The following is a 71,556-nucleotide window of genomic DNA, read 5'->3' as shown; positions in this document are numbered from 1 at the left end:
GGACTCTGCCCCACTGATCGCAACTCTCTGGCTTCTTTTCTTCAGCCAGTTCCCAGTCCACCTCTCTAGTACAGGTTTAGCATCAGGTAATCTCTGTATTTTCTTAGGTGTTGACTACTCAGCCTCCTAGCAACAATATTTATTTTAAAATATTTTAATGTTTCCAAGCTTAATAATGCAAGTTTTCTCAGTTGACAACTATTTACGTGCCATTTTTTCCTATCATTTACCAAATTTGAGAAGGAAGGTAAAAAATTACTTTGTATAATTGTCATCATGCTAATGAGTAGTTGCTAAAAACTTATTTGTGAAAGTCAATTTTGTAACAATTCTTGCCAAACTATGATAGGATTTTCACTTGCAGTGAATTATTCCATGTCATAGCACATAAACATTCATCATGCAATTTTTACAATCAATATAAGAAATAGCTGTATTTATTCCACCATCTAAGGTACTTACTGAAGTTGTCTTCTGTAATTTCCTTCCTGTTTGTTGTGGTGATAACAAAGTTTTCATCAGTTTTTATGCCAAATGCCTACAAAAATTGGAGGTTATTCAGTTATGATAATGAAGTACTCCACAAAGTATTCAGATAAATGAAAAAACAACAGTGGTCTTCCCATTCACTTTGCCACAAGCTACTGAGAAGTGACCAAATATTTTTCCCATATGAACTCAGAAGTAGAACACAGATTAATTCCAGAACTTAACTTCATTTGCTTCCTCAACTTAGCCAAACTGTCCATATGAGAGTAGTTTGGGTTTTTTTTTACCTGCTTAAAATATGTTTCAGGGAGCAACAGAAATTTTAGGGAGGAGGAACTGTCTTATATATAATCACCTTGAGGGCTGAAGAACGAGACTGAACAGCACTACTTCAGACTGCACAACTACAACAGCAATAGCCATGATCTAGAGTGTGTCATATATTTAACTGCACCATTTTGAGAGTTCTTAAAGTTGGATACACATTAAAGTCTTTGTTCTTCAATTATATCATACATTAAAAAAAAAAAAAAAAGGTTTTCTTAAAGAAAATTCTTTGCCGTTAAAACACTGAAGTATATTCTTCTGAACCTAAACAATTTTCACTGCTTTGCTGCCTCCAACTTGAATATGTTTCTGTAGCTTTGGACTTTTTATCCTGCTTTCTACATACATTTAAATGCCTCTATATATGTCCTGATTTACAACACTAATCTCTCTCTCAAAATATTAAACTAAATATTTCTATTTTCTCCTGCCATTCCAGGTCTTTGAAATTCAAGAAGTCAGCTCTGGTTTTGTTTAACTCCATCAACCCCTTCAGTCCTGTGGTCACGACAGGTGCTTTCTGTGGTTTTAGTCAGATTCTTCCTTGAAGCTCTTGCACTCCCTGTAGTAGCTTGCCCTCATCATTTCCCATACCTTTATTTCCATCCCTAGTACTCAGACTCACAGAAATATTTTTAAAATACTGCTTAAGATTTCATTAGAAGTCTGCTTTACATGTCTCAGTTTCCATCTCCCTGGTTGCAGCTATGTTAAAGATACAATTAGTGTCCACCAGTAAAATCAGCAAAACTGTCAAATTTCTCATAGCACTTAGTGCAAGTGAAACAAACAGAGATCACATGAAAAGCCTGATGTTCAGACTTAGGAGTCTGGAGTAATTATTACTTTTTAACTCTTATATGTTCATATCACTTCAACTTAACCTCTCACATTACACAAGTTTCCACATGGCAAACCTGTGCAGGAAAAAGAAAAAAAATTGCTCAGAGCAAGTAAAATAAGCAATAAAAATATGGCTACTATAAAACTAACATCCTACTGTACCATTTGAGGTTAACTGTTAATATAGAATAACTGAACTGGAGAGTTTTACATTTGAAAGCACAGATAAGCATCTTTTCCCTCCAGGTATAATTACAGCTTCACTGTTTTCTCTACCTCCCAAAAGCTCTTCTATTTCCAAAATCTTATGATGAGTGCAGTATTTACTTCAAGGCAGCAAGAAGTTAGGAGGAAGTAGTGCATGCACAAGACAGTAGCCTGCTAACCAAGGAGGGGGAGCCTCCTACTTCTGGTTCTCTCTCTTGTACTACGGGTGAGCCTCAACTAAGCCACGGGTGAGCCTCAACTAAGCTGACTGCAACAGCCTCGCAGGCAGAGCTAGACCTGTATTTCCTGGGTGAGTCCAGTGTTTCTGTATCTACTGGCAGCAGGTCCTTTCTGTTTCATTCCAAATAACTGTCATTTCAAGATAAGCTACTAGGCAGGTTCATGGACCAAACTTGGCAGTCCTCACTGCAGATAACCTGCTTTTCTTGTCTATGCAGGAATTTAAGAGGCTGCATCCTTTGTAAACTTTGGCCACCTTAGAAAATATCTCAGTTTGAAAGCTTCAATTGTATATAAGAGCTATTTGTTTTACTTCCTCCTTCCCTCTGTTCTATACTCCAAGTTATCTCAGCCCCTGTCTCTTCCTGCTATGCCAGGTAGTGGTGGTGAGGTGGCTGCACAGTTGTCCCATTATGTGGATGTGGTCTCCAGGAAGATGAGTTTGTCAATCCCTGAATAAAAGTGAACCTACTGGGCAATTTACTTGAACAGCTGATGATAGTTTATCAGAATCTAATGAAACATGTTTGGGCAAATGTTTCATTTCTCACTAAGATCCTCGCGTGTAAGAGACATCATTTGTTGACTCGATATACAAGTTCAGGTTTTACTGCTGAGGCCCATTCAGCCTAGCATCGTGCCCTCTTTCAAATAAGCACCCAATTCTTGACTTCAGAAGATTCACATGACAACGCAGCAGTACATTCAGATTACATATTTGTTCGTTATTTTCATGATGTGATTTTTATTTCATCAAAGTCTTGAAGAGTACAGTAGAATCACTATACTCAGCAATACCTCTGCATATTCACAGTGAAAGTATATTTAGAAGTTATTGTGTAAAAACAGCTAGGTAGAAAGCTTTTTTTTTTTTTTTTGATACAAAAGAAAAGACTTTTGGGAAAAGACAAAGACAAGCTCCAAATTAATCCACAATGTAGGAGGAAAAAAAATAATAATTGTATGTTCTCTAAAAAGCGAGGTAGATATGTGAAAAGACAAGGAATTCTAAACTATTGGTAACATACAATCACTGCATGCAAAAGTCAAAATGTTACGAACAGTCATATGCACATGAAGGAGAAAAATGTCACCTAAGAAGTACAGAAAATTATATCAATGAACTAAATTTTGAATAGTCTGAGAAAACAACCACAGCTGTTCACAAAGAGCCATTTAAATTGTTTGCTAAGGCACACTTGGGGGTGTACTGAGTGTACACTGCAGGGTTTTGATGCCAGAGGGCTCTAGGTGTGACCAGTGCAAGAGGAGGCCATGAATTGCCCTGAGCAAGTCACAGCCAGTCCCAGATGGCTCTCAAACTGAGGGAAACCACCCACTGCAAGCCAGAATTTCAACAAGGATACATGGCGCTGCTTCTCAAACATACTGAGGAAGAAATATAGGAGACAAACAAGAAGCAACAAAGGGGATGGATCAGATGAGACATTGCTGGGGACAGCACAAGAAACACATTAGAAGTGTGGTGCTTCATGCCAGAGCAGGGATGGCCCCAAAGGCGCTGAGGTCCATGGTGGACCCACGTCAGGGCAGGGAACTTCCTCTCTCTGTCCTCATACTCCTATGGGGCTGCGGCCTGTGGACAACCCATCAGAGCAGAAGAAAATCAGTAAAGAGCATGGACGAGGAACAGCAGCAGAGGGAAACCCTGCACAGGACCCTGACCTCTTGCACCACGTGTTGCCTTACCAAAGAAATTGAGACTAACCAAGTGTTGCACATGGGGAAAAGGGAAGCTCACACTAGGAATGGAGGAAGAGAAGTGTATGACAGGAGATGAGCTTGGGTGGAAAGGTATTTCCATAAGTCTTTGTTTAATTGCTACCCCAATCAATAATCAAAAGTTTTAGCTAACTGAAAGTAAGTTAAAATAAGGAAAATTCCCCAAGTCTGTTTTGCCCACAGCAGGACATTAGTCATGATTGCTATGAAATGATACATAAGCCAAAAGCTCTCTTTGTTCAAACAAAAGAAATGGATTCTTTATAAACTAGAGGCTCAGTCTGGAGCACTGCCTATGTTTCATGATGAATAAATAAAGCTAATAGCTCTCAATTTATTGGTGGAGGTTTATGACATGAGATTAAAATAATGCTAAGAGCCTAAAACAGCCAAATGAATGCCAGATGCCCAAGACGCTTTCAGTAGGGCAGCCTGCAGGGGCAATATATGAAAGCGTGAAGGAATGGTGATTTCTCTAACCCTTAAATCTGCATGAAGAAGCAAGGTTCAATTTATATACTTGCTTCAGTCATGCTTTTTCTTTGTAAACTAAAAAATAAAAAGTCAAAACAAAAAACACAAACCCACAAATCACAGACAACTGCTCAGCAGATGAGAATCCTTCAAATAGGCCTCAGTTTCTTTCCTCTGTTACATACTCACACACAAGCACCAAAGCAAATTTTGCCACTATTTGATCTGAACATGCACTAGGAGGTTTACCTGGCTACTAAGCCAACTGGAACACTTAAAAGTCAACATATATTTCACCTCTAGATTTACTATCTGCCTTGGAAAAGGTGTTCAACAATGAAATGTTCAGTTTTGTGTGTATACCACAGCTTGCAATAACCTGGACAGGCCTGAAGTGGTGAAGGAGAAATAACACACTGCTTCCAGTGGTCCTCCAGGCTATTACCATGAAATAGTAATTGCTGGTGGTGATTTTTCAAACTACAGAAATGGAACAGTCTCACACATGACAGACATAAAACAGTGAAATCAAAACAACAATATTTTTAGAGAAGATGTTCAATCCCTTGCAACCCACACTATTCCAACATAAACAATTGTTTCTTACAGTCAGTAACTTCCATACCTTTAAAGTGTTCTGCCTCCTACTACAGTAACTATTCCCAGCAGGCAGACATATAAGAATGATGTGAAGAACTGGCCACAGAGCTTGGCAATGTAGCCAAGGGCTAACAGAGACACACAGCCACCTTCCACAGAGTGGCACCTAGCTCAGAAATTATTTTGTTGGTAAAACAACTGTACTACCAATGTGAAACTCTTAAAGGGAACCTGAAATGTATCAGCTAATTGTAAAAGAAATCTGGAAATGGCATTTTCAGTGCCCTCCTATAGAGCTACTAATTTTCACAAAATGTATTTACACATCTCAGCTACCTAACATGGTAAAAGAAATACACATTTACTTTGAATATTTTACACTGATCCAGCAGCTTCATCATGGGGACTTGTTTAGGAACCTAAAAAATGATCCTAAATGCCACATCCAGACTTTGAGAGCCCTGTAGCCTTCTGTAACTTTGCATGTGATTAACTGAATATTTCATGCTATTTGCCAATTTATCACCTGAAAGATACACATTTACCTTTTAGCTATCCTGCTTTATTTTACACAGTAAAATTAATTATCAGTCCAAACTGAGAAAAATCTATTAAATCAAAAAATGGATGAAACTACAAAACACATTTAAGGAAACACATTTTTTTTCTCAAATCACAGATTTTCAAATCAATAACTGTCTTTCAGTAGTGCTTACAGATATTGAGATATTCGTGTCATCTTTCAGTTATACATACAACAACATATTAAGGTCATTAATACAAATTAAAAATGCAGAAAGTAAGATATAAACAGATTAAGTGGAGAAAAAAGCCTTGATGAAAATAATTGAGAATAACTGTATGTAACTCATAAGAGTGCTAATCAGATAAACTAAGTCCATTGTTGGGTCAGCTGGTCACAACATGATAACTTACTGATGATCTGGGAGCAATGATCTGGTACTGAGTGCTCATGGTAGCAGAGCAAGTGTTGTAACAACTATCTTTAATCATAATCTGAATGAGTTTGCCTAATGTCAGAACATAAACATACATAATCTTTGGACACCAACAGAAAGGAGATCCAAAAGTTTCTAGAAAAGCAGTTGCATTGAAAAAAATAAGTCAGCTATTATTTCTAAGCATTTCTCAGAGCTCAAAGCAAAGAGTTGTATATTACAGAAATACAGGAACACCAAGTAGTCCATATCTTCTGGGCAGATTGTCACTAGACACAACATACAGACAAAAAACAGCAGTGAACACCAGTGTTCTGAAACATTTTCCAGCCATTCTTTATTGACACGGTCACCTCCATCAAAGAACAAATTACAGAAGACAACATTTGCAGAATTTCAAGTGCATTGTCCTCTGTCCTACTTAAAAGTTTCACTACTTTCAGAAGTTCAATTGTTACATTCTAAATATTTACAAAAATATATAAATCTATCAATGAAAGGTGTTAAGAAGTGAACAGATGGTTCAACAGAAACTCTAAGAACATCACTACCTATCACAATTGCAGTAACAGAAGAAGTTTCTATGCAGTATCTTAATATTATATTTTTTTTAAAAAAGAGAGAAAAAGAAGAGAGAAACTGCATTACAGAAGCTCTCTACTGAAGCCACATACATAAATCTATGAAATCTTGTCCAGAACACTGAGTTAAGCCAGATACCTTTTCAAGATTTGCAAGACTTAACAAGTGGAAAGAAGCTGGGGACCCTAGAATTTATGCAAAGAGTATGCTGTCATTACTAGAACTTTTTTCAGAGTCTGGACAAATACAGGAACTTTCACCAGACCATCACAAGCCATTGTGCCTAAAAGCTACAATCACAAATATTAATGAGTGAAGGTATCAGCCAAAATTTTGACATCAACTCCACACAGCTTCTACTATCAAAATAGTTTGTATGGCGACATAACGGCATGACTTATTTAAGTAACAAGAATTTGGATACCACTTGTCGAAAGTAAAAAAAAGAACACTTAGTCACATCTAAGACGTTGCGCCTGGAAAACGAATGCTAAAGGAACACAGTTACTTTGAATCTGACCATATTACCAGCACTGAAATTTGAGCATGAACTTAAAAACCACACGGCCTTCCAAATCACTCAACACTTAGTAAAGTAGTACCTAAGTGCACAAAGGTACACAAACTGCATCCTTCTTCCCACTAAAATGTCAGTAACAAAGATGCAAACACAAGCATTTCAGTGAAGCCTGAAATACAATATGACAGTTTTGGAAAAAGGCTTACAATATTGTTGCCTCTTATACACACCTCACAGTATCTCAATCTTACAATATCTCCTTACAGTATCTCCAACAGTTAATTTTCAAAATTAAGGAAAAACTTGTTTTGTGTATGTATGGCATGTTCAAAATATATGTATTTTTAGCTTCTGATTATACAAAATCTTGAAAAGTAAATGAACATAGGTTTTATAATACAAAAATATAACTATTACAAGATGACAAGACAGAGAGAACATGAATCAGCTCCTAAATCAACATCTCGGTGGCTGATTCTCCTGTCTAAAATCAGTTATTTTGCTACACAAAGAGGAAAATACCTTCTCCCTGCATTATGAAAAAGACACAAGTCTCAGAAGTAGCAGCCTAAGACCATGCCTCCAGGCATTTAAGTATTTTCAACTCAGAATCTTTGCATACTGCAATAAGGTTTAATTTCATTTTTACAAGACTTACATTCTCCTTTGACTCCTACATATCCAGTTTTATCCAAAGGAATTCTCTTATACCACAAGATAATGTTCACAGCAGAAGTAGTTCCAACAGCTTAATATTTCTGGTGCCCTTGTCAGATATTACCGCCCCCTTAGCCCAGCTGGCAGACTGGAAAATGTATGTGTATGTGCACCTTCACTGCTATAGTAGAATCATTCAGTCACATGACAAACCACTCATGAAAGTCAACTTAAAGGTGAGACTGTACTGAAGTTGAGCTACCAGACAGGATACCCATGGAAACAACATTACTAGATATGCAGCATTTGCCTGATCATGGACTCAGATGGTCTCTAATAGCTTTAATTGGAGGAAAGCAAATACAACACTCTACCTTAGTCTGAACAATTCAAAACTTGCTTATCAAAAGAACCTTTCTTCCAGAACTTCCATCACTTCCCTGACATGTTTTCAGCACCATGAAGTGGACAAAGTCTGTCCCATCAGGTGAGCCCATTCATCACCTTTTTCCTGAAAGTAGTTAGTTGCAACTTTCAAGATGCCAGCAATTCAGCACTTAGGAGTACAACACCCAGAGAAACACAATGCTTAAAACTTCCAGAGGTGTTGAGATGTCAGAACACTCTTCCAGAAGCCTAAGAAGAACCCATACGCTCTTGGTGTGGGAGACATCAAACTTCCTGGACCTCAGCCTGTCCAGTTCCCACTGCACCAACATCTACTGGTCATGTCAAACCAAGTGTCTCAGCATGCTTTCAGAGTAAGATGTCCCATGTGTAAGATAATGAAATCTCCAACATGCAAAGAGTCACCATACTGAAATCAGCTGTGACAGAGGTACCTCTGACTGAACTTGCATTCAACACAGTATTGGAGAAGACCTTTCTCTAAAGGAATGATCATTTGAGGTTCTTGTTGCACAAGTTTATAAGAGTATTTACTCTCATCCTTAAGACCCCAAAACAGCCACCAGGACTGGTGATAAGGATTATGGTGTTGACATTGTAAGAAACTACACCTCAAAATTCTATTTTGACAGCCACCAAATGCAAATACACCAAATGCTATGTTGCACACCTGAGCAGCCTGCCTAATGGCAATACTGACCCTACAATGTCAATATGTTTCTGATAAGAAAATTATGAAGCTCTTTGTAGCCAAGACCAGTCACATTTGTGATGATTGTTTCTTTCTGTATAAGACTGCAAACACACCAAAAGCTCTGTGAATTACTGAACACTATAAGGATGCACAGACAGAACTCAGTGAAGCAGCACATATGAAAAAAGACTTGAAAAGACTCCCTTGCCTGTAACAAGTTGCAAACTAGTGTGAACCTCAGCCCATCAATTAATTCCAAAAGCCAGGAAAAAAGATGGTTTAATCATTAACACGCCTGCCCTGAATACTGAAAATATGAAGTGTCTTTGCAACTCATCAGCTAGGTATAGTTGAAATGGGATCCATTAAAACAACTCTTGGAAGACATAATGTAATACTTACTTCAAGATACTCACAGAAGATACAAACCCTACTAATGACACTCCATTAAGGATGATGTTGATTGTTAGAATGCCATGAACCCAATCCACTGTCTGACTTCTCAGAATGTTACCCTTTATAAAGTGTACTGATTTCTGCATTCCATTCAGTTACTTGTTTCTTCCAGTCTCTGGAACTTGAAGGGGCTCTGACCAGGTCAAAGGATGTGCTAACACTCCATAGCCAAGTCACTGCTGAGTAGTAGCACCTCAAGTAGCAGTACAGACTCAGACCTCTAACAGAATATGTCATTTTGAACACTGAAGTAGAACCGTGTGAGGAGGAGGCAGTCGTGTGTGACAGCTACTCCTGCTGACACTCATAACTCAAAGCTCACAACACACTAGGAAAGCAGGAAACCACTGTCCAGACATTGGACAAACCAAGCAATTTCCTTCAAGAGTTTAATATCCTAGAGAACAGAGTGCAAATTACACTAAAAAACCTAAAATATAATGTTTTATCAGACTAAAGTAGTGCACAATTTACAACTGATTTTCCTGTGCATCTCACAACACAAAACATACTTGGGAAGCTAATAGGTTTATGGCATTTATTACTCCCTCAGAAAACGAAACCATGACAGAAAATGGGTGTTGCCTGCTGCTATCTCTGGTAAATGAAAGTGAACAGTCTGTACGTAGAAACAAACCTCCACCCCCGAGAGAGCTGAAGACAGCATAAGTTCTCATTTTGCTTAAAGAAGGGAAAGAGAACTAAAAGTGTGAACGGGACAGGAAAGAACGAACTAGGTTAAGTATTTAAAAGGCAGCCACCACTGTGGGGTCCAGAGACAGTTCACGACAGAAAACGACTGGCACTTCTGGCCGACACGTCGGACAGCACAAATAGCACCTCTCCAACCCTCGGCTTCCCCGCACCGCCCCAGGGACACCGCCCCATGCGGCCGCCTCCGTCAGTTCCCCGCGCGGGGGAGCTCCTGTGCCGCCCGCTCCGCTCCCGCCCGCCGCCAGGGGCAGCTGCTCCCGCCACAGCGCCCCACACCGCCGGCCGCCCCGCGCGGGTGTTTTCAGCGCGGCGGGCCCAGTGCCCGGTGGAAGGGGATGCCAAGGCAGCGGGCGCGGTGTCTCCTCTACCCCCGCCCAGCCGTCCCGGCAGGAAAGTTCGGGAGTAGGGTGAGGAGGCAGCCGCGGCGGTCCGCTCCCCCCGGGGCAGACGGAGGCGGCCTCCCCGCCCCGGCTGCTCAGCGGACCCCCTCGCGCCTCCCCTCACACATGGGGCTGCGGCCGCGAGGCGGAACGTTGGCGGCGGTTGAGGCGCCCCCCGGCCGCGCCTGCCCCGCCGCCGCGCCCGCTCCCCTGCCTTCCCTCCCCCACCGCCCCCGGTACCTGGCAGACGGCGCTACGGAAACCGCGGTAGTTGGCGTTGCCGTAGCTGAGCACTTTCTCGTCCGGATCCGCCTGCTCCCGCCGCCGGTCGAAGAGAAACACGGTGCGGTCCCCGCTGCCGCGAGGCGTCGCCAGCGCCGGCCTGCGAGCTGCGCGGCTTCCCGCTGCTGCCATGTTGGGGAGCCGAAGAGACGGAAACCGTCCCGCAGCGATGGCGGCGGCGAGAGCGGTATCTGCTGCTCGGCCCGCGAGCTCCCCCGCCTGGCGCTGCCCCGCCTCGCGCACGGAAGCCCCGGCCGGGGAAGGAGGAGGAGCCCGGCGGGAGGTCCGGAAGCGGGGGGCGGTGGTGGCGTTGCGACGGCTGTGCGGGGAGCGGTTTGGAAGCGAAAGCGCGCCTCACCGCCGCGACCTCGGAACGAGTTCACTCCTTCCCGCCGCCCGTCACTTCCACCGCCGCCCCTCCTGCTGCAGCCCCGCCCCGCCGGGCGGCGGTTGTGCTGTTGGTGCTGGTACCGCCGCTGCCGCAGGAGGCGCTCGGGCGGCCCCGGCGGTGGAGCCGCGTGCTGTGCGCGGCCGCCTCGCCCGCTCCGGCGGTTGAAGCGCCCCGAGGCTGGCGACACGTCCCCGGCCCGACCCGGGCAGCGGCGCTCAGCAGCGCCTCGGCTGAGCCCGGGCGGTGGCGTGTGCGACACTGCTGTGCCCATCGGTTGTAGCGGCGGCGGAGCGGAGGGGCTTGTCGTTGGGGGTTGGTCGGTCTGGAGGCGTGAAGTCGTAGTTCATTTGCCTTAAAATACACTGGACGATCGGAATCCATAAATTCTTGCTTATTCTTTTTAATGTTTAGTGTTTGAAGCGCTTTCCTCCTTTGAAGGAAAGAGTTGATGTATTGTGTTCGGTCTTAAAAAACAAATTTCAATTACAACTTTAATAAAGTTCTTGAGGTTTTGTATGTGCAAAATCCTGATAACTTCTTCGTTGTGGTATTATAGAAGAATGGTAGGAGTAGAGTAACTGCAAAAATGCAGTTGAAGTAATTCAAGAAATAAATAAAGTCTTCATGGTGTTTAAGGAACCAGTGAAACAGTCAGGAAGCCATCAAGATTTTTTGATTTGCCATTCATTGTAGGGTAGACTAATAGCTTTTCCTCCTGTCATAAACAACAAGGGACACAGTTGGGATACACTTATGTGAGCTTAGAAAAAGAAATTCAGCAGTTACAGTGTATGTGTTCAGGTTTCCAGAAAGTGCCACTCATGTTTCTTGTGGGTTTAACTTGGAGAAACTGAATGTGTTCTGAGTTCTGTGTGGTGGTGTTGTACTTGCAGTTGTTCTTTCATGCTGCATGTTGTTCATATGTTCTGAGGTTATGCCTAGCCTTTCATTAGTCAGTTGAGCATAGCACTTGAGAGAATTTCCTCATTATTTGCTGTCATTTCTGAGAGAAGTCTCTGATCTAAGAGTACATAAATGTTGTAAGTGGAAACGTTTTTATCTGTAGTCACTATTTAATTTGAGGATGACATTTTCATTGTCTTGACACAACTGCTTGTACAGATTAGGATCTAGAAGATGTACATGGCTGGACACTTTGATCTTGCACCTTAAGGCACTCTATAACGATGATCCCCCCCACTGTAAATTAATTACTTTCAAGCTTTCTTGGTACAAAATTGCAACTGGTCTCTCATTTAGCAGTGCTCAAAGGGTACATAGGGTGTGTAGTGTTCTTAGGATGGGAATATGAAATTAAAGAGAAAACTGTCTGAAGGAACAGTTCTTATGTGTGCTCTGTCCTGCTTGTCTAGAAAAAGCACACACAGGAATGCTCAAAAAAGCGCAGCTGCTTCTGTTTTAAGGACTCCTAGCTTTGAAATAGAGGATTTTAATGGCATATAAGGGATGTTTGTGAAACAGTGAAAGTGACAAATGCATAACAGGAAAAACCTCTGTCATGCGAGAACTGAGATTCGTGCAGCTGCACTAGAAGAAAGCATATTGCATAGTGGAACTGAGCACTGCAGAGTTTTGTGAGAACAAAGAGCATGTGTGCTACCCAGCTAAGAGAGGAAGGGTCTCTTGAGAGTTTTTATATAGGCTGCGACTCAGAGCCCGTCTAAATTATGACTTGGTGAAATTTGGAAGGGCATATCAAACCTTCTTACTTTATGAGTTCCTTAAACGGAAATTTATTTTTCAGCATACTTGTGAAGTATTTCTAGACTTGAGACAGCACTTCCATTTTGGAATGCTAACTACTTCAGGGGGGAAAAAATGGTGAATTATTTCATCTTGTTTCAAAAAGAATATACCAACAAGGGGAGGATGGTTCTACCTGAAATGCAGGCACTTCACTTGCATGAAAATAAGCTCTTCATTATTCAGCCTATCTGCAAGCTTGTTTAAAGAGTGCCTGCAGTTGTAAAGTTTTAATTCTGCAGTGTGAAGTATTTTGTTCTATTAACAACTGAGTAATAATTTTCAGTCCCCATGGACAAGAATTAACTTTGCTGGAAAAAAGGAATATTGGTTATATTGACCTAATGGGTTTTAAAGTCAAATGTTGTGTTATTTTTTTCAAAATTAATAGTAGAAGTAGAGTAACCAATAGTTTATCATCTTGCCGTTTGATATTTTAGATGATGCTCAGGAATGTGGTTTTTTATGCATGTATGAGAATGTATTTATCATTATGTCCTCCCTGTATCTACATTTTTCATTCACGGAGTAAATTAAGTATTTGATTTCTTTGTATTGAGGGAGAATATGAACCAAGTTCCAGCACTGGACATTTTTAGATAGTAAATATTTTGTATACATGTAATGAAAGCGGCTGTGGCTTCACAAGGATAAAGCGCCCTCTAGTGGGGCTTGTTGCAGTGGCACAGTCTATCGGGTGATACTCTATGCCTACTGCCTACATACGCTTTGTAGGTACAAAACTACAAATTCCAAATTACCTAACAACCTAACACTGCTCTTCCTTTAGGTAAAAAAGGTTTTATATCTAAGAAGAGGAGCCTGTGGCATCTTGCATTTAGATCTCCATAGATCTCTGAGATGGCCCATTGCAAAAAATACCAGCATGAGAACCCCTGAGGTGTGAAACAAAACAACGTCATTACTTGAACTGCTGAGGTGTGAAACGACAGTGTCATTTCTCAAAAACCCACTGAGAGACAGAAACAGACAGAGAGAGAGAATAGAAATAAACAGTGTATTGTCATAATAACATGCAAGCTAAGGTAGATGTGTTGAAGTGGGTTACTGAAATGCTATCTGGGTTTTTGTTTGTTTGTTTTGTGTTGGTTTTTTTGTTTGTTTGTTTGTTTTGTGTTTTTTTTAAACTTTCTTCATTTATGTCTCTATAACTTGAAAAAAAAGAGTGAGCAACTGAAGTTACAAAATTTGTGAAACACAATCCAGTTAGTCAAGTTGGGAGGACTGTAAACATAGTCCATGATTCTGAGATATCTGACCAATGTGATAACAGATTAAATTATATTTTTAAAAATTGAAGGCAACAAAGGAAGAGATGATGGAGGGACAATGAACCATTTGTTCACCCTCCTGTGTTCCAAATTAACTCTGTCAGCTGGGCTTTGTGAGTAAAACTCATGTAAATTCTCACTGCTCATTGTATACTTCATTAACAAAAATACAATGATACAATGTGACATGTTCATTTAAAATCTGATGGAAATAATGGCTCTGATGACTACAGATGGGGTATAAGTAGTTGTGGAAAGTGTGCCCAAGACAACTGGGATTTCCAAACTAAGAAAATATTATCATTAAAAATAGAAAAATAAGATAATCAGGAACTTCCAGTCTATCTTATAAAGCAAGAAGGGATGTGGAATTACTTTTAAAAAACATGCAGAACTGATAGGAAGATATACTTTTCATAGAACATTTGACTGAACTGTGAAATATGTTTTCACGGAATGAGAATTAATGATTTAGTGAGATTTAAAACCTTTTTTTTTTTCTTTATATGAATAGAAAGGAGATAAAGAACTAGGAAAAAAATTATTACCAGGAGACATATGAATCATTTACTTTGGCCTTAGGATAAAATATTGAAATGTTACTGAGTAGGAATAGTTTGAGTTAAAAAACAAGTCATCTCAGATCTGATTGTTGAAGAGTTTTTTGCACCCTTTTCCAGATCGGTATTTGGAAGGAGAACACCAGACTAGATGGACAGTTGTAGAATTTAGCCTGGCAGCTCTCCTAGGATTAGAAGATTAGTAGCAACACCAGGGAACCTCTGTGAAAAGTGAACTAGCAAAAAGGTGTTGCCATTCACCTGCCAGGGACAAATGACTGCAGCCAAAAATGCAGTGGTCATGAAATAAATTTGATAGCAATCTACTGCAACTTGTGAGTACCAGAGTCACCTCTTTCATCAGAAATGAATAAGAATGGATCAAACCTTAAAAACTTTCTTCCTCTTTGAGACAAAGAAGCATGAATCATTCTTGAACAGCATGTGAAAAAGTGAAAACATGTCTGACAAATACACACTGGAAGAAAACAGAGTTTTTAATTTCTGGAAAGGCTGTTGGAGTGTAAGATTGATGTCTTAAGCATTAATATTGTAATAGAACACTGTTGCTGTTATGCTTGCTAAGATTTTTTTTTTTTTAAGACCATGTCTGAACAAGTTCCTCCAACCACACTCTTACAAGTCATGAAATATATCATTCTATCCTGTGTGTAAGAAACAGGAAAATTTCATAAATACATTGTCACATAAAAGGTTCTACTACATGTGTGGGACACCATGCTTTTCATTTCAAGTTGATACTGCTGCTACAGGGTCTTATTTGAGTATTTGTGTTGTGATTTGGCCCTAGTTGACAACTAAGTACCATGGGGCCACTCACTTCTCCCCTCTGCCTCAGCAGGATGGAAAGGAGAGTTGGGGAAAAAAAAAAGGTAAAACTCGTGAGTTGGAATAAAAACAGTTTAACAGAACAGCAAAGGAAGAGGTAACAACAATAACAATAAAAGCGGGGGATACACAATGCAATTGCTCACCACCCAGAAAACTGATGCCCAGCTCACTCCTGAGCAACAATAGCCTCCCCCAGTCAGCTTCCCCAATTTATATACTGACCATGATGTCACATGTTATTCAATGTCCCTTTGGCTGTTTTGGGTCAGCTGTCCTAGTATGTCCCCTCCAAGCTTCCTGTGAAAATTAACTCTACCCCACCTGTACCCAGAACATTATCCATCCCTTATTCTATACCATCTACATCATGCCCAGATCCTACCCTTTCCAACTGATCACCACTACTTTTCCCGTTTAATGCGTCCAAAGGCTTGTTGCTGCTCAGAGCCCCACTTAAAATAATTTTTCTTCTGGGTCACTTGTTAGAGAGAGCTTACATTCTTACTGTATTTTGCAGTATGCATACTCCAAAACCCACAATGCCTAAGAAAGCTTGTGTATCCTTTTTGCTAGTTGGTGGAGACATAGCTGCTATTTTGTTGACCGCATCCAGTGGGATATGACAACATCCATCTTGCCATTTTATTCCTGAAAACTGGATCTCCTGTGCAAGTCTCTTGACCTTACTTCATTTTATGGCAAAACCAGCTTTCAGCAGGATTTGAACTATTTTCTTCCCTTTCTCAAAAACTACTTCTGCTGTATTGCCCCACACAATGATGTCATCAATGTATTACAAGTGTTCTGGAGCTTCGCTGTGTTCCAGTGCAGTCTGGATCAGTTCATGGCAAATGGAAGGGCTTTGTTTCTGCCCCGGGGGCAGTTGATTCCAGGTGTACTGGGCACCCTTCCAAGTGAAAGCAAACTGTAGCCTGCACTTTGCTGCTAAAAGGATTGAGAAAACACATTGGAGATACCAGTTGTGGCATACCGTTGAGCTGCCTCTGACTCCAGTTCATTTGCAGCTCTGTCATGTCCAGTGCGGCAGCTAGTCATTCCCTGTTAGGCTCACTTCAGCCTGCGATACAGTTAGCTGTTGGGACCCCCCGGTCACTCCAGAAATACAGATGGGGTCTGCTCCATTACAGCTTGATGGCATTAGGGTACACTGTGCACTGGTGTTCACTAGGGCGTTATACTCCTGTGGGTCTGACATGCCAGGCCATTGAATCCACACAAGACAGTAAACCTGGCTGTCCCCTTCCTTCACCTGGCTGGAGGCAGGGGCCCTCTAGTCCTGGTCATAGTTTCTGTTACTTGCTTCTTGTAACAATGAATCAGAAGTCCCTTCAAGAGCACCAGAGGTAAGACCAGCCTTTCTACTCTGTCTGAGGAACTGCCCACTGGAATCTGGAGTGGCCTTTTTCCTGGAAGAATCCACTTTTGTGATTGTTTTTCCTTGCAGGTCATGTATCTGTGCCTCTAGGGTTGAGGTAGATTCTCCGTCCCACTTCCTCATGTCCTCTCCATGGTCACGCAGGTAAAACCACAGGGTGCCTCATGGTGTGTGCCCTCTGTATCCTGTCTCTTGAGCCAAGAAAGGCTTGCTTCTAATAGCTGAGATAGTGATCCATAGAGATGGGAAGCAGAACTTATCCTCAAATCACTGGAACTCTCAGGACAGTTTCTCAGCTAGCATGTCTGGCAGTTACTCTACAGCCAAGATGCAGGCCCATAGGGAGGAAGAGAAGCTTTCTTTGTATTGCTGGAGTTGGCCAGCCAATTCATCCATTTTTTGTCCCTTGCCTTCTTTCCAGGACATTACTGCCAATGAGCTGGCATACAATGATGGTACACACCATAGAAACTTCTGCCAGATGAGTTGTATGAGTTGGACTTCATCTGGATCTGTGGATAACTACTCGTTATTCGAATCACAAATCACCTCCAACACAGCTAATTCCATTAGGTACTGGATGCCTCTCTCCATAGTGGTCCACTTGCCTGGGTCAAATATCACATCTTCCTTGAAGGGATACCTTTCCTTCACAACTCACAGAAGTTGCCTCCAGAAGCTGAGGGCTTCTCTCTTCTTCCCACTTGCCTTGTCAATACCCCCTTCCCTAGACTGGAATCCCAACTGCTTGTATTCCCTACCCTCTAATTTCAAGCTACTGGCCCTGTTATTCCAGCGTCAGAACTGCCAGGTAACAACGTGCTTACCGGAATGGCAGCTGAAATATTTTCACAAATCTTGGAGCTCACTCAGGGATAGGGATTGATCGATTATCTCTGGTTCTACCTCTTCCTCCTGTTCTTGTGATGACCCCGGTTCATCTTCATCCCTCACTAAATGAACTGATTCTTTTGTTTAGCCTCAGCCAGCAACTAAGTACCACACAGCCACTTGCTCATTCATCCCCCTGCTGGTCGATGGGGAAGAGAATTGGGAAAAAAAAAGTAAAACTCATGGGCTGAGATAAAAACAGTTTAACAGGAAAACAAATGAAGAGATAACAACAATAATAATAACAAAAAAAGGATATACAAAACGAGGGATACACAATGCAATTGCTCACCACCTGGAAGGGCAATGCCTAGGCTGCTCCTGAGCAGTGGTACCCTCCCCCAGCAAACTTCCCCAGTTTATATACTGAGCATGATGTCATATGTTATCGAATATCCCTAGTTCGACTAGTTTGGGTCAGCTGTCCTGGCTGTGTCCCCTCCTGGCTTCCTGTGAAAATCAACTCTTTCCCAGCTGTACCCAGGACAATCTTCCAGCCATTTTTTTAACCGTGGATTGTTGCAACTTGCTTTTTCTCTGGAAGGCTGTTTCCTCCTTTTACACTTCCTGTCACCTTGGCTTTTGGCTCTGTTTTCACATTCTTCCCTTTTACCGTGGACTAGTAGCTGCTTTCTCTTGAACCATCAAGGAGTGTCTTCATCACTAGCTCCAGTAGCTGTGGCATCACAGAATCACAGAATCACAGAATGTTAGGGATTGGAAGGGACCTTGAAAGATCATCTAGACCAATCCCTCTGCCAGAGCAGGAACACCTAGATGTGGTTACACAGGAAGGTGTCCAGGCAGGTCTTGAATGCCTACAGAGTAGGAGACTCCACAACCTCCCTGGGCAGCCTGTTCCAGTGCTCTGTCACCCTCACTGAGAAGAAGTTTCTTCTCAAATTTAAGTGGAACCTTTTGTGTTCCAGTTTGTACCCATTACCCCTTGTCCTATCATTAGTTGTCACCGAGAAGAGCCTGGCTCCATCCTCGTGACACTCACCCTTCATATATCTGTAAACGTGAATGAGGTCACCCTTCAGTCTCCTCTTCTCCAAGCTAGAGAGACCCATGATGGACATGGCATGATGGACTCCAAGCCAAAAGTCCAGGCAAAACCAGTTGACTGCTTAGTCATTTTAATATCTCTGTGTGGGGTTGCCCCATGCTCCATATTTTGGGATGGTGACACATTAACCATTGCCCTGTATTTCTCACTGTGGGCATCTTTTGCCATGCGGAAATTCTGTAAGCATGTGTCACAGAGTTTTTCTGTAGTGCATGCAAAAGACAGCTAGGATTTAAGGATCTTCTAGGCTAAGCATTTGTGTGCCCAGCACCCACAATAAAACACCTGAGGAATATCTTATGAGTAATCAGTCAGGTGGGAAAGGTTGGTCTTTGCTGGTTGCTAGAAGAGATCCTCAGTGATGCTGAATTACCATTCTCTGATTTCTTGTTTATTCCTTTACAATTTTATGTCTTTCAAGTTCATGGTTTTCCTCTTAAAAAAACCTACACTTGTCCAAACAGTGCAACCCCTGGCTGTAGTTTTCTCTTTCTTGTGTGACTCTACTCTGCAGCTTTCCTTATAACTTTCTCACAGCTGATGGCCAAACCCTTGAGAGGGGAAGAGGACAATAAGTCACTATACAGTATTAGTCAAGCAGAGCCCATTACTTTGGTGTCTTTTGTGCACTTCTTATGTAATGTAATGACCCTTGCTAATTAAGACCTGCCAGATAATTAGAACTGGTGACTCCAGATGCTCTTTTCCAGGCAGAATAGTGAAGGACTTTCAGCTTGATGCACCAGTAGTCACTTATGACTCTGCTAGTGTTCAGTGTTCTCAGAAGGGCCATGTCATTTGTATTGATACAAAGCATTCAGTATTTGGAATCCTGACATGAAAAGTGAAACAAAATTCCATACATCTTGTTTCAAAATATTTATATACATTCCATCACCACCTGTCTTTCCTTCTGCTTTGTAGTCTTGCCAAGCTGGTACATATTTCAGTAGAGGTGAAACTGGAGTAACAGACAATGTTATGTGCCTTTTAAATCTTAGCTCTGTGCAAAGGGTTCTTAAGACTAAAATGCTGATCAGATAAGGCACTGCCAATTAAAATTTTGATCCCACACATAAGGTGCTATGGAAAACACCATGCAGACCACACATCACAAAGAATCCTTGTTACCACAAAACTGTTGATAAGGGACTTCTGGAATGGAGGGACAACACCGTCAGTCATCCTCTAGACAGACATGCAACCCCATCTACTTTGGGCAAATGCTGGGACTGTTAGGACCTTATGAACTGGGGTTCACAAAAGGTACACTCTCCAGCGGGGAGCAGAGCACAACAGACATGGTGTTTGTAATGGTTTACATTGAGGTGCAAGAGCAAGTTCAGAGAAGGGCAACAAAGCTGGTGAAGGGTCTGGAGCACAAGTCTGATGAGGAGTGGTTGAGGGAACCAGGGCTATTTAGCCTGGAGAAAAGGAGGCTGAATGGAGACCTTATTGCTATACAGCCACCTGAAAGGAGGTCGTAGCATGGAGGGTGTTGGTCTCTTCTCCCAAGTAACAAGCAATAGGATGAGGGGAAATGGCCTCAAGTTGCACCAGGAGAGGTTTAGATTGGATATTAGGAAAAGTACTTCACAGAAAGGGTTGTCAGGCATTGGAACAGGCTGCCCAGGGAAGTGGTTGAGTGACCATCCCTGGAGGTGTTTAAAAGATGCATAGATGAGGTTCTTAAGGACATGGTTTAGAGGTGGACTTGGCAGTGTTAGGTTCACAGTTGGACTCTGATCCTGAGGGTGTCTTTCAACTGATATGATTCTACGATTCTATGATTCCATGTAGTACCCCATGGTCAGACCAGTACCATGGACAGTCTCAAGCATGAGCAATCATCTGGAGCATCTTCTCCGCTCAGCAATCATTACTGTTGCCTGACCTGTGATAAATAACAATTGCCTTTTATTCCTCTAGTAAATTTTTAACCTGCAAATCTGAAAACCAGACAACAAAATGGCATGCAGATGGTCTTCTGCCATATCTTGCCATTGTACTGATGCAAACTGACATATCTAGAAGAACCTTGTAAACAAATAGAGTTCTACAGAAAAAGCCTGCAAAAACCTTTAAGAGTTTTCTCAGGCTGACTAAACATATGCTGCCAATCTCCTCATACAGGACTTAAGATGTCAGTGCACTTTGCTGAGATATGACATTGGCTAAGACACCTATAGTCCCTCATCCTATGAGGACATTGAGGGTTTGTATGAGTCTTCTGTGTTCCTTCTGTTCCATAAAAAGGAATGGATGCCATCAAAAACTTTCGGCAAGCACCTAAAATTTAAAACTCCAATGAAGATACAGTAGTTCTACATGGTGGAGATCTTTGCAAGGACAAGGATCTCCATACATTATCTCATCATGCCAGGGCCCTTTCACAGCCAGAAATCTGGAGATAGCAACTCTAGAAAAAACAGGTAATTTCCCTGTTCTATACAACGGTCAAAAGAGCAGGATTAACCAACTCAAAAAGAGATGTTAAGGTTTCTAGCATTAACACAAAACAGTGCTCCCCAGAGAAGAGTGGAAAGATGATGTATTTATTCTCTTCAGTTCCTTTGCAGTGCTCAAAATACTTCCATACCAAACAATTTATAGAGTAGACATAGGCAGGTAGGAGTCAGTACCCTTGTTCACAAAACCTCCATTGCATAGCATAGAGTCACTTGGCATGAAAGACCATAGACTTGCTTTTTACTGTAGAGCATTGCTGGAGGGAATTCCCTCACTTCTTATTGAAAATAGAATGTCTTCAGCTGTTGATCTTTTCTTCTTTTGTAGTCTTTCTAGAAATAAGATACAAATATTGCCCTGGTTTTGGCTAGGACAGAGTTAATTTTCTTCTTAGTAGCTAGTATACTGCTGTGTTTTAGATTTAGAATGATAAGAACATTGGTAATACACTCATGTTTTAGTTGTTGCTATGTTGTGGTCAAGGACTTTTCAGCTTCTCAAACCATGCCAGGTGTACAAGAAGCTGGGTAGGGGCACGGCTAGTACAGCTGACCTCAACTTGCCAAAGGGATATTCCTCACCATATGACATCATGCTCAATATATATTTTTTGGGGAAGAAAGGGGTGACATTCAGAGTGATGGCGTTTGTCTTCCTAAGTAACCATTGTGCATGATGGAGCCCAGCTTTCCTGCAGATTGCTGAATACCTGCCTGCTGATGGGAAGCAGTGAATTAATTCCTTGTTTTGCTTTGCTCACATGCGCAGCTTCTGCTTTACTTATTAAACTGTCTTATCTGAGCCCATGAGTTTTCTCACTTTTATTTTTCTGATTCTCTCCCTCATCCCACCGGGGGAGACTGAGTGTGCGCCTGCATGGTGCTTAGTTGCTAGCTGAGATTAAACCATGACAAATATATAAATGGTTTTTCAATTCTGCCACAAAAAGGGGAGCAAGGATGAGAACTCCAATTAAAAGCCAAAGTACACATAATATTAATTAGAAGTATTACAGAACCAACAGAGAACAACATACTGTTACCCATCTTGGAGCTAAATACTAGCACAGACACACAGTACTGTATCTTGGCAAAACCAATTAGAAGGGTCTGAGTAGCCTCACACACGTGAGCTGGATGGTCACTGCAAAATTAAAAAGACTTATCAGGCTCATATGATGCATTAAATAAGTACTCCAAAAAGAAGTACCTGTTACTTGACAGTGATGTGAGTTTTTGACAAAATTTGAAAAGTAACATACTCCATGGAATAGAACAAAGCTATACACAGTGTTCTACCATGCTTCTACATCAATGTGTTTTGGTTTTTGTTTTGTTTTAGTTTTTTTTTTTTTAATAACGAGGTAGAAAAAAGAAATCAGATGGAACAGTGGTAAAGGAAATAGTCCTTTAATGCTTAAAATAGCAAAAGTCTCATTGGGAAGGTTAACACCACAGGGATATGTACATGCATAAATAAGTTGTGACAGTAGCTTAGACCTCTGTTCTAATAAAGCCATCTATTTTTTAAAAGGTTAAGACAATTTTTATTCCTTTGCAATTTATAGAAAAGAGATGTTTCTATATTTATTTTTCCTCTACACAATGCATATTTAACAGCAAGGATAGTCAGGGAATTAAGTATCATTAATTACCTAGTTCTCCATAAAAATCAAGTTAATTGTGCTTTTTATGTCATGTTTCTATATTTGCAGTAAGAACCTGTTCTTCAGAGAAGAGGTTGAAGAAATTTTATTGAGTATAAAAATACATAAGACATATTAAGTAAACTGTACAAAAAATACACAAGCAATTAATGAGGGAACTGTATCCATATAAAAGCAAAAATTTACAAACGACTCATGCTACTGAAATGTACAGGTGCCAGTGGTACATTCTGAAAAAAAAGAAACAAAACCAAAATCAAGAGCGGTAATTATGTTCTAGTGTCTATTGTCTAAATTTAAAACCACATTCCAGAATACAAATAAAAAATAACTGACTACCTGACTTCATATATCACACATGAGCGATGTTCAAGGAGCATTGAAAAATTTCCTCCCTTTCAAAACACTGGCCAGTGTTATTCTATGTTATTTTATGACAAAAATCCCCACAATATTTTACAGAACCTAGGTCAAAACCTGAGCTGGTTCTACGGTCAATCCAGTTTAACTGATATACAGACCAATAGTTCAGCCCAATAACAAAAACATGTTGCCAACATTACAAATGTGGACTTTTTATTACTCAGACTACTTTAATTTCAGAATATTACGTTTGCCAGTACGTGAAAGAAGGTGGTTGTGACCTTGATTCTTTAACCTATTATCATTTGGTTAGTATTAGTCCTTGGAAATTACATTTATTTTGTTTTAATTTACTCAGCCAACTGACTACTGCACATGACAAAGAACCTGCAGATACTAATAAATACAGGAACAGTCAGCTATAGAAGCAAATAGGTATGAGGCAGCCAAGAGAGAGCATAGTCCCTAAGCAAGCACATATTTTAAAGGAACGTGATTATGCTGTATGTTTCACAGCTTTACTTAATTAGAAGGATGTTACTTTAGATAACAAAAATATTAGAAAAAAAAAAATCACAAAAGAAAAAAGCTCCTAAAGAAAAGGAACTGAGATTTGATAAGGATTAGACTATAACATGGAAAAAACCTTGTAAAGGTAAAATGAAAGAGGACAACAGAAGAAAGCAGAAATACTACCCACCTGTCCGAAAACTTTTATAGCTGACTGGACAAAACAACTGAAAGTGAGAAGCTTAAATAATGCCATCATTGTCATAATGTCTGAAACAAAATACACATATTGGAGCCAGAAGATTCACACACTATGTTAAGGACAACTGAGTTTTATATATGGTCTGCGTAAGTATTCTGAAATTAAAGACAATTCAGTTTTTATTTGCAGTCTGTTTTCAGCTGGTCTAACTTAAGTTTTCTTATAGATGCTAGGGATCTGTGTTTCATTCAAATATTGTGACTAATTATAGAATTAAGGAGCAACTTCATTTAGCTATCAGCAGCTAAAATCTTTTGAACAGACTGCAAAGTTGTTTTTATCATTGTGTAGATGAATCAGTGATATTTATTATCACTGAACTCTTTAATAAAAACACTCAAATACTTCTATACTTTTACTAGGAAATATCACCATAAACTATCCAAGATATAAATGCTGATTTTTGTTTTGTTTTGTTTAAAAACACCTCACAAAGGTATATACAGAGTAGATAAGACGACACTACTTCCACATAGCACCGGAGACAAGTACATGTTCAAGAGATGTGGTTACATTTTCTTCAATGTATTTGGACTGAAGGTCCCCATCCACTAATTTTACTGCTACTTTCCTAAGCAAGAGAAATCAGAGTCTGTGCTAGTGGTCTGTGCTAGTGGTCTAACAGGAAAACAGACTCATTTTGGGCCTTTTTGATGTATCCAACATCAGCCAAATCTACAACTGATCAGCTATATTGCCAGAATTCAGATGTTGTCCTACTTAGAACTATCTCTGATATACATATTGAACTAGTACAGTGAAGGTTCATCTGGGACTATGAGCAGATAGAGACGAAACTTCGTTTTCAAAATGACTTTCTTTCTCTAAACTATTTACAAGACTACTGTATAACTACTACTGATCTTTGCAAAGAGGTTTTTGTTAAAAAAACCCCAAGCAATCTTACTCATGGAAGCGGGGTCTCTGAGTAGTTTCATATATAACTGAAAAAGCAGGAGACTGAATGACATTTACATTTGGTCTTGCTACTAAAAGAAAGGCTTGGGGAAGGATGTCCACTGTCATGCATGTGCAACAAATACATATGTATACTAAGAAATACACAAACTATACTCCAGAAAGCATAACTCTTCTCACAGTTAGCAATTTTACAAGTTTACAAAAACCACAAGTTAAGTAGCAGTATTTCAAGTTGTCAGTCCCCTCTGTATTTGTGCTCTCACTTGTGGTTCCATCTTTAAGTCCACTTTGGCATGTTATTTTAACAGGCTAACTGTACTTTTGACTTACTAATGTTCCTAGAAGAGCACAAATGATTTAATTATAAAGGAAATATGAAACTAAGTTGTTCCACAGTTGTCCTGTCACAGATTTTTGTAATCATGCATGATATATTGCAAGGAGGAAGTGAAAGCAAAGCCTTTTTTAAGAAAATGCAAATATATTCTTTAATGTGTTTGTGTCAATGCAACAAAGGAAGTCCATAAATATTTCCTTATGCTTAAAACCAGTTTCACTGCTAAATGCAGGAAGTACCCATTCTTGTAGAAGGCATCACACCAGAGCTTCAGAAATGCAAAATTTTCATCTTCACTTTTTTTTTGTAATTATAGACTTTCAGCCTTCTTTTTATAACTGTCTAGAATTCTGGTCAAGGATGACAATAGATCTTCAGAAATGAATTCTTCATAGTCTCTGTCAATTTTTTCATTCTGTTCATCAAGATATTTCTAGAAAAGAGTTACAGAAAGTTTATTAGAACTATCATGGTCTCTATTGCACTGGTTCTGCTAAAGCATGTTAAGCAGGCATTGTACAGTTTAAGTTATTTCAGTTCAACACTTCTCTGAAAGACATTTACCAGAAGCAGATTAAACTTGACTGTTACTACTGAAATTTAATAATCAATACTGATTATTTATACCAAGGATTTTGTCAACAAATTTATTTAACTAGAATCCCCAGACTCAGGGCAGCAGCTCCAAGTAACTGATACATTATTGGAAAGAGTAAGTTCTAATTTCCATGTGCTTAACTGCAGTTGCGCATCTCTAGAAAGATTTAATTTTTAATATCAAACTTTAGCTTACCTCTATAGACACTACATGGGTCGCAATCACTTCTAAAAGTCGATTCAAGTTATCACCAGCTTTCCTGCTCTCTTCTGTTGTTGTTTGCATAACAACTTGATATCTAAAAAGTAAAGACACTCAGAAAGTCACATCCATAATTATAAAATTCCTGACATCTAAAACAAATCCTTCACCAAGTATACAATGTTTAGCTGTATTTTTTTCTATTAGCATTAACTTGAACCAACTTAGATTTGTATATCGATACTCAACTTCAAAGAAAAAGGACTTGCTAACCAATACGAAACAAAGTACATCAGAGTCAGAATACAGTCAGAATAGTCTTTCCAGACTTCAGGCTGTAAAATGTAGTTGTCATATAAGTTTGGAAACAAACTAATTTCTTTATTACAACAGTATATATGAAAAAAATTACATGGAAACCAGGAGTTATCATGTAGCAGACAAAATTCTAGCAAAATTTTAAGTGTTAATGATAAATTCCTTTTAATTGTGAGTTTTTGAAATTAATATGCTTGCCAAATAATTTTACCTTACAATTCAAGAAAGTGTCTTTATCCTTGAAAGACATGAAAACCAAAATAAACTACACAAATAACTTGAAGATATGGGCCTTACTGTCGTTGAAGATCATCCAATTCTTTTGTGGCTTCACCAAGACCTTCATTGACACCACTCTCAAGTAGCTGTTTATGCTTCTCTAACAATTCCAGTTCATTTGTCCATTTTTGCTCTTCCTCTCCTGCCTCCTGTAAACATAAGGAAAGAGGGGAAAAAAAAATAAAAAGCATAACTCAGAAATAATCAGGATTTTTTTTCTCCTTTATATTACCTGATTACATTCCAATAGTAAATTCAAATCTCCAAACTCAGAACTAAAAAAAACCCAAGGACATCCCCCCAAATCTGAAGTTTCAGGTATTTTTTTTGTATCACCTTCCACCCAAAACCAACCTAACCCTCCCTTTATTTCTCTAACCATATTTCAAGGTTTGTGTTACAGCTATTTTCCTTTCATAGGAACACTCAAAAAAGTGTTATTTACATACTCTGCATACTTTAAATAGCTTAAAATGGAACATCATGAAGAACTGTTTCTAGGTTAAAAAAATACAATACTCGAATAAGAAAATTGCTTTCCCTTTCATGTCTGAAAGATGAGTACAAAATGTAAGTAATCCTCTCTCCAAGGAGAATGACACTGTTGACACTATACTTAGCACAATTAAATGCACAAAACCAAACTAAATTCTGCCATCAACTAAATATGCAATTCTGGTAAATTACTGAAACATCATCCTTCAAAATAATTTTAATACTGTAGTTTTATCAATAGCATTTTTAAAATTACATGAGGAATTACATGACTATGTTTTATTATAACCATCCAGTTGCAGCGGAGTATTTTTATGAGCTTACCTTAAGAGAAAAGCATATGCAATGCTATAGATCAGAAGCCAAGTTTCAGGTGATTTTGAAAGCAATAAATGAAATGAATTGCCTTCAGCCACCTAAGCAGGTATTGGCGATGAAATAACCCTGTTTCGTGGCTATAGCACAGAAGTAGGGATTTGAAAGAGCAGGTATGTTAAACACTAGTTTAGTTCAAAAAGCATTTTTCTCCTGGGCACTACAGCCCCACCAAAGCCATGCTGTTAGAGAAGCTGGGAGGCACTGAGGCAGCCGCAGCTGTTAAGTGAGAGGACTATGTTTTGTTGCTAAACTAGATGTGAGGAAAAGGATAGGAACTGCTCCCCCACTGGGGAAGAAAAACAAAGCAACAATTTTAGATAATTAAAACATTTAATGTGCTTTTAGTAAAATAAGGTTTTCCTTATTTTTAATGCAATTAAACATATTTGCTAAATCTGTAAGTGCATTTATTTTATGTAAACTGAATAGACAAGTCAGATACTGTTAACTCTAAAATCTTCAAGAACATGCTTTGAGACATCTTGAGGTCAGGATATGATTGCCATCGCTTTTATTACTGGATGTAGTAGCTTATGATTTACAAGATCTGCCAAAACACGATGCCAGATTTTCTTATGAGAAAGTGAAAACTGAGTCACTTAAGGTAGCACTCAAATATTTCTGAAAATAAAGAATCCTGCAAGAGTCCAAACAAACAAAAATGCAACCAAAAACCTTATGTATAAATATAACCATTAAGGATAAGGATACCATTAAGGACAAATTGTCATCAACCTATAAGAAGTTCTACCTTATGCTTCTGATGGTAAAGATCATCTAGCTTTTCAGCTTCTTCTTCCAGCATTTTCACACTGCTTTTCTTGTCTGCTACCATTACTTTCACCTAGAACAAAAACATGACCAAGAAAATAGAATTCAAAAAGATTTCCAACATATAAATCCATGCCATCACAAACAATACGTGGTAGCCCAGGAATATTTAAACCAGTCCAGGCTGGGATTGCATTAACTTACTCTATAGCAGCCTGTGTGGTGCTTTGTTTTGGATAGGTGGCTAAAAGACTGTTGGTAACACAATGTTTTGCCTGTTGCTGGCATAGTGCTTGCACCACATCAAGGCAGCCCCTCAGTGAGTAGGGTAGGGGCAGGCAACAGGTTAGGAGGGTGCACAGCCAGGACAGTTCACCAAAATGGCCCAAAAGGATATTCCATACCCTATATTGTCATGCTGAGCAATAAAAACTGACGTAGGGGAAGAAGAATGGGGAAATAAAATTTTCTTTCTTCCAATCCATTCTGAACCCAATGTTACTAAAAATCTTCCTGGTGACAACTTGGTAGCAATGGTAAGCCACACAAAAGACTGGAATGGGCAACTTTTTTAAAAAAAAAACAAACTTTTAAATGTTTACGGTCAAATATATGTAAGCTGCGTAATCTTCAGTGCAGGGAATTCATAGTATTTCAACCATCAGGAGACCCCAATTCTCTCAAAAAATTTTAGGTTCCATTGTAATTAAAGCAATCTTCTCACAGCTCTCCTCTCCTAGCACCACCAACCAGTCACCCAATCAGAAAACAACCCATCACACCACACTTCATGCAGGCAAAAAGGTCAAATGAGGCCAGCAGATAACATTACAGTATTTTAGTCCTAATCTTCATTAACCAACACACCTGTTCCAAAGTATCTGCCAACGTCATGTGCCGTTGAGTAGCATTCCTAATTTCTTCCTCAGTCTGGTTTATGATCTCCATAAGGGGAGCCTGTAATACATATACAAGAAGATCTGGCTAATGCAATTTGTTCATTTGAACCAAGATGTACCCCCATACATCTTTTCCCTCTCCCGTTTTTGTTTAGGCTGCTGTACCCTCCAATATCAAACTTCCTTCCTATACTATGATGTAGTTATGACAATGCATCATACAAGCTTTTCAAGGAAGCTTCATGTAGAGGTTAAGAGACTTTTCCAACAAAACTTTTTTTTTTTTTTGGTGAGGAATAACAGAAATATTCAGTGTTGACTTGACTTACCTTGATCTGAGTTCTGTATTTGACTAGGCAATTTGGTCCTGCCTCAGGATTAAACTGAATCTCAAAATCGTGGCCTTTGGAATTCTCAGCACTTATTGGAATTAATTTCAGTTTTCGAGCCAGTTTATGATACTCTGCCAGTTGCATTTCAATCTGTTCAGAGGAGAAAAGGGCAAAAAACATAGAAGAAACAAAGTGAAAAGCTTTGCAAAAAGTATTCATATGGTCTTCTAAATACATTTCCAAGTTCTCTGTACAAACATGACCCCAAGTCATGCCACAGCATGCAAGAGCTGTATGTAATGACTGTCCAGTAGTTTGCATTGTTTGGATTAAGTGCTGGTTTATGATTCTCTCAGAGTTTACTCTGCAAGGTTTCTCAGTCTGTGTGGGAGAGACTGGTTTCACCTGTGTTTTTCCCTACTCTTTTGCCATATATTCTCCTGCCTCAACTTTTGAGGATTACTTGATAGAGAAGGAAGAACATGCTTGGAAATACAAATAACTAAAACAATGACCAGTCAGAAGGCTGTGCTGCCATCTAGCGAGACCTGGACAGGCTGGAGAGTTGAGTGGGGAAAAATTTAATGAAACGTAACAAGTGCAAGTATGGAGTCTTGCATCTGGGCAGGAACAATCCCAGGTTCCAGTATAAGTTGTGGAATGACCTGTTGGAGAGCAGTGTATGGGAAAGGAACCTGGGGGTCCTGGTGGACAGCAGGATGACCATGAGCCAGCACTGTGCCCTTGTGGCCAGGAAGGCCAATGGCATCCTGGGGTATATTAGAAGGGGGGTGGTTAGTAGGTCGAGAGAGGTTCTCCTTCCCCTCTACTCTGCCCTGGTGAGACCACATCTAGAATATTGTGTCCAGTTCTGGGCCCCTCAGTTCAAGAAGGACACGGAACTGCTGGAGAGGGTCCAGCACAGGGCAACAAAGATGATGAAGGGAGTGGAGCATCTCCCTTATGAGGAAAGGCTGAGGGAGCTGGGTCTCTTTAGTTTATAGGAGACTTGAGGGGTGACCTTATTAATGTTTATAAATATGTAAAGGGTGAGTGTCCTGAGGATGGAGCCAGGCTCTTCTTGGTGACAACCAATGATGAGACAAGGGGCAATGGGTGTAAAATGGAACACAGGAGGTTCCATTTAAATTTGAGAAGAAACTTCTTCACAGTGAGGGTGACAGACACTGGAACAGGCTGCCCAGAGAGGCTGTGTAGTTTCCTTCTCTGGAGACATTCAAACCCCGCCTGGACGCCTTCCTGTGCAACCTCATCTAGATGTTCTTGCTCCGGCAGGGGGATTGGACTAGATGATCTTTTGAGGTCCCTTCCAATCCCTAACGTTCTGTGATTCATCATGTTGATATTCCTTCTCCCATTGTTTTTGACAGGAAATGCCACATAGCCACACATCCTAATTAACAAACTTTAACTTGAGCATACCTCTAGACAAAGCTTATTAAATGCTCTATTTTCTGATTAATGAGTGCCATTGATGTGCAAACGCCAGATGACATAAGTATTTTTTCCAGTCTTACGTGCTTCATACTTGCACAGTATGAGGAATTTAAGTTAATACCAAGTGCTTGATAAGGCATAACCCTTTTCAAATGCAAAACATATTTGAAACTTTTTGTTTGTTTGTTTTTCATCTAGCAAAGCAGAAGCTTTTAAATCCCATCACTTACAGAACCACATCTTTTCACCTTGTTTGAGGGAATTGAATTTGGCCCTTAAATCTACTACAACTTCCAATTAAGGGATCAATCCAGCCCTAAATGCATGCAGAGATATTGATTCAAAGCACTAGTTTTGCATTACTTTCTTGCTATCAAGTCTTAGTATTAGTCTGAAATTGCTTGTGTTATCAAAGCAATTTCAAGTTAATGTTATCAAGGCTCTTGATGCTGTAACTGGAAGAGCTGACAGTGGTGCATATTCTGTTTATGTCCCTTATGATGCAGAAAAAAATGAAAATAATACATTTCCATTATGGTCAAAACAGAAAAGGGGCAAAGGAAAAAAAAAAAATTCAGAGAGATTGTAAACAGAAGCCATTCTTGTCACTTTAGCCTGTTAAGACATATCTATGCTGTTCTTAAATTATTTAGGACACAAGTCAGCAATAGTGCAAGTCCCAAGTTTAAGCTTGCATAATGAAAACTGATAGCCACCTCTCAGCATAGCTGGGTTTTCACATACCGCCTCTTTACTCCTAGCATATTTTAGCTCTTCATTCCACAGCTGATGTTCTTCTGCTTCCATTTCCTTAGTCAGCTTGTTAATGGTTTGCTGCAACTCATTTCTCTCATGATTTATTCTCTCAATGTCCGCAGCCGAGTACTTTTGGTTATCAAAGATGTGTTGGAGCCGGGCATTCTCCTGCTTCATTGCTTCTACTTCCATTTCTAAGTTCACAAAACATACGTGAAATGAATGTAAAATACCAGCCTATATAGTTAAACTTAATCTCTGTATTTTTATGAGTAAATAATATCTGCATTTCAATACTCTAATGTACAAATAGCTATCAGCCAAAATAATCTCTATATTAGCAATAAATTTCAGAAAGTTTATTTGTAGCATCTTCATACACCAAGTATCTCTCTCTGTCTTGAAGCTGAGAATTACAATTATTTTAAACCTATTTCTAGCTTCACTATCAGCAAAGCCCTCTTACCTCCTGTTTCAACTTCCTCATTAACACCTTCCGCTTTTCCTTCAAGGATGACTATATGAGATTCCAGATTAGCCAAATAAGTCTGGTATTTCTGGACGTCTGCTTGAAGAGACAATTTCAGGTTTCGTAGTGTTACTCTACGATCCTGGTGAATGGATGGAAAGAACAGCCACTATTATATTGATCTAAAATAATGATCTTACTTTCCAAACCAGACAGTAATTGGTCAACTTCAATAGTATAAATATAAAATTAAATACCTTTAATAAATTTTTTATCTCTGTGACAGCTGAATCAACTTAATCATAACAACAAAAGAATAAGTAATCATAAAAACAAAAAAAGTACCTTAATTCTTGCATTTCATCATTTAGTCTTGGATTTGCATTAGGCATTGCATTAAGAAAGTTATTTGCAACTTAAGTATAATAATAATACACAAAGGGCAGATAAAACAAAGGGCAAGGAAAGCTGGGAGTACGAGCAGCACATTTTGCACAGTAGGCAGGAGTCTCAATTTGCCAGCTTCACAGCCACTAAAGCATTTTTATATTCATGATATATTAAAAGCAGAATCCACCTTTTCAAACAAGATATTTTCCCTAAAATGTACTGTTATAACTGAATCTTATAATCTCAACCCCTAATAAGTTCTTATACCAACACTTTTGGAAAAGACAATGTTGAAATTCAGACAAAAAAAGGCGGTCCAAATATTTTATTAATATTTCAGCTAATGCAAGATCTCATTACCTGAAAATATCTGCATAATATTAAACAAATAGTAACTGAGGACTCCACAGCAAATGCCTTGTACTATAATGGTATAGAGTGTGTAATAACCTGGCCTAATTAAAATATTACAGAGCACTGAAAGTATTTTTTCATATCACCAGTATCTTCATTTAATAATAAAAACAATGATCAATAATAGAAAATTCAACTCCACCATATAAACTAGCATAGACACAATTTACTAACCGGCTCATTTTCCTTTTCTTTTTCTAGTCTTGCAATCTCTTCATTAAGTCTTCTGTTGTCAGATATTAAACCTTCTATCTGGAATTCATCTATATTAAATAAATCCTCTATAGAAATAAAAAAAAAATGGGTGCAGGTTACAAACAAATCTCACTGGATATCGTAACCTAATCTGAATATCTGTGCTTTAGCTTCAGCACAGTATATACCCATTATCTGGACAATTATTTTAAACTAAAATAAAAAAACCAAACACATCAAAAAACAACTAACAAACCTACCAAACTACTTTTATTAGAAAGCAAATAGACAAAGCTACAACACCACAAACAAACAACAACAATAAATGTGTTTTTCAGTCCTCATAAGACCTCAAAATCACTCCTGTGAAGTCAGTTTCCAAACTCTCATACAGCCCACACTGCAGGGTAGTGGTTATCTGTTCCAGCTTCACAAGGTAATGCAATTTGTATACTCCTTTCCTATCCACATACTTCCTTGCCTCTTGAGACATCTTTTCCCTTACTTCCCTCAGTGTTTGCCAAACAATGGCATGATTACTTTTTCCTACTAATATCTAGTAACAGTCTGGTAGCTTATGTTTCTTCTCTAACTGATGGCTCTGGCTTGCAATGGTAGTGTCCTTAGTCTGGCTTTTCATAGAAGGGCATAGAAAGCGAGAACTGCTTTTCCTCCTTGTTCTCATATTCTGTTGTTATTTCAGTAGGTGATGAAATGAATGAGTAAAAAAATTAATAACTTTCCACTTCCCTGAAGGCAAACACAGGTGCACGCTGAATTATATATGGGAACCTTCACAACAGAGTATGGAACTCTTGCAGACTGTTTTCAGACCTCTTTGAAGCTAAACTTTCTTACTCATCGTATGTGCATCCTCTGATAATATTTTTCTTTTTTTAATTGTTAACTTTGTCAGACAGAAACAAGAGTCATTTGCATAGATGGAGTTTGCATCTGAATAACTGTATAATGCTTTTCTGTCACAAAGCCATTGAAAACAGTAGGGTTACACAGGTACAGCTGACAGCAGAGCATGACTTGTTTGTCTGTACTATTAACAAAAAGAAAAATAAGTCAAAGTAACTGAGAAGTACTTGGGAATTTCAGGTTCTCTTACATCAGATCACTGTCACTTGTAAACTGCGCAACAGTGGTGCTAGGATAAAAGAAACCAGTTACACAATTAAATACTTCATTAAAACATGAAAACTTACTGAATTTTGATTGCACTTCTGCATCCAATTCCTCAAAAGTATCTCTCCCTTTCATGAATTGCTCATAGCACTTCACAGAGTAGTCCACGAAAAGCTGAAAACAATTAAAAAATTTTTCATTTCAGTGATTCAAAGGGCTGTAAAATATCTAGACAGTCTAAATTTACTTAACCAATTAAATTAAAGAGGCACTAAAAATATCTTTCACTGGTTTGCCTGCACTTCCGTAAAAATCAACTTTTTTCCCTTCCCTTTAAACACAGAATGTCAACAGATTATATCCAGGCAGTAGGAGGCATCTAGAATTCACATTTAGAAATATCTAGAAATACTTGGTACATTTTTCTGGGATACCTAATAAGGATAGTAGGTACAATATTTAAGAATGTGCTATCTTGAAGCATATGATCCTCCCAGGTTTGTTTATGGAAACTGTAGGTCTGTTCAACAGACCTTTTCAGTAAATATGAAATACTTCAGATCTGCAGATGTCGGAGAACTGATATAGAATTAAAGAAAGGTTACCCAAAAAGAATTTACTGGAGACTTTAAATTACAGATCTTTCAGAAACAATTACATCAGTATTGTAAATTTTGTTTCCACATATATGCCTATGTATCGATGTCTAAGAACACATTTAGCTTGAAAGCATTTTTACTTGTCAACTGTCAGGTTTGTAACCTTACTCCAAAATTCTGATTTCCTTTGATTTTTGCAATTTTCTAATTAAATGTTCTGGCACATCATACAGCCTCAAACATCTGCTGTGATGCAATTTAACACAGAGTTAGATCTGAATAGTGCTAATAATCTATGATAAATTAGAAAGAAAGCAAGCTGCTGGATTTTTAAATGTCTGAATTACATTGCCACCCTATTTTGTGGCAACTGAGTAGATATTGGCAGGAGCCACCACATTTGTATTTCAGTCACTGTCTTTACACTGTACTGCTGTTAACCTTAGGAGACTCAAGTGCCAAAGAGAAATACACCTGAGACCCTACTAAAACAATAAACAAACAGCATAATGACCCCCATTCTCCACAAAGGAGAACAGAAACAGTAGCAAATCAGAGAATATGGCATTTCAATTTAATACCCAGTCTTCACCAAAAGACTGGCCACGATGCCTGCTCAGGAAACCAGTTGATCAGGCTTTTTATATTAATATAATGCTACTATACTTCCAAGAGAACTCTGTGAATATAAAACTGAACAGGACATATAAGTACAATTAAAATTGTGGTGTCATATATTTAAATTGTGTTGTTACAGCACATGGCAAAATTAAGTTGAACAATACTGGTAATAATTTACTTCTATGCTACCTTATTATGTACAATTCCATCTTCTGTCTCTCCTCCCCAGCTCTGTCCATCATCAAACGATGGTGCATTTTCCCTCGTGGCAGCATACAACTGAAAGGCACAGGTGTACATACAAAAAGCAAGTGTGAAAATCCCCATTAATTTTCATATTAGTTTTGTGTTCATAAGAAGCAGAATAACATTGGATTAGGATTTCAGCAAGCAGGGTGCAATGGTTCTGCTTCAGAATGTGACCACTCACATCAGGGTAATGAGCCTGTGCTTAGTTGACTGAAACTATAGATGAAGACACATTAAATGGACATTCAACACTGCCAAATTGTCTTGCTAAGCTAAACATGTCTTTTCAGCATAAAGGATGGGATTTTATGTGTGCCCAGTTCAGCAGTGGAGAACTTCTCTCACAGATTCCAAATTTTGCTCAGACCTGAGCTGGCAGCAGAGTTATCACTGTTAAAAAAACAAACAAAAAACCCTACTCAAACACAAACCCCCCTACTCTATACAACAATCACAGGACACTTGAATAATTGCTATTGAAAATTCCATCCTTAGACTTCAAATTTAGGAGAGGATAAGAGAAGTCACAGGAAGATCTGCACTGAAAATGCATGATTAACTTTTCAAAAATTAATTATGTGGAAGGCATCATTGCCTACCAATTTATCCAGTGCACACAGTTAAATAAAATATTATAATATATCACTAAAACACAGTTTAAAGTTACTAAAAGTAAGGCTAAGAACTAGCTCCCAGACGGCAAGTAAGAACACCGGCCTTTTTCTTTACATAAGCGTCAAAGAGATTTTTAGAAAGCATTTAAGAGGTCTCTATTGAAACTAACATTCCAGCCTGAAAAATGAAACTATTTGACTTAAAGAAGACAAGTGATACCTTGACAGAATCAATTAACCAAACCAAAGCTATCACGATCTGAGGCCATGTGTGTGGTGCTCCCACTGTGTACATGGAGCTTTTTGACAAAGCAAAGGGGTACCTACAAGGCAAAAGAAAATATATCTTTAATAGCTGGGGCAAACAGTGATGAAAACAAAAGAGCAGTTTTTTACATGTAGATCAAGGCACAGTAGGAAGAACAAGAATTGTACTTTATGCCATACATCAAAGGGAGATAAGCTGAGTTCTTACAGCACTATTTTATTCGATTATCATGGGTTTCTCATTTTGTGATTCATAGAATCACAGAATATCTCAAGTTGTAAGGGACCCATAGGGATCATCAAGTCCAACTCCCTTGCTCCTCGCAGGACTACCTAAAACTAAACCATATGACTAAGAGTCTTGTCCAGACACTCCCTTGAACTCTGACTGGCTTGGTGCTGTGACAACATCCCTGGGAAGCCTGTACCAGTGACCGGCCACGCTCTCAGTGAAGAACATTTTCCTAGTGTCTGATTTGAACTTCCCCTGATGCAGTCTAATTTCCTCTCCTTGTGTCCCATCACTGGTCACTAGAGTGGAGATCAGCACCTCACCCTCTACTGGCCCCCTTGCAGAAGGTGTAGCCTGTGATGAGGTGCTTCCCCAGCCTTCTCTCCTCCAGTCTGAACAAATCAAGTGACCTTAGCCGCTCCTCGTAAGTCTTGTCCTTGAGACCTTTCACCATCTTGGTCACCCTTCTCTGGACATACACTAAGAGGCTTGATATCCTTCGTATACTGAGGCACCCAAAACTGCACACAGGGCAGCACTAGTGAGATATACAGTGGGACAATCACTTCCCTCAACTGGCTAGCTAGTGAACAAATGGCCTTTTCTTGCATATCCAAAGATTAGGAACAATTAAGGCCTCATACAAAGAAGCATAAACTATTCCTTCACACATTCCTTAGCCTCTTCATATTCAACTTAGTATGTTGGCTTGGTCTTGGTAGCAGCAGATTTGTCTTTCTCCTTCTGAAGCTACTGTGAGACGAGAGATGGGCACTGGAACACTAAGGACAAAGGAGTGTGTGTGCCCTGTGGGCATGAGGTGATTCACCATGAGACAAAGACCTCAAAGGAAAGACAACAAACACAAAGAAGGGATTAATAATCCAATGGATTATGTTTAGACTTCCAAACTGGGTGTGAAACCTGAAGGCTTTCCTAACAGATGAAAACTAACTGATACATCGGAGTCCTGTTCTTAGAGGGCAAGATGCTTGCTTCTTGGGTCAAATGCACTTTGTCAGCTGCTTTTCAGTTTTTCAATCAGCTTAGTGTCATGCAACTACATAAAAGAATTTCAGAACAGCTGCATATCAAAGTATAATATTAATATTACATATAAATACAGAACACACAAAGGCTATACTGCTAATTACAGACATCCTCTCAAAATCTTCTACAAATAAAGGAACACAGAAGTGCAGATTTTATTCCATCTTTAGACTGACAGCTGCCTGAAGTTATTTTAAGAATATAGGACAAGAAGCTACTGATAGACTGATAGTTTTAAATAAGCTCTCATGAGCCATTCAGCCTGAGAATTTTTAAAAATAAATTTAGATCCATTTTCTAACTCTCAAAGGACAACTTAAAGTGAGTCCTCAAAATAAGTATTTTTATACAGGATTACACTTTTGGTGCAGCAGAGTAAATCCTCTTGAGAGCAACTTCCTTTTCAATATTTCAGCTAGGTCAGCAGTTTAAAAGTTATAGGTTAAACCAAAATTCTATTAAAACATTGAGAAGTGAACAGAACAGACTTTTGCCTACGTCTAAGGAGCCCTGGTGCTTTGATGCCATCATAGGCTTGAATCTACAGGAGTAAAATACACTTCACTTGTTTTTTTAAGCAAGACTGAAAATTCACTGTTATCAACAGGGAGAACATTTTTTTTTTAAAGTGTTAGTACATTAATTATTTCAAACAGTTACTGAACAAGATTGGAAAATAACACCCAGCTACTTAGTTTGTTTTGTGGCTTTTTTGGTGTGTTTTATTTTGTTTTGGTTTGTTGTTGTTGTTTGTTTGTTTTTATTTTTTTTTTCCCCACCTTGGTGTAATTTTTATTTCCATTGCCTACTTTGAAAGCAGAATGACAGAAATTACAAGAAAAATGTTATTAACTAAATGAGCTGGATCCAACTTTCTGAAATTGTTTTTCAGTTCTTGGATTTTAACAGAATGAACCAGAAGAGTCTGTCAAAAAAAACTGTGTCTATCTTTCAAAGTTTAATACGAATAAAGGTAATGAAAAAAAAAAGCAAGCTTCCAAGTGCTTATAGTTCTGGAAGTTTAAATATAAAATGTACAGTAGAGTCTCAGAATCAGACAGTAAACTTAGAACTAAACAAAAGGGAAAAGCAATCACAACACTGTAGTTTCAGAGCCTCATCTGAATAAGGAAACCTATCTGTTCTCCGCAACTATCAAGCAGAATTCTTAGCTTTTAAATTTCTAGCTGTATCAAATCCATTTAGCACATTAATGATCTTACCCAAGCTCTTTAAAAACTCTGGGAATTTCCTCTTCAAATTTTGAGTTAGGTAGTTCGTAAGAAGGGCGGAGAAATCCACAGATAAAAGTGAAGATTTTTAAAAAGTCCTTAACTGATGGAGACTGCAGCGATTTCATGGAAACATTATGCGCGTAACCATTCTCAGAAAGAAACTGAGAAAAATAGACATGGCATATTAGTCACTAAATAAAATCTGAAGTTGAAACCATAAAAAATAATTTGAGTAGTATCTTTTACGCCTAACAACAAACATTTAGAGTAAGTGAATAAGTTACCTCACAAAGCTGCTTGATACATTGTTGGATGAATGTCTTGTCATGAAGTGGCCTGGGATCCTTGATTTTCTCTGTACCAAACATACCATACTGACTGTTGCGTGTACTTCCAGTCCCACTAGTTCTAAGAACAAAAAATAAATACAGTTCTTGTGACAACACAAAGAATTGACTTAACGTTTAAGTCACTACAATTGCTATTTTTATGTTTATTTTGCATTTGTTATACAAAGGGATGCCTGAATGTTTCTCTTTATCTAGGATGACTGGAAGAACATCAACCTGGAAGCCATAATGCACGCACAAAACAGAGGGGTTACTGCATCGTAGGTGAATATTTTCTTCAGTGTCCTGAAAGAAATAAAGTTCTGCAGAGCAGAAAAATACCCCCAAAATGAAGAAATAAAATGATGCAGGTCATTGAAAATAAAGTCTGAAATATTTAAGGAATACTTAAAAGGAATAGATCCCTGAAACAGTGGGGTCCTACAAAAGATGATACTTGCAAGAACACAGAAACCACAAACTAAGCTGAAAGGAAGGTTTTCATCTGAGAGAGAAGAAACTACGGCAGAGCATACTGGGGATATCACTCTTCCTTAAACAGGCAAATGTATTGAGGAGCTCTTAAGGTCTGCAGTGCATATCATTCCCAAGAGGAAGAACAGCTCTCAAAGCAATTCCTACTCCATGGCATTATTGTTTAGTGATGAAAGAGGGGAAGAAGACAGACCTGAAGGTCTGCTGGCCTCAGGTCCATTGTTCCCTATAAGGAAAATTTGTCAAGAGACAAAAATTACAAAATGATGTGGGACTGTTTTTGTTTCAATTTACAGTACAGAGATCTAAAGCTATTAATACCTTTTCCCAAAAAAGCTGACTTTTCTTTCCGACGTTGCAGATGTAGATTTGCCCATGCTCAGCTTCCCAAATGTACCTCTGTCCTTCCTGAGGGATAGGGAGAAGGATTCAAGTGACCATTTCAGCTTTTGTTTAGGTAAGAAAACTATAAACACATCCATATAAGACTAAGCATCTTCAGCCTATAAACATCTTAGAATAGTCAACTGATTTTAATGCATTATTTGTCCATTAACAAAAATACTTCTGCAAGGAGATTTCTAAGTATACATAATATACATACACACCCCCAGCCACCTCCTAAGAAATAGGTAAGAAAAAGTGTTACAATTTGAAATGTGTCATAAGTATACAAATAAATTTTAAAAAATTTTTTGCAGAACTGGAGCACTTATTGGTGCAATTATTGTCGGCTGCAGGGAATGTTCTTCTTGCTGCTCCCATTTTTTTTTCATTTGCTACTCACACACTCAAACACATTATAGTAAATCCCTTCATAGTTTGTTTTATATACCTGTTCTCAGCAAGACATTAAGCAAGACTTACATCTGAGGTGTCTGAAGACCCATCTTGTTGTTGTCCTGCACTCTCAGTGCCATCATAGATTGCCGACCACTGCTTCTGGTAATATTTGAGCTTCGTCTCATGGTGACGAAACTGTAAATCACAAGCTGTCAGTATTGGAAAATCCAGGATTTAAGAGTATTCGCCTTCTTAAACACCACAAGGCCTTTCCAAAGGGTCAGAATAAGCAAGTAAAACTGCACTTTGGGGCAGGCAGTGTGACAAACAGTTTCCAGAAATAATGGGTTCTCCTAAAAACAAAACAAATAAACAAACAAAAAAAAAGAAATGTATTTCAGGCTCCAGAACTACATAGCACCAGCCACAGCCTTTCAAATTATTTTATTGATGAAAGTACCAGTGCTTGTTCCAAACCTACTATTTTGCCTTTATTTATATGTCGGTCATTTCTAACCTACAGATTCCAAAAGCAAAATGGCTTAAGTAGTTTACGTCCAGTCAGCTGGGAGGAAGGCCACACTAACAAATCAGCCATCCATCTGTCCTTTATCCACTAATTCAGAGACCACTTATTGGCTCTGCAAATGATAATGCAGTATCATGGCACAATAACTGGAAAGCCTATTCTGAGATAATATTATGGCTAACTTCAGACTACACACACAAAATATAAATCAAACTGCAAGTATTGAACTGTCCCCACAGTGGTATTAAGTGAGATTTTGAGGCAAATAAAATTAACTCTGCAAAAAAATGCCACCTTTTGCCCTGCACAGAGGATCTATTTTATTTGTGGGGCAGGCTCAAATGACTGAATCAAAAAATCTTCATTACGAACACTACCAAAACACATTAACAGTGTAAATTGTGACTCATGATCACACTTCTAGTTCCACTTCTCACAAACCGTGACAGAAATTTAGGTCGGGCCCACTTCCCAGGGCAGCTTATCCACGACCTCAATTTCTCTGGGGCAGTAAGCTGCGCTCTCCCACTGCTTTACCAGGGACCCACCGCGAACAGAGTAAATTGCCTTGACAAACACACCGAACGGGGAGTTTAAGCGCGCAGCTCGCTAGAATCGACGCGCCAGCAGAACGGAGGCCTTGCCCCGGTGCGCGGCCAGCGGCTCGCCCGGGCAGGACCGTGCCCGCCGCCCACCTCATGGACACACACCCGCCTCACGGACACACGCACACCCGTCCGCCCCACAGACAGAACAGACACTAGGCCGGGGCTGCTGCCCGCCCCCTCAGCGGGAAAGGCTCACACCGCGGAGCGGCCCGTCCCAACAGCCGTTACCGTTAAGGCCGCCGCCTTCGCCTTCCTCTCAATTTCAAATCCGCCCGCCGATACGTCACGCACCACCATACGTCACAGCGAGGCGGCGGAGGGGCAGGATAGGGAAGGAGGGGCGCGGGGGTGAGTCGTCGCTTCCGCCTGCCCGGTTGCTCACTCGTAAACTGCCTGATTCCCCCGGAAGCTTTTAGTGGAAAACAGCGTGTCCGTACAACAAGATGGCGGCCTCCTTGAGCGGCGGGACAGCGCGGGTAAGTGCGTGCGGTGCTGCCGTGCTGGGGAGAGCTGCGGGGCTTTTCTCTGCCCGCAGCGTCGGTGCGGCGGTTGCTGCGCCCTCGGGCTGCAGGAGGAACACGGCGTGAGGTGCCCGGGGACAAGCCCGAGCTCCCAGGCCCCCTGTGCCCGCGGGCGCTGGTGCCGCCTCTCCCCCGGTGCTTGTGTTACCGCTCCCGGGTGCTGCCAGATGAATTTCTGGTTTATGTAATTGCGTTGCGATGGTGCTGTTTTCTAACTTGTTAAAGAGTGATCTCAGAGTGCATCTAGACTGTGTAAAATCACAGAAGCTTATTTAAAAATTGCTTATTGGAACAAGAACAGTGAAGTAGGGATGAAACAGAATTCATAACGGGAAAACTAGATGAAGTTTGTGTGTGCATGGAAATGTCTGTCAGAAGAGAGGTGACACTTAACAAAACAGTAATAATTCTGAAAAGTGAACTCTTAAAAATTCCCACAGGAGTTTTCTGTAGGACTTGTGTGTGACCTGCTATGGTTTCAGGGAGCTGATTTTTCCTGCTGAAGCGGCAAGCAATTATGTCCGTGGTACATCGGCTGACAGCAGGGTGGCTCCTGGATCATCTCACTTTCATCAACCAGTGTGGCTATGAGGTCTGTGACTCCTTTGCGTACCCTGGTGGTGTCGCTCTCAATACCTCTGTCATGTCTACTGGAGATTGCCACCATACTTCTAACTTTGCTGCCACCTCCACATCAAGAGATGGTTCTATTCCTGGTCCTGGAGATGTAGTAGAAGCAGAACTTAAACCAGCAAAAATGAGATACGAGTTTCGAGAGGAGTTCTTTGACATTTCTAAGCCCCATATTGCTGTAGCTTCTGAAGAGCAGCTGTGTCAGGGATGCCCAGAGTTGAGCCTCACAGAAATTAAGGCCAACAGCAACAGAGAGGAACACCAAGAAGGAACCAAGAGTGGCATCGGAGATTCTGTTGCCAGTGCTAGGAAGGTATGTTTGCTGTAGTACAGTAAACCCTGGTAACTAATATATCACTAACGTTGTTTTGCACATTTCTGCTCTCCTATGAAACCTCAGAAAACTGAAATGTTTCTACAGTAGATTTCAGGATGACTGGAAGAGGTAATCACTCCTGATGATATTCTTGTGTCCCTTATGTCAGTAATGTACATCCTGTGACTCAAAAGTAGCGGATTTCTTACAAAATCTTCTGATGTTTGTTGTGGTCAGGCACTTGAGCCGAAACTCTGGAAGCTGTCAAGATTGTGCAGACAAATGTAATTGTGAACAGCTAGTTCATTTTCTCCTGTTATAGACAAGCTGCATTTGGCAGCTTAACAAATATCTTCTGGTGTGGAACCAGAGGAAACGTGAACATGAACTGTGGTATACACTAGGTACCTTCAGATTCCAGTGCCATGAGCAACAGTTCAAGAAGGACAGGGAACTGCTGGAGAGAGTCCAGCACAGGGCAACAAAGATGATGAAGGGAGTGGAGCATCTCCCTTATGAGGAAAGGCTGAGGGAGCTGGGTCTCTTTAGCTTGGAGAAGAGGAGACTGAGGGGTGATCTCGTTAATGTTTATAAATATGTAAAGAGTGAGTGTCATGAGGATGGAGCCAGGCTCTTCTCAGTGACAGCCAGTGCTAAGACAAGGGACAATGGGTGCAAACTGGAACACAGGAGGTTCCACTTAAATATGAGAAGAAACTTCTTCTCAGTGAGGGTAACAGAGCACTGGAAGAGGCTGCCCAGGGAGGTTGTGGAGTCTCCTTCTCTGGAGACATTCAAACCCACCTGGACGCCTTCCTGTGTAACCTCATCTAGGTGTTCCTGCTCCGGCAGGGGGATTGGACTAGATGATCTTTTGAGGTCCCTTCCGATCCCTGACGTTCTGTGATTCTGTGAACATAACACAGCCTTAAGCCTGTGTACCTTGAGCATTCCTACAGCAGCCTATATATTTTGAGAACATCTTTTTGCTTATTGGACTCGTGCTAGGAAAATAAAGAGATTAAAAGTTTCTTTTGCTTTCGAAAGAGTTAATTTGTAATTCAGGTGTGTTTGATTTTTTTTTTTTCCTTTCATTGTGGATTATTTTTTTTTTTTTTCCCACTGTTTGCTCATTCTGCAGAAACGTAAAAGGAAATCTGTATTCAACCAAGGGGAACTGGATGCTTTAGAATACCATTCAAAGGTAAGTCTCAACAAAAGTATATTTTGCAAGTACATGATACCTGGCTTTGGGTGTGTATGGGGTGCAAAACATGCTTACAAACAAGTTTGGTTCTTGTAGCTTGTTCCACTGATGGGAAGGTCATCTCTCCAATCCTTAAATCATACAGAGAATATCTACTGTGTATGTTTGTGAAATGAACTAAACATGAAACTGCAGCAGAGACATTTTGAAGAGCTTGAAGCTGCATTCACAAAATATCTTTTACTGCTATGGATAGCTGAGCATCACATAGTGATGAATTGAGTATTAGTTGAGCAGGAAGTGACTGATTTGAAATAAACAGCATACCCTGTTCTGAAGATCAACTCGTTTTTAGTATAACAGGACACTGCCAAGATTATTCAAAGCTTCTCTGACCAAATGTGCTGCAAGATGTCTTGCTTCTGCTAATGAGAAAGAATTATTCCCTCTAACATTTTATATTGTCATACTAAAGTATCATGAATGAATTAGAATGCAAGTCTCTATTTAGGCTTACATCAATGATGTACTGGTGAAGTTACAACTGAATTGTACTGAAACATGTTAGTAAATCCTAGAAATGTAAACTGTGAATAATGTTTATATGTGTTTGATGTGTTCCTGTTTCTTTCCTACATAGCGATACGAACCTGAACTAGGACCTACACGTGCTTTCTTTCCTCTGACAAAGGTGTTAGTCATATTGGGCTTTTTAAATAAAATTTGTTCCTCTTGGATCATATTTAAATTACTGAATTTTTTACTCTTAGATGGCAATGATTTTGTAGTAAACATGTATAGTTTGCTGTAATATAGTGTATAAGTCCTGTAATTATTGTGAATAGTCTATGCATATGCAGAATCTCCTTAAAGGAGAGAACGTGGTAGTTCAACATTAAACAGAGGTTTATGAGTATGAAAATATTTAAGCTAAAATAAGGTAGCTAAATAATAGCATAAGGGAAGAAATAAAGATAAGTTGTTTGATATCTTGGAGGCCTGTGTAACTTCAAATGATTTTTGGTGCAAAAAGGACACAGTTTTGAAACATCTGTGATCACAGCCTCTGATACCATTCTCAGATTAAAATGTATTATTTTTTAATTGTATTTGTAGTGTTAAAGGTTGTAGCTCTGCAAGTCAATTCAGGTTATTTTGGCACTTATTCATATCTTTAGAAGCATTAAAAAAATCAAACCAAACCAACAACCAAATTTGTGTCTGCCAGTCACAGTAGGCATTGAATCCACTTATGAATTTCAGTCAGAGCCAACATAAGCAACAGTACAAAACATGCTAAATTCATTCTGCATTTTTTAAAACTACTGTTTAAATTGCTTGATAGTGAAGAGGTTTTGGCCACCTGTGGATTAGCGTGAGTATAAGAAGAAAAGCCATCTGCATTAATTCAGCTGTACAACTTGTAGCATTTCTAAAAATATATTTATTAATTATATTAAAGCAGTACAAATTTTTACTATTGCAAACCTAGGCACTAAAAAATTACGACTCTGTCCCCTGAGATGTCTAGATGGTGGTGGTATTAAAGAAATTATTTAAAAAAAAAATTCCTCCCCCTGTTAATTTGGAAATTGCAATAAAGAGTATTTTGTAAAAAGATCTTGTAAAGTTGAGGATTCCACAACCAGGAGCTTTAGAAAACATAATAAGTCTTTGAAACCTTTGATAAAGCTACTGTAACCGGTAATATTGCTTTTCTAAATGAACAAAAATGCCTTGCTGATAATTAAAATCATAAAGGGTCAATGATTTGGGAATAAACTAGGTCTCTAAATTTTGCAAAGGGAGGGTGCTGAGGTGAATGAGAGTGTATATAGATCCAAGAATCTTGTCTACTTGGACTCACTGGCAGATTATTTGAGAGGTGCATCACTTGGAAAAGTTGCAAAACCAAATTCTAATAATTTAACTTGATTTGCTTATTGTTCTTCCATAGTACGTTTAAAATGCATAGACTATGTTTTTTTGAAAGCGAATTGAGATGTTGTAAAAGAAAAGATTTTTAGATCCCAGTATACATCTCATTTAGAAGTATGTTTATGGGCACAGTAACTTGAAATTTGATTAGAATTTTAACTTCAAATTATTGCTTTTAAATTTATGTTTGTTCGGAAGAATAGTATTCTACCTCTATTGTCTGAAATGTTTTATTCAGTAGTCTCTCACTCTTTCTTCCTTCAGGCTTCTTATTATTGTCACTTTACCAGAAAACCAACAGAAGTTAGCATGGCCTCGTTTTCATGCCCTTGTAGCCTTTAAGTCAGCTATTTGGCAAGGATCCTTTCCCCACTCTGCAGATTGAAAGTGTTTTGATTTCTGTTGCCTTCCCTAATCAAATAGGTACTTGAAAGATCATTTATTTTTCCCTTGTTTCTTTATGCCCATACAGGTCAGGAAACTCATTTGGGAAGGCACTTGGCGTTTAGTCCAAGAAGGATTCAAAAGTGGTTTTCTTCACCGCATTACTGCAGAAGTCAGTTGCAGGAAGATTGTTGGGCCTGGACACATTGACTGTGGATTGGCTGAATTATGTGAAATGGCAAAACAGTTTCCAGCTGTAAATGAAAGTGACCATCAAGCTGTACATGTGCTAGATGATGAAACCTCCATTCCAGAGCAGGACCTGCTTTCGTGTGTTACAGAAAACAGCTCAAACTCTGCGAAGATAGTTGTGCTAATGGGGCAGAAGTACTTGGTGCCACCAAAAAGCAGTTTTCTTCTGTCTGATATTTCATGTTTACAGCCCCTGCTGAACTGTGAGTATCTTCAGGCATTAGAATTTACTACTCCTCTCCTGCTTGGGAAGGGCAATTTAATGTCAAGTTGACTAAGGATTCAATGAACGGGTATTAGTATACAGCATCACACTGACATGAAACGCTGCAGCAAACTTTCAAAGTTGTATTTCTGACTTTGTGCAATTAGGTGAACGTTTTCAAAGGAATCTTGAGTGGTAAGGAACTCATGTTGTGGGGAGATTATCTGTCTCCAGGAGGTTCCTTTAAAAATCTCATCCACAGTATTTTACATTAAGCCCAAAATACAACAGTTTGTGAGCATGTTCTGGGCCACTGTCAGTATAGAAGTCATGTAAATGCATTAAATTGGGACTAGTTATGCTGCTGGATCCCTGCCCCACTGGATGAGGCTGTAGATAAATCCATGCTACTGCTAGGGTGGTGTTGTAGCTGTCTTGGATTTTAGCTAAATTAGACCATGGAAGAGGGATGAGGTTATGTACCTTAAAGCAAAGCTTCCTGTACAGATTAATCCTGCTCAGTGGCAGAGTCTGTTTAGATTGGCATAAACTGATTGTGAAACCAACCTGTGTCCCCCAGGGAAGGTGAATATTTGAGAAACTGCTGCACCCAGCTGGAGGTGAACACCACTTTAACTAAGACCATGACTTGAGTGGACTTCTCAGCTGCTCCGTTTCACAGCTGAGAGTATTGGCTTAAACCAAGATCAGTGACGGGGAAATGGTGGGATTTTAGAATTAATAACTCCTCTGTAAAAGTAAATCAAAAGCTGTCCAAGCCAGTATCCCCAGCCTTAATGGGTCATGCAGAATGTTTTCAGCTGACAATGTGCTTCACTGTACTTCACCATTCCATTAGCTTTCAATTTGACCTTCATTATTATTAGTAGCAGCTAAACTTCATCAGACAGTCTTACAGGAAAGATGGATGGTGCCTGTGAGCAAGAGCTGGGGATTACTGCTCTGCTCTTTATTCAGTAATTTTAGATTTGTTAGTTACATATGTTTCCTCTCATATGCAACTTAGATGTTCACTGATTTTTTTTTTGTTTTTTTTTTTTTTTTTATTAACAAGATATGCAGGAGGTGGGATCTTATTATCCAAATAATAATTTTATATTTGAAGTCCAGAATTTAGTCAATTAGCTGTTTTCAAGTGGATGAAAGAAGGAAGATTGCTATCACTATGCAGAGTTCTGCATAAAGCAAGTTTGGATTCTCCTGGAGGTCAGAGAGCAGGTCAAAAACTGTGCTTTTAATGTAACCAACAGTGAATATTAATATAATGCCATAACTTTAGACTTTTTTGGAGGAAGTCTACTGTCCATTTAAATTATTTTTCTTCTCTCCTTTGACCTGCCAAAAGAGAAGTATTTCTTGCAGGTCAGCCCCACTGTCAGGATAACACCTCCAATGTTAGTAAAGGAACAGGATGTAGAAAGCACATTTAATGGACATTAAATATTAAACAGTTGTTCTTATTAGCTACTTAAATAATTGGTATCAGACTCAATGAAGGAACAAATATTTTTTCCTGGCAAAAAGTAAAATAGAAGAGTACTGTTTATTTCATGGATGTGTCCTGTATCTTCTGTCCTCCAACTAAAGGAAACCCAGCTTCTCCCTTGAAAACTCCAGTTTTCTTCCTCTTGCCCATTATTTTCCATTTCATGCACTGGGTCTGTCTCTGTCTCTCTTCACATCCAGGAGTGCAAAACACAGTTTTCTAGGGCTGGTTTGGAGCTCTGTGTGTCCCACTTGACCTGCTGAAAGATCAAACAGGATGGGAATCTTGTGTTCAGGGCTGCAGCCTATCACTCAGCTGGGTGCCGTATTACATAGCTTCTGTTAGGAAACTTGGAGAAATTTACATCTTTGAGACTTGCACTCTGCTATCAGGTTGTGTTTTGTTTTTTTTTCTGAAAGTCCCCAGGGTGTTCAAAATTTCTTTGAGGGATCAGACATGGATCACATAAACATCCTTTCCTTAGGTAATCAGCCTAAAAAATCTCTGAAGTATATGATTATCCGAATTAAAGTGAGCATGCTAGAAGCCTTTTAACTTCTTATTTGGAAAGAAGAGATTAAAATTGTGGTTTTGCTGCATAGTTGCTCTTCTAAATGTTGTCTGTACATGGGTGGCTAAGCCTTTATCAGTTTAAACCAGTAGATTTATTTTAAAATTAATTTATTGGCTTTATTTTTTTGTTTTTAATTTCACTTCCCAGACAAGAAAAAATATGATGTAATTGTGATTGATCCACCATGGGAGAACAAGTCCCTTAAAAGGAGTAACAGGTAAATTTTATAGTAAAATCAAACAGACTTTGTGGTTTTAACTTGCAAAGGGTAATTAACATTTTAATATACTGATGCATTCCAACACTAATATAGCTCTGAGACTGTAGCTTAAACTAGCAAATATTTTGACACATGCCTACCTTCAAGTCTATGAAATGTCTCAGGGATTTCACTGAAATGACTTGGATGCTTTGCATACAAAATATTTGCGAGAGTAGCTCTTTAATAACCTGACTGGTGAGAGAATTTCAGTCCTCGAGACTTGTAAGGCAAGCCTGGAGTCAGCTGTTTTGTACGGCCCAGATCATGCAGATATTAATTTGAAATTAATAGGGTTACTTCAGTGGGCATAGAGCTAGATAAATGTGTAAATATTTCTAGGACTGAGGTTGGATTTAGAAGTTTCAGGTGCAGGTGGGGTGTGTGTGTGTGAGAGTGTTTTTTTGTTTTTTTGTTTTTTTTTTTTTTTAATTTGAGCTGTAGTTTGAGCTTCAGTCTTATGGGTAGAAGAAAGTGATAATGCAGCAGTAAAATCCTCAAGTGCAATAGGAACTTTCTGAGTACTGTAGTTTATGAAGTCATTAACTTAAAATTTTATGGGCTTCCTTTTCCACTGAGTAACATCAAGCCTTATGCCAGTGGAGCTCTCTCTTGATTATGGTAGGATTGTATCCATGTGAAAAAAAGGGCAGACAGCCAATACATTCTTACAACTTTCTAGAATAATGTCTACTGTAGCTTTTGAAGCTTGTTATGAAGACATACTTTGAAGGTGCAGAGACTGATTAGCAGGTTTTACTTTGAAAGCCCTGCAGAAACGTCTAGAAACACAGAGTTAAACTGATTCAAGTGTATTTCCTAAGTATTTATGTTACTCAAAGGAAAGTGGTGGTCTGTTTTCCAAGGTGACAAGTGACTGAATGAGAGGAAATGGCCTCAGGTTGCTCCAGGTGAGGTTTACATTAGGCATTAGGAAAAATTTCTTCATGGAAAGGGTTATCAGGCATTGGAACAGACTACCCAGGGAGGTGGTTGAGTCACCATCTCTGGAGGTGTTTAAAAGACCTGTAGATGTGGTGCTTAGGGTCATGGCTTAGTGGTGAGCTTGGCAGTGTGAGGTTTATGGTTGGACTGGATACTCTTAAAGGTCTTTTCCAACTTAAACGATTCTATGATGATTCACATGCCTGAATTAGCCAGCAAGGCCCTCTCTCCCTTACAAAATAAAGGCAAAATGTGGAAGAGCTGTCGCTGCTGTTAGTTACCTTGTTGATGGCTAATCTTTGATAAGCATTTGACATCTGGGTTGTGAATCTTGTTTCCTCTAGGCAGTCTAGTCTAGGAGGTGTTTTGGATTTTATCCTTGTTACCTGTTTCTCATTGTTGTTCTCACTGTTGCATTGTATAGGGATCCCTGGTATCCGGAACAGGGGCTGTCAGTTCCAGTAGGCAGCATGCCAATGTTTTTGATTCTGCAACTGTAGATTTCACAAACTGCAACTCACTAAGAGTGTAGAAAACATCATGAGGAAGATGGTAGAACAGGACAATCTGGAAAGCATACTCTATTCACCAGCGTAGCATGCAGTTAGCTCAAAATTGTGCAGAACTGTTCTGAATAACCTAGAGAACTTTTACCATGGCTGGTGATTTAAAAATAATGAATAACTTCTGCAAATAATTGGAGAAGTGATTACTCTTTTATGACCTTTTAACTTGCCAGTCAAATTAATGTTGCCTTTGCACTTGTAAATGACTCACTTGTCATTTGCATTCAGAAAAGAGATTGCTTATTATGAAAAGTGAATAATGTTACTTTGACTAAAGAGCTACTTTTCACTAAATAGCTTTGTTCTGGTGTAAAGTTGAGTATTGAATTACATATGATAGTTCTTAAATGAAATGTGGGCTTTTAGACTTCTTCAGAATCATAACTCTTAATGCTTTATTTGGGGAAATAGTAGAAATACTTAGTTAAAGGTGCTGCTTGCTAAAGCTTAAGTACATACACTGAGGATTTTATAGCAGAATCAATCAGATTTAGCCACTGGGTGTCAGTCTTGATCCATTTTTATGACTTGTGTTGTCAGGAGATAATTCTTGAAGTGTCTTGGCTGTGTAATTTCTTTATCCATTTGTCTTGCTTTGCAATTTTTATATTTAGTGTATGCTAACTTGTTTTCTCACTGTATTGGTGTATAGATACAGCTACTTGTCTTCATGGCAAATCAAGCAGATTCCTGTACCAGCCTTAGCTGCTCCAAATTGTCTTGTAGTCACGTGGGTGACTAATAGACAGAAGCACTTACGTTTTGTTAAGGATGAACTTTATCCTCATTGGTCTGTGAAAACACTTGCAGAGTGGCACTGGGTGAAAGTAAGTTCTCAATTTATGTTGTTCCTTTCTTGGAGACTGAGAGGTCTTGCACTATGACAAGTCATATTCTTATAATCTGTCTATTTATTACCATGTGCTTTTATATTTGAAAGGTATGGTATCATCAGTATCTTATCTTTTATCAAAGAAAATGTCTCAAAAAAATGGATATGAAAATCTTGCTCTGTGTATTTTTAACTCCTTTGTGTCAGATTACTAGAGCTGGAGAATTTGTATTGCCTCTGGATTCTTTACACAAAAAGCCTTATGAAGTTCTTGTATTGGGGAGAGTTCAAGGAGACATAAAGGAAGCCTTAAGGTATGCCAGGATATTTATGGTAAATGTCTTTTCTGAGGCTGCTAGGATTCTCTTTGTATATATCACTTGTTCACTCTATGGTGTAATGTCCCAGAATTTTCTCTTGGTGACGTCTTTCGGCTGATTTTTGGACCTAAAAATAGCCTTATTAGCTTTGGGATGACGTAGTGCTGTAGTGAGATTAAAGGATGGAAACCTTTGTTCCTAATATCTGTCTGCGCTGGGGAACTGGCTCAGGTAAAAGTCTCATGGATAAGGCTTTGTTTGCCAACAGCTTCTCTTGGACCATGAGTCCTTGTTACAGGCTGATGCCATTTTGGGGATGCTGGTGATTTTCTACATGTGAAAACATACAGAACTATGTTTTTGGTCCTCAGTGACCTTGTGTGGCTATTGTTAACCATGTTTTGTCTACAGCCTCAGTGATTTCATAAACTGCTATTTTGTATATTATGGCTGAACAACACTCAAATTCCCTTAGATTTACATGAAGTTTGGTGGTGTGTTACCTGCCATCTGAAGTAATTCTATGAGAGCTGCAGCATCACATTTGGCGGCATTCATTCTCATACTTCTTTTCTTGCTCTGATTTATGTGACAGGAAATCTGAAGATGTACTTCCAGTTCCAGAACATAAGTTAATTGTCAGCATACCCTGCAGTCTGCATTCACATAAGCCCCCTCTTACTGGTACGTTTTGTTTTGTTGTGTAATGTGTCTGTGAGACATTGGACTTGAATGTCTGAAATCAATGCACCTAGAATGAGCTACCTTTATATATGAAGTGCCTTTAATTTCCCGAATCGCAGAATGTTAGGGATTGGAAGGGACCTTGAAAGATCATCTAGTCCATATGCCAAGCAGTTTTGTTCAACAGGACGTGTGGTTCCTCAGTGTTTCTAAAAATGTTGTGAGGCCACTTAAGTCTTGGTCTCTAAAAATGAATATGAAAAGTAGAACTTCAAGAATTACTGTGTGAATATTTTAGGTAGACATGAAAAAAAAAACTTGCATATTTAAAATTTGTTTTTTAAATTCTGCAGGAACAGTTTACAGATACTGTATGTATGGAGTTATGCCAAATGACCTAAAGTGCCTTGGGAGGAGGAACTTTGGGAATATATAAAATAGGAAATCTAGTTAGCTAATAAAGACAGAAACCTCTTTATTATGTCATCCCAAAAGAAATGTTTTTATTTCTGCATGAGCTGCTTATGCATCTACAGTTGTGCCTTTAAATCCAAAAACTTAATTTTTAAAAAATTGTTAACAACAGGCAACAAATAAGGCATGACCTGCTTGTTTCTGAGGAGCTGTATTTAATTTACTGAAATTGAGGTGGTAACTCCAACCAGCCAGTTAGTGTCTGTATGAATTAATTTTCTTTGGAGTTTAGTCCAAAGGATTTGAAGATTTCTGTGTGATACATTAGCTTTTGCACATTGTTCAGAGCAAGCTTACGTTGACTAGTGTCATCAGTACCAAGTCATCCCACTTGCATCATTATAGCACCTGAGCACCTTACAATGCTGTGGTAAGAAACGTATTTAATACCTCCCACAAAAATTGTTCCATCCTTCCCCAAGGGGGCAACCCATGATGAATCTGCGAATATTCCAGGTGCACGTGGTGCAATGTAATCACAGCAGAAAAGGTACATAGAAGAAATGCATAATGCTGTTGGAGAGGAGAGACATCACAGTTTGCTTCGCTGATGTGCTTTCCTTTTTCTGTTCTCAAGGAACAGAACAACTTCAGCTTGGAAGCTGATCTGAACAGTTGTTATATGTTCAGGGAGGCTCTAAAATTTGTACTTTGAGCTTGTATTTATTAATTTAACATACATATGTATACCTGTTCAAAAACTGGAGGGTGGTGCAATTCTAGGAGAGTCTTTTTGCAGTTTTGAAGCCACATCTTTAAGAATTAGGGCTACAGCAGGAAGTATGTATGTTGATTTAAGCTAATGAATGGTCAGGTAGTGATTTGTGAGGCAGCCAGCTAGCGCCTCTTCAGGAAACTAATACTTAGCAGCATACTCAGACACAAACAGGAAACTTGTGAGGTATTTAAGGGTGCAAACCAGCAGTTAGTATGTATTATAGAGAATTCTAGTGCCTGGATGGTCCTCAGAACATTGGTCTTGTAGGGCAGATTCTAGAAACCATATAGGGGAATCCTTTATAAATGATGATCCTGAATGGGTTTTGAAGTAAATTGTCTGTGCTAATTAATCTATTTCTTTAGTCTTTACTTGAATGCTGGGATTTGATGCTATTCTGCAGCATTTGTTTCTGTATGAAAAAAGTGAATTTACTGTTGAGCCATATCAGTTATTTACAAGGTTTTTATAAAAGTCCATGTGTATCTTACAGTTTTGGCAGCTCCATTCAGAACACGGTTATGGAATGAAAAGATAGACCATAAGACAAAAGCTATGTGCTGAAGCTTTGACTTCAGTGTTGTAAAAGGGTATTGCTTTCATGATCGGACAATATTCTCAAGTTGCCAGTAGAGAGCAGCTGAGATCCATTCTGGAGTGGTTTAGAAGAAATTTGAACAGAACCAGAGATTTGGCAATGGGGGAGAAGGACACTTGATGAGTCACATGTGTTCTTTATGCTTTGTTTTAGTAGTAACAAAGCCAAAAATATTAGTATTTACTGATGCTGTCTGGCACTTTATTTCTTGTTACTACTCTAAAGGCTGTATGTTGGTACATAGGTAGCCTCATAATGACTGATTATAATAATTTATCTCTTTGGGAGAAGAGAAAGATGTAAATTAAAGTAAGCCATCAAAAAGAGATGTTTGGGTTCCTGCAGAGTGTTTCACCATGAAATTGTGACTGTAGGGGTTTTTGGTGATGTATGTGCTGTGTTCAGTGCTTAGAGCTTTAATGTGTCATTGTAAATGTACTTAAGCTTCTTTATGCAAATGCGTTAAAATGAAATTTTATCACTCCTGTTTTTTATTCAAATAACAGCAGGTTTTCTTCCTAATTCAATTCAGTGTTGCTCTTAGAAGCCATGGAAGGTATTCTGTTACACAGATTATGTGAAGTAATGTAGAACTTCAAACACCTTTCCTTTTCCTGTTCTGTAGATTCTTTTTGTTAGAGCCATTTCTCCTCCAGTTTTTAAGTATGTATATTTATTGCTAGAAAATAATATTGTCGTATAAGGCTATGTTTAAAACCACTGGAATTAATTCCTGACAATGTTCTAGCTGCTTTGCATATGTCTAGCAGAAGAGTGCAATGGAAAATACTGGGAGCCCCCTTCTCCTGTAGCAACCCTGGCTTGTTAGGCTGTGTTATAAACGTGTTCTTCAAAGTAAAAAGAAGTAAATGCCTTTTGTTACCTTATACACCTTGTGAGCCCTTACTGTTAGATGAATTGATAGATGCATCTACATCTAGGTTTAACTTGGAGCTCAGGAAAGAGGCAGAGATGTAAAGCCATCTTTGTGCTGAGTTTCAGATCATTTGCTGGTCCTGCTCTGGTCAGGGGTTAGACACACTGGGTGATGAGGACCTTCACATTGCCAACTCTTTTGAAGGGTTATTATGAAGTGAGTTCAGTCTTGTGCTTTGTGCTTTGCATGGCTCACAAATCAGACGGTCTTTTTCACTTTATCCAGTTTGCCCCACAGAACTTGCTATTTAGGTAATGGAAGCTCAAAAGATAAGAGAAAGCTGTTGCTTATTTCAAAAATGATTCCTCCTTTTGCTTATTTAAACATTCTTGGTGGCATGCATCTTCAGTGCATGTTTGGGGTTAAGAACAGGCAGGTGTCCTGCCTGACCACCGGATCGTGCTCCAGAAGGAAGTGGATTTTCTGAAGTGAGATCAGTGTTACAGCTACCAACTGGTTTTGTGCTGACTTCAAGTGTCCTGAGGCATTCGGTGCCCAGGTGTCGGTGCCTAAGTTGCTGTCATAGTCTTGGACATCTGCAAGTGATAAAGAATAATCTATTTATTGTCTGTTTGAGCTGGTTATTGTAAGTAGTATCTGTAAGTGGATAGACTTGGCAGTAAGCTCTGCATGATCTTATGCCCACTAGGGCCAAAAAGATACCATACAGATGTCAGGATCTGCTTACAGAGAGCTTGTTGAAAGCTTTTCAGTCTCTTCTGCAACATCCTGTAACATGGGCTCTCTTAGACGATCAAGAGAACAGATTTTTGGAAGACCTTTGTTAAAATCATAGAATGGTTTGGGTTGGAAGGGGCCTTCAAAGGTCATCGTGTCCAACCTCTCTGCAATGAGCAGGGACATCTTCAAGCAGCAGTTTGCTCAGAGCCCCATCCAGCCTGGCTTTGAATGTCTCCAGGGGTGAGGCATCTACCACTTCTCTGGACAACCTGGGCCGGTGTTTCACCACCTTCATTGTAAAAAATTTCTTATATTCCTTATATCCATTCTAAACCTACCGTTTTTCAGTTTAAAACCATCACTCCTTGTCATGTCGCTACAGGCCCTGGTAAAAAGTGTTTATCTTTCTTATAAGCCCCATTGAAGTACCAGAAGGCCACAACAGGGTCTCCCTGGAGTCTTCTCTTCTCTGGGTTGAACAACTCCCAACTCTTTCAGCCTGAACTCACAGGAGGGGTGTTCCAGCCCTCTGGTCATGTTGGCAGCAAACTGTGCACATGAAAACCTTAACTAATTAGAGCGTGGAAAAAGAACAATACATTTTTATCACTTTTTTTTTTAATATGGTGGGTTTGCAAAATGGTATAAAAGCAGCTACTCATAAGTGGTGTCTAATTAGATGAACTCCCATGACACCAAACAGCAATGAGTGCAGCAAGTCTTTGTCAGAATGTACATTTTCCTTTAAACCTTCCAGACTCTTCTCTGCAAATGTTAAATCTGTTTAAACATTTTAGCTTGCCTCTAAAAGAAGCAGGTTTTTAGAATAAGATTCAAGCTGGTAGCAGTATTTTTTAGATTAAATGCTGCCTCGATGATAACCCATCTGAGACATTCATTTGACATTTGTTGAAGGATGGGGGAAGGAGAATAGATTTATGTGCTATGCCAAAATACAAGAAAGTCTGCAAAGACCCATTACAAAATATTTACAAACAAGTTTTGAATGGGTTGAAGCTTTGGAAGAGGCGATTGTGTAGGAAGAAGATTTATCTGGGGTTGGTTAACACTTACTAAAGAGTGAAGTGGATGCTCATCTTTCTGCAACAGGAGCAGTCCATGAAAAGATCAGCTGGGGTGTCACAAAGGGAGTCTGCGACTGGCAAACTTGATGCAAAAAGTCAGAACTTGGATTGCACCAAAATAAAAGTATGCTGATTGGATATATTTTTGCATTCTACACTGATCATATCTGAAGAGATTGAGTCAAGCAACACGGTGTTGGATTTATGAGATGTATTTTTAAGCTATAGAAATTCAGAAACCACAGGGAGATCTGATAAAAAATGACCAAGATAGCCTTTGGAAAAGAAAATGGTTTCATAGTATTCCTTCTTTTGTCCTCAGCAACAAAAATAAAATCTTAGCATGTAATTTTTAGTAGAGATATATTTTTCAGTCTTTCTGCCTCCTTTGTATTGTGTACTCCTTAAACCTTTGCTTTTTCATACATATTTTTATACGCAATATCTTTGTAGCTGTTTTCTGAAACTTAGTTAAGAATTTGTTTGACCCACCACAAACTGAATGGGTCTATATGGCAAGTAGCATGTTTAACAATAAACTGCTTACAGGAATACATTTTATGTGAAGTGCAAGGTCTATTTCTGTCTCTTCAAGAATACTGGTTATAATCAGTGACACAGCTGATGTTAATGACAGGCATCTGTTTATTTGGATTTAAGCAGTAAAAATACCCAACTGTAGAAGACATTTTAGATTTGTGTTACTGAATGAAAGACCACAGTTACATAAATATTTCTTCAGTTGCCAAGTTGGTGTTGGGGAAAAAGAAGTTCCTGCATTTTTATAGCCCTTTTACTGCTACGCTTATTTAACTGGTGTTTCTTATTTTACGTTTTAACAGTTGTGATCAAAAAAATGCTTTTATCCCCTTTAAAATGCAGAGGAGAGGGTGTGATCTTAAATAAGGGAAGGTTTTATTTACTTCTCTATTTTAGAAATGTCACCCATGTGTTGTAGGAGCTAAGTGAGTCTTTATGAGGTGTTTGGTTGTTATTAGTGAAAAATTCAGAACTCATCTTTGTAGAGGCTGAAATAAATCCTCATTCCCCTTCCTAAATGAAAACCAATAAATCAAGGCTATTGAAGGCCTTGACAGTATTGTTCAGAATCTCAAGGGCACTTATTTAAGATGACTTTCTCAATATAAATAGTCCAGCTGTTTGATGAAACCCCAGAAATTAATTTGCTGTCACTTCATTTTTTTAATGAAACATTTAGTTTTTCATCTGCTAGCAGCACAGGGGAGGTTTTATTTGTTTACTATTGTTATTTGTACCATTGTCACTGTTGTTGTCTTCTGTTTTTCTGTTGCACAGCAGTTCTGGCAGAGTTTATCAAGCCAGATGTGGAATGCTTGGAGTTGTTTGCTCGCAACCTGCAGCCTGGCTGGACCAGCTGGGGAAATGAGGTTTTGAAGTTTCAGCACATTGATTATTTCACTCTTCTGCAGAATAAAAACTGAGTTGGGTCTTGTAGCTTAATTCTGAAATTCGGCACCTTCCCAGCAGCTTCTCAAACTTGCCTTTATTACCGATGGTGCACTCAGAAGGTAATAGAAATACAACCAATTGCGCTTCAGTTAAAATTCTTGAAGTGACAGGGTATCTGTTTCATGTTATCTCCATTTGTTCAATCTGGTGCTTTATTTTAATGATCTTGAGATATTTAAATACCGATGTTAGAGTGTAAGTCCATCCCTGTTATTTTTCAAACCTCAAGAAAAGAAAGATGTTCACTACAGCTATAAAATCTGAGCATCGTAAGTGCTACGGTGTTGCCATTGTAACCTATTATTTTTAAAAAATGATAATGTATTGTTTTTAAAGAGTGGCAGTGGGAGTGTAAACGGTTCTGAATTACATATGTTTCTTTAAAGAAGATGTTTTTTTGCAAACCAGTGGATTTTTAACTAAAGGAATCATGAAGCAATGTACCTCCTTACATGTTTGTATCTGTCTGTCTGCCTCGGAGAAAATAAAAAGAACAGTGCTTGTGTTAATTGGCAAATGAATTGTTGGCTGACACATTCTATGTAAAATTGCACTTCTAAAACTGTCAGCAATTCCATCTTTCTGTATAAGGTGTTAATTCTTTGAATGCATTGTAAATGGTCAGTCTCAACATTTTACAAATTCTGCATATGAAGCTGTTAGATTTAACTGAAATGTTAACAGATTGTAAGTGTTAAAAAAATTATCTTTCTTTATATTATTGGAACATTAAAAAGCCATGCCAGTGAACTGTATTTTTCAGCTTGCATAAAAACGTGTTTGTTTTTTTTTTTTTCCTAAGAAAGCTACACTTTGTGTGTCCTTTGCTACCCTTAGATTTGCTTTGAAAAATCAAAAAAGGAAACTTAATGAACCCTGTGCCGCTTACTCATTTACAGCACTAGAGGCAGAGCTGCTGGACAAGCTGATTTCCCTGATGGCAAACTCCTGAGTTCTGACTGTTTATAATGGGGAACAAAATGCATTGCATACCTTCTTTACATTCATTTCCCTTTTGGGAGTCTGATGAGCTGTGGAGGTTTTTAAATTAAACTTTAAATGTTAGGTTATTTTTTTTTTAATAATTTTGTAATAAAAAATAAAAAAGGAAAAACTTGTCAGTGTCTTATTTGCAGACCTAGTTTCTGTCTTACTGTTCAATTTCATGTTTTGCCTACTGGAGCAACAGAGTTAAGAAAAGAAAGAAAATGCTTTTCTTCTTCCCCCCCCCCCAACAGTTAAACATATACTCAACATCAGTAAATAATGTAACAGTGAAAGTAGTTACCAGACAAAACACTTCTTGCTGCATCATTTTATTTAGTTTGCATTTTAAACTTTCAGTACGTGAGCAACCTTACATGCTACTGTAAGGGATAAGAAGGTTCTTTATTTGCTTTCAGATCTGTGTTCCCAGCCAGAATTCCCCTGCCCTCTCAAGGTGGTCTCATCCAGTACTAAATCAGTGCATGAGACTCGAGGACAGAATGAATCACAGCTGCTGCACACACCTTGTTTCCCCTTTGTATTCTATAAAACAGCACAAGAAATGACAATGTCTGTTCCACATCTGCTGCTGTGAATGGCTCTAGATTATCTTTTAATTGCAAATAAAGGAAGGGGATGAACAATCTCGGAGATCACGAAACCACTTTTCTCCTCCTTTGAGCGAAGCAGCAGAATCCTTGTAAGGGAATGCCCTTCTTGAGGCTGTTCAAGAATTGATGACCTATTTATTCTGTCTTTTCTGTGTGGTCCCTTGGCAAGTCCCAGCCTTCCAGCCCTTCCTCTGTCTTCTGAGCTGCTGCGCTTGGAAGCTGAGCAGCGAGTTCCAGCAGCTGGGAATCCACCCTCCTGAGTGTGGTTTGTATGTAGAGGGCATGTGCAGGTGGGCTGTAAGCTTCTCAGACTGGTAACCAGAAATTGAAGGTTGAAGTCTAAATAATATCTGATAAATAGTTACAAAAATTGTGCCTTGGACATCTGTTTGCTCTGCAACTTTTCCAGTGCTCTGGCTATGAAGAAGTCCTTGTGAATATGTCGGAAGTGGTGTTCTACATCTGCAGCCAACTTGAAACGATGGGGTTTTCTCAGGAAGAGGTTCAGTATATCTCAGTTTGTTGCTAATTCAGAAATCTCATGGTGGTATCAGCAGCTGATAGTTTCAGTCTCATCTTTTAAAAATGATTTTTGGCATGTTATGCTTAATTCATAATTTAAGTGGCCTCTTACACTTTTCTAGCTGTCCAGAATCCCGGCTGTTCCCAGCCAGCCATCAGATCTTCCCGTGTCAATCAGATGATTCCTCTGAGGCAGAATCTAAAACGTACTGAAAAGTCGGTGATGAGTGAAGCCAGCCAATATAAAAGGACAATTTAAGATCCAATTTCCTTTCGTGAAAGAATAATATTATCTATATCAATTGCTCTATATTACTTGTGTGGAAAGATGCCCTCTGTTGTGTCAAGCCTTGTATGAAAAAGGAAACCTGCTCTGAAGAATTTACAAACTTAGTAAGAAAGTAAAGGACGAGGAAGAATGTAAGGATGGAGGAACACAAGATAGTAATGAGATGTTGGGGTGAATATGGTAAACAGCAGCCAAGGTGTTATGCACATCTTCAGTGTTCCTTAGAAATGATAGGTTTTTAACCCCCTTTTTCAAAGAGATTTTCTGCTTTTCTATTTTGGTATGTTAAAATTTACACACTCCAAGGAAAAATAGGTGAAATGTGTATTTTACTGACAACATTGACAAAAAGGGAAGGTTTTTTGCAGTTCTAAATTCTTTTTGTGGCAGTTTGGTGAAGTGAGAACTGTGAATGCTCAAGAATTTTCAGAGAGTACTTTATTTGGTACATCTGCTGTTATTTTAGCAGGACAATGATAAAAAAAATTATTTGTCTAGGTGTTCTCCACTGCTTAAAGCATTTTAAAGTTATGGGTTACTGAAAAATAAATCAGTTTGTAGAGTAAAAAGAAGTAATTTTAAGGTGAAGCTCCTATATGTAGAGTACATCAAGTGTCATAATCAAACTTACTTTTATGAAGCTTCAGGTTTGAGTATGATTTCAAAATGTCAAATTAGCATATGACCTTTACTTTTATTTTTAAACTTTTATAAAGTAAAAAGAATTAAACCAGTAAGATATGTTTTTGGAATAGTGATTGCTAGGCATGAACACCTGTGAAAACAGGAAAGTTTCTTTTACAAGACTAAACGTTATTTAAAAAGTGGTGTGAGCAGCTCTTACCTCTTTATAGGATTTGGCTCAGGTATGTGTCAGAAGCAGTAAAGAGTTGACTTTGAAAATGAATTTCTAAACTATATAGACAATGACAAACTAATGAGGAAAATGCTACTATGCCTGGAGAATTGTGTTTGTTAACCTCAACATACCATGTAAGACTTACCTACTGCTTGTTTTGGGTTGAACACAACAGTGAGGGAATGGAAGATGGCTGGAGAATAGCGAAGGGATGCGGTTTGTTCAAGTTGCTGCAAGAATTCACACATAGAGTGAATAGTGGAGTTGTCCTGTGCAGGGACAGGAGCTGGACTCAATGATCCATGTGGGTCCCTTCCAACTCAGGACCTTCTATGATTCTAAGTCTTGTGGTGTCCCAGCTGGCAGGTATTTTTTGAATACTTTGCCAAATCTAATGGAGCTTGCTTGACTTAATGACTTCTGCCACAGAACGTGTTTGGGTTGTAATGACCAGGAGTGTCCTTGTGTGGCAGCACGTTGCCATCCCATGCCCTTCAGCCCTTACCTGGATGGGGACTGACCATGGAAAGTGTCACAAAGTGGGTCTAAACTGCAAGAGCTAAAAGATGCTTCTGTGATGTAGCTGTGTACCCTGGTTACACCCTGATGCCGTAGGAAGGACTCCCATGATCAGGAGGAGCTCCACTGTCTTTTGGTCAGGGCTGGTATTGGTAGAAGAGGCGCACACTGTGACCTAGTGTGAATCAAGGGCTCTGCGGTTCCAGGAAACACCACCCAACATTCCCTTCTCTTGAATGGTGAGACATTCTCTCCTGGAAGCACTCCAGCTGCCAGGCTGCAGGTGGTCCTCCTCAGTGGTTCTACCTTCTGGTTTTGGATCTCCCTATCAGTCCTGTGAGAAAGGCTGGGGTGCACCATTGGCAGCGGGGTCTTTGGCGCTGGAATCCCAGTGTTGTTTCCTTAAGAAATGTGGCATTTTCAATCTTTTTCTTGTGATAAGAAAAGATGAAATTTCTGTTAATCATTTCAGAATATTTACGTATTTTAGTTAGTACTTTGCCATCTACTTAAGACAAAATGAGTCTGACTTTCTATAAGCTCTGGTTACCGCTGTTTGTTTTTCCTTTCTTCTTTCCATCTTCTGTTTTTTAAGTGATTTGCTTCAATTGAGCATCTATTTACACATCAGTAACTTTATTTGTTACATCAGAGTCTCATTGGTGTAATTGGAATTGCCTTGAATTTCATGTAACTGTAGAGAAGGCCTGGCCATAAAATGGTATGGTTTAGGAAAACCCAGTTTGAGTTCATTTGTCACCTGTTCACACAAACAACTGTACATAACAGAGTGTAGCAAGGTAGTGAATGGAAGCAACAGCATCACTGAATGTGCAAACGTGCCATCCTGAGGCCAAACTCTTGGAGCTGAGGATTTGAAAATAGCAAAATTGGCTGCTGTCACAAGGACATAAAACGTGCGAGTCACATGCGAGAAAGCTGTGATTTCTCCATTAATCCTTGTGTTGCCTGGTTTGTAGGAATGAGAATAGACAAGAACCAGCAGCAAATAAGATAAACAGAAAAATAGTGCCATAGCAGGGTTGTTTTCCACAAGTGGGATTTTATTTATCAGTTTTCTGGTGCTACATGTTTGATAACAAAAGAACGGAGTGAGACCTCATTTGATGACATTAATGGAAATGATAGCCCTGCCTCTGAATATAGATGACTTTTTTGAGGTCAGCTAGGGAGACAGAATTCATGGATAATGTACTACTAATAAAATGCTATGAAGGCAAATATTTGAGTAAGATTTTTTTTCCCCCTGACATCCAATATGCAGTGACATGTCTTCTTTTTTTCCCATCAGTAAGGAAATTGTCTCAAAATAGAATAGGTGTATTACTTAATGCTAGTTAGAATTTGGGCACCACTTATTCAGTTTTCCTTCTATAAAAAACAAATAATATCTTCTGCTGAGGAAGATGTGGGTCAGACATTCTCGTTTGGTCTGTAACATTGCCCCTATTTGCCTCAAACTAGATCTTAGGGGGACGACAGTCCCATAAGCACCTAGATTCGATGAGCTATTCCTGACCTTGGCCCATCTTAGACCTGTTTTTGTTTCCATTCTCTTTCCCTCCTTGAACAGCATTTTTTAAACAGTTGATGTGTAAGAAAATGAGGGACAGTAAAGTGGAATGAGGGACAGACCAAGTGGAAACCGATTTCCAAATTGCAGTGGAATAATAAAAAGAGGATCGTACACTTTCGTAAGTTGAGTTCACAGCCAGTGCCACTGCAATGCTCACGGCTCTCTAAGCTGCCTTTGCGGACTGGCTCTGAGTCTTTACAACCTGTAAAGATCTATCTCTTAGCCTTTTTTGAAACAGAATCGTAGTATTGTTTTGGTTGAAAAAGACCTTTAAGATCATCAAATCCGGCTGTGAAAGTAACACTGCCAAGTCCACCTCTAAAGCACATCCCTAAGCACCACATCTACACATCTTTTAAGTACCTCCAGGGATGGTGACTCAGCCACTTCCCTGGGCAGCCTGTTCCAGTGCTTGACAACCCTTTCTGTGAAGAAATTTTTCCTAATATCCAAATGAACCTTCCCTCGAGCAACTTGAGGCCATTTCCTCTTGTGCTATCCCTGGTTACTTGGGCGAAGAGACCAGTACCCTCCATGCTACAACCTCCTTTCAGGTAGTTGTAGAGAGCATTTTCAACATGAGTGAGTGCAGTTCCCCTGGCCAGCATCATTAGCACAGTGGACATTGCATGCTGCTGGTTACAGGTCAATTGCAGAAAGTACAAAAACCTGAATTTCATTTCTGACTTTTTTCCCTATCATATTTTCGTTTTTTGTTTGTTTGTTTTTTGAACCGTATTGCTTAAAGAAGGATCCAGGTAAATAATTGTGTTATTCATGCAAATTGCAAGATAAGGGTCAAAAAAAGAATAATGTCATAGTTTTGTTGTCTGCCTAAAGGAGGCAGATTTTATTATATATGTTAGAAACTGAAAGATTTGCTGTAATAATACTGTAATAGGCTAAAAATATCAGCAATGTGGGTCATGATTTTACAGGATCATTAACTGAAGTTTGTGGCTAAATTTTGCTGTTTTATTTAATAGTATTATCTTGTAGCACTTATATGCTATTAATTCAGGAGACACCTTATTGAAAATATTTTTATGACACTGTTACTACCCTCAAATTGTTCAATGTGTGATTTTAACTACGTGACCTTTGTCTATTTCATTACTCTGTGCACTCCAAAAGTTAGGCTGAGTTCAGAAAGAAAGTATGTGTCCTTTTCTGAGGTTCATGGTTCATCTATTGGTTCATATAACTTCAAAGAGACAGTTTTGACATAAAGAATATGTTTTCCCACAGCAAAGTGACCCAGTCAAAACTTCCGCCTAAAATTTTACGAGGCCTACAGCCTAACACATCAAAAAAACCCAAGAGGATTTAGATTACAAAGGACTATTTCTGAGCAATTAATGGGCAGGCAAAGTTACAAGGATTTCTAAATTTCTAATAAGGTCAAGGAAGTGCAGAACAAAAGAGGAATCTAAATATTATTGCAATTTTCACTGGGTGATGCAGCTTACCCATATATATTTTTTCTGTCCTGTGACCATCAAGGTTAATTGTGATAACCCTCAAAGTAAAAAATGCAACAAGAATCAACAATATTAACGTTCCTCCTAACATTATAGGAGGAAAATTTTGGTTTTTATAGTGCTGAAAAGCCTCATTTACAGAGACTGGGAACTGTCTTACACAACAATTTCATTTGGTTGATATAATCATGGCTTTGTATAGCCATTTACATAATGACATTACAGGTCTGGAAGAGAAACAGGATTATATTATTCAATAACAAAGTTACTGAGGTTTTTCTATTGTACTAATACTAAGCCTCTGCTTTTACATGCAATTTTGTTAAGAATGCTGTTTAAAGGAAATGATTTATCCATTATCATACTGCTCTTTTTGAGTTCCTAAGTAGACCTCCAAAGCCAAGGCCTTTTGTTAACTGTTTGCTGGTGATAGTTGGCAATTTTACTCCAAATCAATATGGTGAACAAACTCTTGTGAGTAGCTCGGCTATTGATATCCTCTGCATACACACATGAGAAGGTGAAATGCAATATAAATTGAATATCTGGCTTTGTCACATGTGTTTCTTTTCAGGAGGATTTGATTTTTGTACAAAGTAGTGTGTACAAAAGAAGAAAATATCCCACAAATTCTGAGAGGAATGATGGGAAGTGAATAGTGATCAGACAGTGGGATCTGTCTTCTCCATGGGGGACACACTTCTTGAAGTTGATCCCTCTATACTGGTGAGTATTCTGCTTGGAAAGGTTGCATCAACAACAGAGGATTCACTTAAAATGAAGACATTGCCTTTTAGTTTTTAATTCTCAGTCATAGATCATTGCTGGAAATCTAAATAGCTCTCTGACTTTTCCAGATCTGATCATTATGCAAAGCCTCTTTGTTTGACAGTAGTAGCAAAAGCAAATGAAAATAAATCCAAATGCACTGGTGGAGGTAAGACTCCCTTTGCAGCCTGGAGATGTGAGGTGATATCTGTTGTCTTCATAATTTTTTACTGTCTAACCATTTATGAAATGCTTACACAGTGAAGATGTAATAGTTTTCATTTAAAATCTTGGTAGTAGATATTTAGTCTGAGACCAGCTGTGACACTTGAGTATTTCCTGCTTTGATGAACCAGATGATGAAATAATCTAATTAGTCTCCTCATGAGAAGCAGTCAGAAGTATGATAGCTTTCCTATTTAAGAATCAATAAAATGGCAAGATGGTAAAATTTGTCAGGGCATCTGTAACATGAATGTTTTATTATGAAAAAAATGGAAGCTTCATACAGATCTGATTACAGAGGATTACTTGTCTTCCTTTGCAATAGCCAGGGATTAGCACACAGCCCTTATCTTTTTGCATATTCTTATGTATTTGTGTGTTTGTGAGAGAAGGGGGTATGTGAATAAGATTTACAGATACAAGTATTCCAGATTCTTTCTCCCAGTGGGTACTGTAGATGAGGACTTCATTTTTGCAAGACCTTTATTCTTTCTCATCTTTTTGCATAGCTTTTCTTGGAGGTACATGTAATGGTCCTCAGATGGTATGAACTTGGGTAGTTTCACTGAAGTTGATGAAGTTGTGCTAGTTTACATGAGCAAAGCTGTAGCCCTTTGCCTGACAGTTCCTGCTGTCCACTTTCCCATCACTGAAGATCTCTTCTGTGAATTTCTCAGCTTATTTGGATGGTAGAAAACAACAGACAGCTCCCTATAAGGCAGGCGTAGTATTTTCTAAACCATTTGTGACTACTTTTTGACTCATCTTTTTCCATGTGACCCCAGCCTTTTTACTCACTGCGTCAAAAGTAGCTCCTTCCACTTCTTGCAGGGGAATCAAAGCAAACTGTAATTGCAGGCTGCATGTGTTTATACTTAGTTGTTTGCCTTGAAGGAACTGAGCTACTGCCAGCAGTTGAGGGTATTTGCAGTTCACTGTCTTGTGAATGTTGTAGCCTTACATTATAATCTGCATTTGTATCCCACCTCCTGCAGAAATGAACTACAGCTGCTCGCTCTATCTAGCATTTTTAATGTCTTTTGTGTCTTCTATCGACCCCTAGAAACATCACAGGCCACAGTTTTAGAAATACTGAGCTAAGTATCTAGCAATTCTCACTTCTAGGTCACACGGTATGTTGGAGCTATGCTCTCTCTTTCATGGTAACACTTTCACCTGCAGACATTCCCTTTTATCTGCTTGTCCTAGTATAGCTTGTTTGTGTTGATACATAAATCTTTTAGACTGAAAAAGACCAAATATTTCAGAAGGCTTTCTAAAAGCAGCCGAAGCATTTATCTACTTTGGTTACAAATATTCTAGCTCTACCTAGCAGAGCTCTATGTCTGGGGAGAGCTTAATATCATATGCATTTCTCCCCCTGGATGGGGATCTTCAATGTACCATTTGTGAGTAGTAAGTCTCTTCTTTGACATTTACAGTTGCTGTTGCCATTTCTTACCTTCTAATGTTTCCAGGCAGTGAGTCTTCCAGGAGGGACTGAGCTGTCTCAGACTGAGGTTCACTCCTTTCCTCTGGGAACCTGTTTTGCAGTTTCGAATACCTCAGCTATTCATAAAAAGGCAATACAACTTTGCTAGCCCTGAAGAGTGCATCTGTCTCGCTGACTCACCACAGAGATGCTGAAAACAAATATACTTGCCAGTCCTGATAGTCGTGCTGAGTTGGTTGGCTGTTTCATGCGGTTGGAAGGACAAAAGTAAGTCTTCTCAGGAAGGGCTTTGGGCAGAGGCACCCAGCCAGGACAGCAGGTCGATGGGAGCAACAGCTGGACTGCTCCTTTGTCTGGTTCATCAGAGAAGGAAGGACTTAACTGTCGCGGGTGGTGTCAGACTGAATCTTTAGCACCTAGGAGAGGAAAAAGAATTGCTGAGTATGGCCAACAGGGACTCCAGGAAGAAGTGACTGGTAGCATGCAATGAGGGAGCTCTTATGAGGTTCCCCAAGAGAAAACTAAGTCTACATAGTAAAGTCTGAATTCCAAAGTAAAGGGTTAGTATAAAAGTTAGGATTCCTGGTGAAAACTTGTAATGCATGTCAGGCTTGTGTTTGTTAAAAAAGAAAGTCTCCACTGCTAACCTTTAAAATATTCGATGAACCATTCACTTATTTATTGAAAATTTTACCTGTGATGAACATTCTGTTCAGATTGCATGGTCTGAGCTCATTTCTGGGTTATTTTCTCCTCCCAGTTTAAGTTGGCAGTATGCTCAGCCATACATGATGCAGAATGGTTAGCCATGTATAATGCAAAAGATCGAACAGACAACTCAGTCCTTCAGCTGCTGTTTTTGAAGAACCCTCTTTCACGTGCTCATTACTGAGTAAGAGGCAGACAGTCATGTATGGTAAGTCACTTTTCTGGCTTGCTTACTCCATCTTAGGGAGTATTATTGTAGATGAAGAATGAAAATGGAAGGTCCAGAACAAGATTAGAAAAAACAGAAGTGCTTATTTCAAAACACTGCAATGAAGGATAATGTCTAAAATATTGTAATGTAAAGGGATGGCATTCTATTACGCAATGTTGTGGTGTGTTGTGATGATCATAGTGATTGGTCTCATGTCATGCTAGACCTAGATTTGCTTGAGATATATTTACGCTTTCTCCTGATTTTGAATGTCACGAAATATAGTCGTCTGACTTAAATATCCAGGTGAGACAAGAGTGTCGTATTTCTTTAGCTCTAAATGCAGGTACAGTTGGTATATCCTCAGCCAATTAACAGAACAGAATAATACTTATTTTGCTTCATTTTTCTTAAGAGATTTGCACTTTGAAATGTGTTTATCTGTAATTCAAACCTAGGGGTTGCTTACAACAACAACAGGAAGATCACAGCAGAGAAAACAGCCCACAGTTGCATGAAGGAAGGCATGCTGGTTACTGAATGAACTGAAAACTTATCCACATGTCACTGCCAGTTCTTTTACTGTGTGCTTGATAAGAATATCCCTGGTCTCCTATCTGACCTAGCATGTTCTTTTAAAAAACCCTTGTTGTGGCAAAGCTGGCTGTCAACTGAAGAAAAGCAGCAAATACTGAAAACCACTGATGGTGGCACTAGAGGCCTATCCCTCTATTCTTCTCCCCAGAAAGCTAATAAAGAACATAAAAAATAGATGTTATCAGGCCATCGAGAATTAACAACATGTAGCAGATGGCAACACCTACCCTTTGCTACATATCTAATTTTAGCCCAGACTATTTACCAGCAAGTTGTGGCAAAGGTTAAGGAATCTAGCGCTGAGGAGTGGGAAGCGAGTAGAGACAGGAGCGAGCAGAGAGGTCCTCTCGCACTTCTGGCCCTGTTTTAGGTTATCATGTTAATCAGTGGCTTTGCACACCACGATTACTCTTGGTGAACTGAATGAAGGTGATCCTTTCAAGCCCAAACTATCAACTGGTAGTTATAAACTACAGCCCTCAAAATCTGTGACATACCCAAGGAACTGGAGCTGTATTCTATGGCTGAAACTGAACCATCCCCCTAAAGGTGTTGTCAGGGGAAATGCAATGACATTATGCAGTGTACATGTGGGGTGTGCATATGTGTTTATGGATGTACATATGTATTTTCACTCTTTGTGTTTTGTCCTTACCTGGTATTTTCTCTCTGCTTTATTAGTTTTTCTTTCCTGATGCTAGCCACAGTGTGATTTAGGACAGTAAAAGCACATTGATGTATGTTGGATCTGCCACTCTCATGACGGATCATCTAGACTGAGAGCATGTCTTCACTGCTGGCTTAACTCAGGCTCCTGCCCACATTTTAGTACAAATCTCTCTGTCAGCAGCACACTTAAACTTTTCACCTGGGCTTATCTGAGCTCTGTACAGACGTCTGCTGGGCCAGCAAAGAGCACAGGGTAAAGCCAAGGTGTTGCTGAAAGACGGTCTCTGAATGTCCAACTCATCAATGCAGCCGTGCCGTGCCTGGTTCCTCTCAGGGAATGGCTGCAAAGTGCTCAGAGAGAACGAAAGACATCAGGATTTCTCCCCCTGGATGGAGGATGCCACCGGTGCAGTCAGCAGGCCCCCCACAAGATGGTTTTGAGACCAGGTGCTCTGGTTTCTCAACCTGAAGACAAGCTGATGCCACTGCTGGAGGTGTCCATGGTGGAAGCTGGAGCCCTTGAGCAAGTGACAGCCAGCATCTAACATTCTGTGATCTAACATCCTTGCATCTGTGCTCCCTCCCCACCGCCCTTCACTGAGGCCAGACCACACCGACTTTGCTATAGACTTACCTCACGGATGTGCAAGCTCATGTCCTGCAGTGCAGGACTGTCATCTCAGTACTAACCAAGGGTCTCACTGGGTTCTCTGTCCCAACCTGCACCCTTTAATGGGCTTTTTCTTGCTCCATCCCTGCTAGTCTTTTTGCCGTAGGCTTAAATTTGCCCATGAGTCCATACTGGGAAGATGCAGGGAGGTCTGTAGATTAGAAGAGAATTGAAAACTTCTGAAGGAATGTGTAAGCAATGGGAGGATTTTCCCCAAAACACTGGAAGACAAAACCTTCCTTTGCTC

General features: G+C 39.3%; 3 protein-coding genes across 9 annotated transcripts in view; 1 reads left to right on the top strand and 2 right to left on the bottom strand.

Moving 5' to 3' along the window:
• SMCHD1 (structural maintenance of chromosomes flexible hinge domain containing 1) overlaps positions 1–10,860 on the bottom strand; it is an 86,107-nt gene extending 75,247 nt beyond the window's left edge. Inside the window, exons 1-2 of the mRNA XM_082046578.1 lie at positions 10,534–10,860; positions 463–538 (exon numbers count right to left, since the gene is read on the bottom strand). Coding sequence (XP_081902704.1) covers positions 463–538; positions 10,534–10,707 — 250 coding nt within the window. The 5' untranslated portion in view covers positions 10,708–10,860. The remainder of the gene's footprint in view (positions 1–462; positions 539–10,533) is intronic.
• A 12,135-nt stretch (positions 10,861–22,995) lies between these two features.
• On the bottom strand, positions 22,996–42,324 carry NDC80 (NDC80 kinetochore complex component). 5 transcript variants are annotated; one of them, XR_014183292.1, is made up of 18 exons: positions 42,245–42,324; positions 40,964–41,232; positions 40,418–40,504; positions 39,557–39,680; positions 39,261–39,433; positions 36,709–36,811; positions 35,815–35,904; positions 34,486–34,579; positions 33,251–33,357; positions 32,270–32,414; positions 31,792–31,997; positions 29,587–29,739; positions 29,226–29,315; positions 28,339–28,431; positions 26,733–26,863; positions 26,112–26,214; positions 23,989–25,751; positions 22,996–23,155 (listed from the first exon to the last, which is right to left on the bottom strand). XR_014183292.1 is itself a non-coding variant. In XM_082045094.1 (17 exons), exons 2-17 carry the CDS (start codon positions 41,062–41,064, stop codon positions 25,629–25,631), a joined length of 1,923 nt encoding a protein of 640 aa, XP_081901220.1. In that variant the 5' UTR covers positions 41,065–41,232; positions 42,245–42,324; the 3' UTR covers positions 22,996–25,628. The 5 variants fall into 5 exon arrangements, 4 of the variants coding, with proteins under 4 accessions (XP_081901220.1, XP_081901222.1, XP_081901223.1 ...); XM_082045094.1 differs by having other exon boundaries at positions 22,996–25,751; XM_082045096.1 differs by having other exon boundaries at positions 22,996–25,751; positions 40,964–41,074; positions 42,245–42,282.
• A 64-nt stretch (positions 42,325–42,388) lies between these two features.
• METTL4 (methyltransferase 4, N6-adenosine) lies at positions 42,389–60,259 on the top strand. Of its 3 annotated transcripts, none has more exons than XM_082045116.1 (9): positions 42,389–42,492; positions 43,020–43,483; positions 44,628–44,690; positions 47,104–47,470; positions 49,701–49,770; positions 51,976–52,150; positions 52,363–52,469; positions 53,071–53,159; positions 58,973–60,259. In XM_082045116.1, the coding sequence occupies exons 2-9, from the start codon at positions 43,055–43,057 to the stop codon at positions 59,113–59,115; spliced, it is 1,443 nt and encodes a 480-aa protein (XP_081901242.1). In that variant the 5' UTR covers positions 42,389–42,492; positions 43,020–43,054; the 3' UTR covers positions 59,116–60,259. The 3 variants fall into 3 exon arrangements, with proteins under 3 accessions (XP_081901242.1, XP_081901241.1, XP_081901243.1); XM_082045115.1 differs by having other exon boundaries at positions 58,970–60,259; XM_082045117.1 differs by lacking the exons at positions 52,363–52,469; positions 53,071–53,159 and having other exon boundaries at positions 58,970–60,259.
• Positions 60,260–71,556: the final 11,297 nt, after the last annotated feature.

The sequence above is a fragment of the Streptopelia decaocto genome, assembly GCF_964273445.1.
Source record: "Streptopelia decaocto genome assembly, chromosome: 2".
Lineage (NCBI taxonomy): Eukaryota > Metazoa > Chordata > Aves > Columbiformes > Columbidae > Streptopelia > Streptopelia decaocto.
This window is presented reverse-complemented; position numbering and strand designations above follow the sequence as displayed.

Excerpts from the sequence above, each read along its gene's own strand:
- NDC80 (XM_082045094.1), bottom strand. The coding sequence starts at position 41,064 with ATGAGACGAAGCTCAAATATTACCAGAAGCAGTGGTCGGCAATCTATG. Across the intron at positions 26,215-26,732 it reads TTGGATGATCTTCAACGACA|ATATCAAGTTGTTATGCAAA; the intron begins GTAAGGCCCATA and ends TTTACTTTTTAG. Across the intron at positions 25,752-26,111 it reads CCCATGTAGTGTCTATAGAG|AAATATCTTGATGAACAGAA; the intron begins GTAAGCTAAAGT and ends ACTCTTTTCTAG.
- METTL4 (XM_082045115.1), top strand. The coding sequence starts at position 43,055 with ATGTCCGTGGTACATCGGCTGACAGCAGGGTGGCTCCTGGATCATCTC. Across the intron at positions 52,151-52,362 it reads CAGAGTGGCACTGGGTGAAA|ATTACTAGAGCTGGAGAATT; the intron begins GTAAGTTCTCAA and ends CCTTTGTGTCAG. Across the intron at positions 53,160-58,969 it reads ACATAAGCCCCCTCTTACTG|CAGTTCTGGCAGAGTTTATC; the intron begins GTACGTTTTGTT and ends TCTGTTGCACAG.